This window comes from Saccostrea cucullata, unplaced genomic scaffold (genome assembly GCF_032062105.1).
Source record: "Saccostrea cucullata isolate Sc308-1 unplaced genomic scaffold, CSIRO_AGI_Scuc_v1 ctg3463, whole genome shotgun sequence".
Taxonomy (NCBI): Eukaryota; Metazoa; Mollusca; class Bivalvia; order Ostreida; family Ostreidae; genus Saccostrea; species Saccostrea cuccullata.
The window spans coordinates 1-54,450 of record NW_026932944.1 but is presented as its reverse complement, the minus strand read 5'-3'; the positions used below and the strand labels follow the sequence as shown (position 1 = coordinate 54,450).

At 33.3% G+C, this 54,450-nt stretch overlaps 1 protein-coding gene across 1 annotated transcript; it reads right to left on the bottom strand.

Moving 5' to 3' along the window:
- Positions 1–23,113: 23,113 nt before the first annotated feature.
- Positions 23,114–51,598, bottom strand: LOC134236628 (uncharacterized). The gene is made up of 8 exons (XM_062718803.1): positions 51,414–51,598; positions 45,851–46,040; positions 35,500–35,610; positions 35,060–35,123; positions 34,366–34,589; positions 33,853–33,924; positions 31,936–32,193; positions 23,114–23,169 (listed from the first exon to the last, which is right to left on the bottom strand). Exons 1-8 carry the CDS (start codon positions 51,489–51,491, stop codon positions 23,114–23,116), a joined length of 1,053 nt encoding a protein of 350 aa, XP_062574787.1. The 5' UTR covers positions 51,492–51,598.
- Between the last annotated feature and the right edge of the window lie 2,852 nt (positions 51,599–54,450).

Sequence of the window (54,450 nt, the reverse complement as noted above, 5' to 3'; positions counted from 1 at the left end):
GCTTCTAAATATGGGAATCATCTCAGGAGACAATAACATTAATTAATCAGACTTACAGAATAAAGAATCTAAATAAGAGACATCTTAATTAGCAATTTCTGCAATTTTGGGCGGGTTATTGGTCACTGAATGATCAGCAGAGGACAAAAAAGACCGAAAGATAGGAAATCGGACGGAAACGTTTAATGGTGTCTGACGTCAAAAAAGACAGACGTATAGAGTGGCATGCACATGTGAATTTCTAAGTTTGTCTTTGCTACTGTTCAAATAATTTTGACAGAGGGCTTAATAATGAAACGAGTGAGTGTATAATGGTACCGAGAACTCTTAAAAAAGTGAAACTGGTGAAAGTGTTTGCGAGTTACAAATATTTTTTTAATGAAACGAAGGGGAAACGCTTAAAAGTATGACGGTGCGTATCCGTCATATGACGTTATATTTAGGTGCGGCGACTACCATAAACGCACATTGTTTAAAATCCGATATTTTGGAAAGTAAACATCATGTTCCTTTGAATTTTTGTTATGTCTGATTTGAGATAAATAAAGCTTTCATCATGTATAATTTTGTTGCTTTACGTCGATTTATAGCAATTTTATCCAAGTTGTGACATTACTTTTGGATCAACCCTCGTACAAGTTTTCCAAAGATGTTTGTAAATTCTTTGCATAAAAGCGCAAATAAAACAATTAAAAATAAATAATTTCTCTTTTTCTTTTCAATTACCATGATTACTCTTCAGAGTGCATTATCCTACATGTTACATTTTCAGATATTTTTATTTAAATGTGATTTTTTCACGGGCGACGTCTCATCTAGAAGTTCCTTTTGATAAGTAATGTTGTACATGTCCGAGAACTAATTTTCTAAACTGATTTACTAGGCTATGCGTAAAAATAATTAATTGTTTATATTGAATATTTCTTATAAAATTGGAATGTGAACTCATGAGAGATTTTGTTTTCTTCTGATTACCAAGGAAAGATGAATATTTTAGATTTATGCAACATTTAATTGAAGTCAACGGAGTTGAGATGTTTATTTCATGCTTTTTGTAAAAAAAAAAAAAAAAAAAAAAAAAAAAAAAAAAGAAAAAAAAAGAAAAACTTGATTATATTTATCTATGCAAACGATCCGCAGTACGATTAAAACATTTTATTAAAAAAGTGAAAAATAAAATTTAAAAAATATTTATTGAGGAAAATTACTGTTGAACTCCCCACTTCAATTTGCCAATAGAACGGAAGATTTCGTGGGCGTATTTTTTTGTTTTGTATTGTTTTTGTTTGGTTTTTTTTTAATTTGGTGATTGAAACAATAACATACTTACATTCAATATGAAGTTAAAACATGTGACCATGTTGGCCAATTCTAAAATGTTTCCCATTATTAAACGAAAGTTGTTTTTTTAATATGCCGCCTTGCCCACCCCCACCTCCCCGCCCCCGCCCCCGCCCAAGCTTTTTGCTTGCGATTTGTAGGCTCTTAAATAATGATACTATATATGGATAAACTTATTTTCTTATTAATATAAAATTAAATTTTATAAGATGAAAATATAGGGAAAACGGCTTTTATAAATGACAGGTTTAAAAAATTTGGATGAAGCCGAGACTGTGCACTTTTAATATTTTCTGCATTTATGTACGTGCAAGTATATTTTCACAGAATTTAACTCTTTAATTCACGAGAGAATTAAAAAAAACTTCAGTTGCAAATAAGATATTTTATAAAGATAAGCTGTTTACTTCCAGTTGTTGCATAATGCATGTACAAATACTTGTTTTTTTAATACCGAGTATCAAGAAATCGAACAGATGTTATACATGATTGTAATCTTCATGTACGTAAAAGACATTAGCATTTTAAAAAGATTGTATAAACATTTGAATTCATGGATAAAATAATTTTAAAACAGTTGACTAACTGAACAGAAATAAAAGACTAGATGCTGTCATGAGACAATAATACCCGCACTAAGGTGTTTGCCTCTAAATGCACACTTCTTCATATTAGGCTTTACCAAGGAAAAAGTCAATATAATTCAATAATTTACATAATACATGTATTCATCAAATTGAGCATAATATGCTCAGGTGACCATGTAGCTGCAGATCTGGCTTTATATATTTGTCTTTGATCATAACGCTACAGATCCCGATATGCAAAAGAGGTGCACTTTACGCGCAATATTTTTTTAGCACTTTTGGGCAGAATTTCTCCACTTTCTAGCATTAGTCAATCAACTACCTTTCACTCCCTAATTTTAGACACATTCTCTGGCCAATATGTATATTTTGTCCACCTCCCAGCCATTTATAGTAATCTCTACAGGCAATAAACTCGCTTGAAGTGAATTTTCAGTTATCTAACAAATAATTTTAATCCAGCGAGTTTATCACTTGTAGAGACGACTATAAAGGGTTGGGAGATGGATAAAATATGCAGAATTGAGTTAAATAATGTGCCTAGAATTAGGGATTGAAAGGTAGTAAAATGACCGATGCTGGAAAGTGGAGAAATTCCCCCAGAAGTGCGCAAAAAATATTGTGCCGTAAATTGCACCTTTTTTGCATTACAGGATCTGCAGTCGAAGACTAATATATAAAACCATAACGCTACAGATCTGCAGCTAGTGACCATATGACCCATGGGCCTTCATTTTATAGGTATTTCATATTCTTAATTCATTACCAGTCGGAAATTAAACTACAGAATTAAATTAATGATGTAAATTAGGTTTGATAAGGGGGGGGGGGATTTGGCACATAATTGGAACTTTTTAAATCTATTTTCTCATATAGATTAACAACAAATAATATTATTCAAATTAGTGTTAAGCGTTTTTAATGAATTTTTCAATATTTGCAAAGTTTATTTATATTTGATAAGGCAGAAACTTCTTGAAAGCTGCCATATACACAATCAATTTAATAGTCAACCCCCACCCGTCTCCCATCAACACACACACACGAACACACCTTATTTGTCTGTGTTTGCAAATAGGCCTAGATTGCAAAGCTAAAATAAAACATCTTTTGTAAATGATAATTTTCAATTTGTTCTTGCACTATACATGTATCTGAACACCTGCATCACATTGGGCTTCAATCGGATCACCTCGCCCTTTTCCGTCGCACGCTAGAAAATTTTTTTTCTAGCGTGCGACGGAAAACGGCGAGGTGATCCGATTGATTGGGCTTGCGTCACGTACCCAACTTAAGTACTAGTTTTACCATTGGCATTATCATTTTAGATTTCACTGCACGTGCAGTAGGATACTAGTGTGCATATTTGCATATATGTCGGTAGGAATTATTTCATTTTGTGTTTTAACTGGATTATATTTCATGAAGATGACAGGGCCTAAATAATAACAATCGGTAAGTACAAGTTTTGGTATAGATTTGGGTAAAATAGTCTGAAATGCAAACGGTTAGGTTAAAGTTTAAAGGATCAAAGGTCATCCGATGCTACAATAGACAAATTTCACATTCTGAAGAGTTATCCCCCGTTATCAACGTTACATTTCGTTACAAGATCCAGAATTTTTTTTTTCTGGGAGGGACGGGGGGTGGGTGGGTTCCGGACCAGAATTTCCTTGAGAAGCAAGAAAAAAAAGAAGTTATGGTTTGGTCTGTTTTCTAGGGTGGAGGGACACTTAGGGCATCCAAAGTCATTTTTATTTCCTCCAGTATATATTATAGTCCTGCAAATTCCGGGGGAAGAGGGGGGGGGGGGTGTTGAGGGGGCGATCTCCCAATCCACTTCCCTGTCCCTGTAATGACAAATGATCATGTGACTCTTAAATAGTAGGAAACTTTTTCCATTTGACTATACAAAATATTGTTTCTTGTGTTATTATGTTATGTAAATTTAATGGTATAAAGGTTATGAACCCCTAGAGGTATCCCCCACTCTCCTAATGAGCTGGAAATGTTCACAATATGACTGCATTAAATTAAATAAAAGTGCATCAATGATAAGATTACTTGACATTTTATTCATGATTTTGTGTCAACATATCTTCCTAGAATTAGGAATGAGAATCATTCAGAGATGGACCACATTAAACTATTTGTATAAACATTTTTTTGCATACATGAACATACAAGGGTCTGGGAAGGGGTGAGGGGAAGGATCGAGTTAATATTTCTTTACATCTTAATGGTTGAAAACTCCTAAAATGAATGTTGACCTCAAATCTAACTTGTCCTCATTATTTTTCAAATGGTGGTGTCTCCATATGAGTGAAAAATTCCTGAGAGGGATGTTTAACAACAAACAAAATGACATAAAAACACAATATTGATTTGCGTTAAGAAATTTGCAGGGGATTTTTTCCATCATAAATCTTCTTCTCAAGAACAGCAAGGGCATTCTTGTCCCCCATTTTGGGGAAAGGGAGGGGACACTAAATCTCATTTGTCTGTCAGTCTGTCCATCTTATTGACAGCTAGTATGTGCATCTGTCACAATAAATTTAACCTTGGTCATAACTTTTGAATGTCAGAGATAGTGCTTTCATATTTCACATGCACATAACCACAAAACTTTCTTATATACTATGATTTTTTAAGTTTTACCTACTTTCCAAAAAATAACATTTTAAATTGATCATTTTGAAAGAGAAAAGAAAGGGCATTCAAATTATACATGTTTATTACATGTGAAAAGACTTTTCTAAATATATCATGACTTTTGACTCTGTGACCTTGACCTAGAAGTTTAACCTACTTTTCAAAAATATTATATTGTATATATAACTTTTGATTCAAAAGAGATAGGACTTTCATATTTGACATGTACATTAACTGCAACAAATTGTTTCAGAGCATGCTATGATTTTTCCCCTTTGACCCAATTTTCAAAAATTGATATATGATAGGGGTGCATATTTGACACACAATCTGCCATAAATTATGGTATCTCATTCACTTAAACACAGAAAGCAGAGGACCACAATTCTTTGAATTTGCTTGTATAATCTTGATAGACGGAAACATGCTCATATAATGTAGATTCAAGTTTTTTATGCCACACCATGATTAGGAATGCATGTATAGTTTTTGACATATCCGTCCTCCACCCTTCCATCTGTCTTTCCATTGGGCCCAAAGAAAATTTCCAGATATTTTTATCAAAGTTCATATGTTGATGCATACTGATGTAAATATCCAACTGCAGCAATATTTTTTGACTTTGACTTTTCTTTTGACCTTCACTTAACTTTTCTTTAAATTAGTGTTTAGCTTTATTTTAAAGAAACCATTCAAGTTGTGTAATGAAACTTCACATGATGATACATACTGATGTAAGCTTTACAATGCTTCACTCTTTTTTACCTTGACCTTTCCTGTGACCTTGACCTCACTTTTCTAAAATTAATGTCTAGACCAGTTTTGAATAAACAATTCAAGATATATTTATATCAAACTTCATATGCTGACAATACTGCTAAGAGCTATTAATACGTCAACTTATTTTGACCTTGAATTTTCCTTTGACCTTGACCTCACTTTTTAAAATATCATTTCTCGACACCATTTCTCCCCCCGGGGCAAAATCAACATTCCAAAACCTTACTGTACATCTACATGACACCACCAACCATCTCCCAAAAGATGATTAGGCTACTGTGTAAAATGTAAGAGGAGTTCAGGGAAGACGGGGCTTTTTGCATAAAAAACGTCATTTTTCGACCCCCTTTTGACCCCCCGGGGCAAAATCAAAATTCCAAAACCTTACTGCACATGTACATGACACCACTATCCATCTCCCAAAAGATGATTAGGCTACTGTGTAAAATGTTAGAGGAGTTCAGGGAAAACGGGGCTTTTTGCATAAAAAACATCATTTTTCGACCCCCATTTGACCCCCCGGGGAAATATCAAAATTCCGAAACATTACTGCACATCTACATGACACCACCAACCATCTCCCAAAAGATGATTAGGCTACTGTGTAAAATGTAAGAGGAGTCCAGGGAAGACAGGGCTTTTTGCATAAAAAACGTCATTTTTTGACCCCCATTTGACCCCCCGGGGCAAAATCAAAATTCCGAAACCTTACTGCACATCTACATGACACCACCAACCATCTCCCAAAAGATGATTAGGCTACTGTGTAAAATGTAAGAGGAGTTCAGGGAAGACAGGGCTTTTTGCATAAAAAAAACATCATTTTTTGACCCCCATTTGACTCCCCGGGGCAAAATCAACATTCCGAAACCTTACTGCACATCTGCATGACACCACCAACCATCTCCCAAAAGATGATTAGGCTACTGTGTAAAATGTAAGAGGAGTTCAGGGAAGAAAAGTGTGACAGACGGACGGACGGATGGACAGACGGACGGACGGACAGACGGACGGACATGAGTAACAACAATATACCCGAACTTTCTTTAGAAAGTGTGGGTATAACAAGCATAATTTTTTTTCTGATACATTAAATGCAGAATCAAATTTAGGAATATTTCTAGTTTTACGGTAAAAACTGATCCCGATCCCGATTGAATTAAAACCGATCCCGATTGAAAATAATGCAAAATGTGTAAAGTTATAAAACTAAAGACAACTGCCAACCATGAGACATGTAAAAAAATAAGTCAAGTAATTTTTTGGCCATATTACAACAATAGAGCCAAATTTAACATTACAATTATAGTATATCCTTCTTTATAAAATTCCGATCGGGATAGGTTTAATTGTGAAAAATTGTAAAACGTAGGTTAATTTGACTCCTTTTATTTCTTTCAATATACGGGTGCCCACTAATTTTATTGAGTGACTCAAATGTTTGTACCTTGTATTCATTATAACATGAGAGAAAAAATCTGTCATTGTAATGTGTTGGGTTTTATAACGTAATGAAAATTGGATAATGAATTCAAAAATTTACTTGCTAAACTCAATTTTGGAACACATAATTTTTTCTAAAGAAATATAAATTGGAGTTTTATTCATTTCTTAAATTAAAGATAAGAGTCTATGGTATAAATAATATTGATAGACACATCAAGTTTTTGCGTATCTGGTACATATAAAACAAAATAAAAATGTAGTAATTTTTTAACCCCCATGTTGACTTTTTTGCACTTAAAATTGAGCACTTACCAAAAATAGGACTAGTGGAGCACTAAAAATTTTTTTGATGTTGTCATGTGTAAAAACTTTAATAAGTCTATATGCAAAAAATCATAAAAAAATCCATGACATGCAATGTGCAATGATTTTGCAATGATTTTCAGTGGACTGCCTCTTAATATTTGATGAATAAATTTAAAAAAATTGCTCCACTATTTAACTTTCACAGGTCAAGACCACTACCTTATATGGAAGGCAATTTTCAACACGTGACGATGTCTTTGTCACACCCGTTCTCCAATCAAGTGAAAGAGTCCCAAAGCATAACAGTCTACCACGTGTTTACGATTCAATGGCTACATGTGGTTTTCGTCGGTTACAGTGGCTAGAACGTTATTGTTGACAACTTACACGAACGATCACGTTACATGAACGATTCCGTACGATTAACGCACGATTAAACCTGTTACATGAACGATCTTTCACGTTCACGATTCTACACGTTACACGATCTTACACGATTATTAACGCAAACGCACGATTCTTCACTTAAACTAGTTCAAAATATTTAGGAATCGATATTTTCAAAACGAAATATTTAAGATTTCAAAGAATTATCAATAATATTTCATAGACTTTGAAGAAAAAAAAACGGAAACTGATATTTCCGTTACTAAATATATGCAAGACTTAATATTTTAGATTAAAAATAATTATTTCTAAGGTAATTCTCCGATAAAAAAAACGGATTTTGTTCGTTCGACGATGTACATGTATGTGGGTCGTATTATTTGATTGAATTGGATATCATGATATGCAGAAAGGGGGATACGATTGAACAAAAATGGCAGCAATGAATGACTTAAATCATAATTACAAATTTTATCCTTATGTTTCCAATGATTCAATGTCTGATAAACTTGTCAATTATTCAACTTTAATTTATTACAAATAGACTCAAGAGATAAACATGATAATCAAAACTCCCGAAAACCATGCCGTGTCTATGTATATTTGTCGACTAACTAGTTATGTAAGCATTGAGAAATGTTTATTTCTTTGTAAAAAAAATGTATTTATTTTCAATTATTTGATTTCAAGATTATCTTGACCACAATAAGAAGTAAATAATAATTAAAATCAGATTTTTTAAAAAGGCGTTAAAGATCTAAGTACGGTTTATCACAATATTGATCGCGCTATTTGACGAGAACTTAGTATTGTAAGACTTACTATTGTGCTTGCTTACGGGCGATTATTAGTTCGTTCTGCATTCTATTATGTAAATTGCGCCTTTTCATTTTATTTAAATTTTAATTAATAAATTAAGAAAAACAAACAAGGGAAATGTTTATTTTACAAATAATATTCCCATTAAAACTTAAAAAACGAAATTTACACGATTTTAAACGCACGATCTCGCACGATTAAAAACGCACACGATTGAGTCTGATACACGAATGATCTTGCACATTACACGAACGATCACTCACGATACACGAACGATTCTTTAGATTGGTTTGTCAACAATAATGTTCCAGCCACTGTAACTACACAAAATTTAACTCGTAACCGGAAAGACTGTAGAGCTTCTTTATCAATTTATTAGACCGAAATTGAAAGATTATACTCTAAAGACACTACTCCATGCTCAAATTTAATATTGGAGTTGGTTTTAATTAGATGATTAACAGTTACTTCGAATACAGTACAAACGCTTTGACTTTTGCATATACATAAAACACTTTCTGATAATATTGAGGGGTAAAATAATAATTGCACACTTTCTCCTGCTGTCTAAATCCAAGGACCTATATACTGCCTGCTAAAGCTATGTACACGTATATCACGTGAAAAAACTCAATGTTTTATCGACACGATAGCACTTATACGTCTCTTTGAACAATGGTATACTAGGCCGATGTATTATAAGTTGATATAAGGCTTCATAAAGCAAATTTTGTAAATATGGGCCTATAAATGAAAGATTATATATCATTTTAAACATTTCTTTCACAAATCTAAAAAAAAATTGAAAATAATTTTCAAAGGCACAATCCAAGTTGCCTTTAATTTTCAACACAGCTAGGTACTTGTAGTAGCCCACAATACATTGCGGCTCATTCAGCAGTAGGTAAAGTAAACAGATTTGCTAATTTACATGCAAATTTATTCAGAGTCAGAAAATCTAGTGGCCTCGACCTGTTTCATGTTTTGATATTCTAGGCATAATCACCCCTACCAATGTTATTGTGATTTAAATTCAAGGCACGTGGTTAAGGTTGACCTATTCAAAGCTTCAAGGGTAGAACCGGTTTTATAAATAAAATTGGCAGTTAACAGAAAATTGCTATAGTCTGTTTGTCCTGTAAAAATGTGTTTCCAGACCTTTCTGAAGGGCCTTCGTGATTTTAAACAGAAAATGGTGGCTAAAGGGGGTGGGGGGGGGGGTAAAATAACAAATCATATATCTAATTATACTTTAAGGCGAAAATTAAAGCTCAATAGTGACCGATAGGCTGTTAATAAATAGGTGTAATATCATCTACAATGACAAAGCTTTGTAAGCCTTATATCTGGTTATTGTTATAAATGCACACAGAGGATCTTACCAAAAGCAACTGACCAATCGTTGAATGAATACCAACGTTTACGCCAGATACATGTTTACATTCTTCTTCGAACACGTGGCTAACCTCAATCTAGGATCATGTCATAAGAGTAAAAAAAATGTTGTTATGAACAAAATACAAAGATTAGGAACTTTTGAAAGATTTGTTGTTAACTAGAAGAAAAATGTGTAATAAAATGTAGTATTTGTCTAGTTTAGAACGCCAACGCTTCAAGAGTAAAGAAAACGAGCAGCATATCTTATGCATTTAAATGGACAAATCTTTGTTTCCATATCTATACAACTAGACTTCCTCCGTTTATTTAACAAATAAATTGTTTGTCATTTGAGCATGAAATAATATAGAATTTTAAAAAATGCTTCTTGTTTACCATAATATTTTCCATTTTTTCAACAGTAAAATTCCTGAAGTATTCGTAGTAACCCATAAATTCAATATTCATTCACTTGATTGGTCAGTTAAATTCATGCTGGTGCCTTATTAACTAATCTGACGCCAAACTAGAACTGTCCAATAGGGACAAATACCCCCCGCTGGGTTTTTCAGAGAAGGTGCCAATTCAAAAATACTTTATGGATCTAGAGGTGTTCACTATTTACTTACAAAAATTTGCAGTAAAATAAAATCCATTGTAACATTTTTTTTTATTTCTGATTAAAGAAATATATTGCAATTAAGTGTCATGACACTCTGCAAACTGATCGTTGAAAAAAACATCATTATACAAACTCAAATTAATCTTGAAATATCAAATTCATTTTTAAAATAAAGAGCTGGTCATCCAGTAATGAAGTGCTTTGACTGACAATAAATTACAATTAAAAGAATAAGAGAAGAGAGATCTTTAATTCTTGTGCCTTATTCCCTGGAGATTAGATAACACACATGCTTGATAAGAGATGTGCTTTAACAACTTCCAAAACCAAACTCATTAATTTATCTTTAACTTGATGCATGTCCAGTCATTATTCCCAAGAGACAATTGGATTTACATTATCTTCTGTGTAATGTAAAAAAAGTTTTAAACACCTGATGATGTTTCTTTTCTTAGTTTTAATGAGTTGTTTTAAGCTGTAGTTCACATTTTGCATAGATATTCTAGATTCTATGTCTCAAACCTTATACACGAGCCCAAAATGAACAAGTCAATTAAAATAAAAAAAATGAAACCTGTAAAATGCAGAAAAATGGAAAAATAAAGTTGAAAATTCCAGGTGCACACCTTCATATGGTGAATAATAAGTGTACAAATTTTCAGATAAATCCTTGCAATAGTTTGTGAGAAACGGTCTGCACAAGACCACAAAATAAAGATGAAAAAACACCTGTAAATTTCAAAATAATCATCCAATCAAGATGAAAATATCAGGTGCACACCTTCATGTGGTGAATAATATGTGTATAAATTTTCAGACAAATCCTTCGAATAGTTTCTGAGTAATGGTCCGGACAAAATCTCGTCTACAGACAGACGGACAGACGGACATGGTGATTCCAATATACCCCCCCCCCCTAAACTTCGTTTGCGGGGGGTATAAAAATATATTCCCGGTTCCCATGTAAAAATATTTGTTCAAAAATAAATTTTAATTCATGGCTGCAGAAAATTTAATATAGAGAATTCTTATATTTTTAATTAAGTTGAATGAATGTATGGGAAATTGAATGAAGTGCATTTCTACAGATATTATAGAGTGGTAAAAACTGAAACGCAACATAACTTTTTTTACCATGTCTCCACGTGCTAGTCACTTCCTAGCCACATTTCCCCTAATTTACCCTATCTCGCTGAAGTCTCGCTAACTGTCGCCACAGCCACTGCCAGAGCTACTCTGAACGCATCGGGTTTTATAATTTGAAGAACACCAAAAAATAAAAGATTCCGAACACATAAGTAGGGGTGATAATGATCAACAAAGACTAGTTTTTGTTCTTTGTGTACTCGTCAAATATGTTGAGATTTCGAATTGATATTCATATTAAAAAAAACAGTGCATGTAGAAGTTTAATTTTCATTAGCACTGTTCTTCTAACTTAATTTTGTTCTTCGCCTAAGTTCATGATGTGATTGTAAAATTTTCAATGGAGTGCGGATATTATTTATCTGTCTGATCAATATATATTGTAAAACAAATTATGGTATATCCATTTTCTATAATATTTGATTGGATATATTTTTATATCTGTTGTGAGAATTTGTTCTCATCGGAGACAACGCCATACTTGACATTGCGGAATAGCGTACAGCGGACAACAGAGTTCAGACATCGGACTATAAATAAGGGGGAGCGTCTCCAAATGTAGAATTTATAAATCACCTTTGCGTTTGGATTAATAATGCAATGACATTTGATATTATGGTTATCAATTTTTAAATAGGAAATGAAGAACACTTTGATTACTTTAATATTTCAGTTAGTCTCTTTGAAGTCGGAACTCGCATCGAAAATGTATATATATTCTTTTTCTCTCTTGTTTACTTATTTATTTAATTCTTCTATACCTTTTGAATTTTATTATTGATGTTTGACTTTAAAGATTTTTCAGTTTTAGAAATTTGTTTTCTATATGCCCGTTTTAACCCCCCTCCCGAAAAGAAAGACAAGGATGAGTCCTAATGTATATCAAAATTGAAATAAATAAAGAGTGATGTACATTTGACTTTGCTGGAAACATAATACAGATTCCTGATCTACTCAGCTTTCACAGATTTATACCAATTTTAATTACCTGGTCCAATCCATTTTAATAAGAAAAGCTTATGGTGTCATAACAGTATTACACTTTGGTTCACGTCAAATCATGGCTGACGCAAAATAATCCCGGAATCTTCCCTTCAGGTTCGGGCATTTTGATACGAGACTGGAGCTGAATTTTTTTTTATGAGATGAAAAACAACATGTAAACTTCCTGTATTGACCAGATTTATTAAAATTTAGGGCGTGTTGATTTTTCTATATACTGTCAAGAGTGGGGAGTGATTAGGCCCTGGACTAGATTTTCAAGCACCTGTTCGACTTAGACCGAAACAAACTTGCGTGCCTTGCTGGATGGCTATGTATTTTTTGGTACTAAAATCTTGATAAAGAATGGTTTTACAAGATCTGAAAAGGAAACTTCTCAGAAGTTTGTTTTGAATTAGTTACATCTACTCAAACTTGCGCATTTTTGGTAAGAATATATAGCAGAAATTAATACTGTTGTGACACCTGCAGTAAAACCGGATTTTGTACTTAGATATATTGTAGTCTAAGAATTAAGGTTTTATTTTGTGAGTTTAGACGGAAAATGAGAAATAATGGCATTTTTCGGCTGTCATTGCTGTTCGTTCATGTTTAATGGAGCATAGAAAATTAGTCCAGATTTCCTCTAAAATAAATTATGTTGGCCACACCACGGCCTAATTTGGATGTATCGGGTTGAGAGAAATGCATGAAATTTAGAGGACAGATTTAAAAATACCTTGCCATCTCACTCGTTAACATTATTTACTCATTAATAATTTTAAAATTTATAAATAAAAAAAATTTAGACCACACTCGGAGCAAAATAAAAATTCTGAATATGTGTAAACATCGGTTTATTTGGAACACATTGGTAACAGATAAAGAAATCCAGTTGAAAAAAAATAATTATTGAGGAAAATCAATCGTAATTAAGCAGAAAACACCTTAATATTTCAATAAGATTTCTTTTTTCAATGCCCTTTTTAACCCCAACCCCCAACCTTATGACAAAAACTATTTCTTTCGCCCTGTTATAAAAAGCAAACTTATTTTGAACAATTTTTCATCCTCATGTGAATCAGTATGCATCCATTAAAAAATTAAAACGAAAAAACCGCACAAGTTTAACGCGCAAGATCATTACATACAGTTCAACTTTTGCCATATTTTTAGAAATCCGTGTTCACCGCGAAGCCCCCTGTCACCGAGTTTTATCCGTAATTTTCCTATCTTGGGACGGATTTTTATGAAATTTGGTAAATACATTAAATAATCATCATAGATCAGGAACACAGCAATATACCGGCAAGGAAAAAATTAAAGTTTAATTGCAGGTGTCATAACAGTATTACACTTTGGTTCACGTCAAATCATGGCTGACGCAAAATAATCCCGGAATCTTCCCTTCCGATTCGGGCATTTTGATACGAGACTGGAGCTGAATTTTTTTATGAGATGAAAAACAACATGTAAACTTCCTGTATTGACCAGATTTATTAAGATTTAGGGCGTGTTGATTTTTCTATATACTGTCAAGAGTGGGGAGTGATTAGGCCCTGGACTAGATTTTCAAGCACCTGTTCGACTTAGACCGAAACAAACTTGCGTGCCTTGCTGGATGGCTATGTATTTTTTGGTACTAAAATCTTGATAAAGAATGGTTTTACAAGATCTGAAAAGGAAACTTCTCAGAAGTTTGTTTTGAATTAGTTACATCTACTCAAACTTGCGCATTTTTGGTAAGAATATATAGCAGAAATTAATACTGTTGTGACACCTGCAATACAGACTTAGTATCTTAACTCAATTTCTAATTCGGCTTAATAAAATCAGGGTACAATACGTTAATTAAAAAGCAAGTGAATTTCACCCTACCAAAAGCACAATTTTTGCTACAGTACTTGTATAGGCAGTGAAAAAAACATTTTCTGTTTGTCAAACATTTTTTCAGGTAAGTTGTAACACCTCCCACCCTACTTCACCCCAATCCCACCCCCCAAAATACAAATTTTCAAAAGAAAAAAGGTTAAGCAAATGGGAATTGAAAAGTAAAATACAAGTAATATATGACCCAAATCTGTACATGCAGACGTAAAACACCCCTTATTTATTAAGGTTGATTTACAGTGTATCACATTGATTGGAAGTTGTACCTTCAATCTGCAAATTAAAAACAAAATGAATGTGAAGTTGAAATATAGCCTCTGTACAATTCATTTTCTGAGATTGTAGTTTTTTGTAGTTCATGTTTGATACTTTTCAGTCTAATGATGCATACTAAATATTATTAATAGTTATTTCGAGACAGTTCTATGGTATCAAATTTATTCTTCGCAAACTTTCTAATCAATTTCATAATTTATCATAGACCAATACATCTTCAGATGATTTGTAAAAATCAAGGTACTGAAAGCACTCATGAAAGTTGAACACGGTGTAAAATAAAATCTTTGATCGTTACGTGAGTGAACAATATTATTATTTCAAATATAGACAACTGTTTCAGATTTTTAAGTTGCAACAGTCCTGAGAAAGACATTCAGAGACATTAAATAACAAAAAAAATGCATGGGCCATAAGGCTTGCCTGCCTACATTAGTCCTTTTTTAATACTCCCTGCTTGAAAAGTGGGAGGGTATTAATTAATCGGGATTTCCGTCCATCATTCTGTTACGCTTTAGGTATACCCATCTCTTATCCGCAACTCCTCTTACACCACTGAACGAATTTTCATAGAATCTTTATTACATATTGCCGTTGTACACTTTCTTTTACTTTAATTTTCATCCTACACATATTTTGGGTTTCCTATTGCAAAACATGGACACTGCCATTATATTCATATAAGAGGCGGTTGATCATTCATATAATTAACTTCTCACAGTCTTCAAATATGTAATATATTTTTCTTGGCACCTTTACCCATGTGTTATGAAAGTTTCAGTTTCGCAGGAATAATATCAATGTTGATAAAATGTGGATTTTAACACAGCAGATTTTTAAGAGCTAACAGGTTTGTTATATAAAAATTTCTGTGAATATAAATATATTTCAATTACAGGAACATTATACATGGAGTACGTCAGAACTTAATCTTTTTAAATATTGTGAAGAAAAAAGTAATACCAAGTTAAAAACAAATATTTGCATCCACTAAATATTTTCTTTTTTATTTCTGAATAAAACCTCTTGCGTTAATCACTGCATGAACTACATTTGGTATGTCGCCTTTTCAGATTTCTTGAGCAGTGGCTGTTCCATCAATGAAACGTATAACGACGTGGCATCATCAATACAATAATTAAATCATTTTAATCCTACTTTAAATGATTATTTAAACAGATATAAATATAAAAATAAAATGTTTTTCTTTGTTATTACTGGAATTAACGGTCGCAGCTATTGCTGAAAAAATTTTTACGCGGGTTATGTATTTTTTTCTGCAACAGCTGCTTCCATTAATTCCAGTGATAACAAACAAAGAAAGCATCTTGTTCAAATATTTTATGACCAAACATAAAAACAGTGGTATATGTGAAAGTTTGTGCGCGTTCAAATTATCTGGTATGTAAACGAGGTTTTCCTTTTATAAAGAAAATATACTCTATTTTGTTGTTTTTAATCGAGATTTTACGAAAACGTCGGTGTACGTTTTTGGTTTTTACATTAAAAATTTTATAAGAGTACAAGATTTACCGCTTTTGACAGGTGATACTGCTGATTTAGTAATAAATACGCATGTTTCCTGAAGTTTTTATGCATTAATGAATTCATTTAAAACAAGAAAATGTTTATGAAAAGTTTGAATAAATTCTGTGCACCGGTAAAAAAGAAATTAATAAAAATCCTGTACCGTCGGGCGTCGGGAAGACTAGATTTACCGCTTGCCATCAGTATGTAGATTTGTCGTTCGTATCTCTTTCAGTGTGTGACGCTACACTAAAAATGAGTTCCATTCCGAAAAATTGTTATTAAAAACAATATTTTATTCTGAATGAACATAATAATAGGATCGGATAGCAGGCACTGCCTATATAAGTCCTTCCTACAATACAAAGATCAAAGTCGTACAAGTAAATATTACCTTCATTGAAATATATAAATATATACATGCATATATTCAGTAGAAATGTACATAACAAGGGTTACGAAAAATTGTTGAGGTTCTTAATAATTTAGTTTTACTTTGAACGAAATTTAATATTCAAAATAAGATTACTTTATTTATCATAATGTATATACTTACATTATGAAAATAATATCTATTCAGGAGAAAATGACATGAACTATTTGTGGCGGATGTTTATGCATGTTTGCTGTTGAATATCATCGGAGTAAATCGGCCGACACAGAAGCCTCGCTTTCGGCTCTTTATAATCAACACAAATTACTGCGCATGTTAAATCCGTGATGGCCATGGGAGATTGAACATAGTTCAACTCCCAAAAATTATATTTTCAAATTTTTTAAACCGCTCCCTTAGAAAAGTCCGCCTTTAAATGTCAGAAGTCCGAAGTCCGCGGTTCGATTTACGCTATTCCGCAATTGCCCATTAGTATACCGATGAAGGGCTTCAAACTATATATTGTCTTTTTGGAAATTTTCTCTACTTTTAAAATATCTAAAAAGATTATGTCTTGATTGCCGATATTTAATCGATTTTACGTTGTGAAGACAAACGTGACTTTTTGATAATGGCGTAATTTTCCAAAGCAATTACCGATTTTCCAGACGATTGACATTTTTTTCCTGATTAAATTTATAAGGAAAGTATGGTATATTCTTAAAGCATATTTTCTCTGTTTTTAAAATATGTAAAAATTATTGTTACTTTAAAGTATATTTTAAAAACAAGAATTTTCTTGCACTTATGTGTTTTCTCTCGATTTTATTCGTAATGTTTAAACAAAGCTCAGTTTTAAGTTTATTTCTGTGTTGAAATAGGGAAAACAAAATAAAGGTGGTAAAAGTAGAGAAAATTTCCTTTTCAACAAGCCCTTACAGGCCTTCTTACACTCAGTATTTTCTTAATTACGATAATTTGAATTTGTGACCTTCGCATAGTTTTTTTGGAAAAATCGGCCAATATTTACATGTAACGTCAAGGTTGATATTGTTGCGTCTTACTCGAAACAACAAATTCTTTTATAAGACTTTTTTGACCATTTAAATATATTTTTTATTTAAATAAATTCATAATACAAAGAATAGATTTAAAAAAACAAATATGTACTATCGTTCTGCCTTTTGTGAATAAGAAATGTTAATTTATTCATCTACATGTAATGATGTATATATTTCATGTAGTGATATAACGTTACAATGTTGATAAAATTGTAGTTTCCCTAATCGTCGATCTTTACTAAAAAAATCAGATTTTTAATATTGTTGTATCTTATTATACTGTATACTTAATTTGCAATTTAGTTAGATCTGTATTGGCACGAAAGTTCACAATTCAAAAACTCGCATTTATAAATAAATACGACTTATCACTGTATGAGTTGATACAAATTGAAATAACCACGTGTTTCCGCTGTGGTGTAAACATGATGGTGATCTGAAATCTGAACGTCAATTTTCATGATTATTTCACGACGGAGATCATCACATCAATGAATCAAATAATACTGACATGCCTTTGGTATTAGCAGGTGAGAATACGTGTACATTGACTGAATAGTTTAAGTTTAAAACGCATAAGTTCATGTTCAAAAGAAAATACTTCCTTCATGTTTCAGTGTGCCTATATCGTATTGTTCAACCAATTTTGTGTTGCTTTTGAATTTCGATGTTTTTGACAATCACTCAAAGTTGCCATATATAATAATGGATAGTTGTTTTCGGTATGTGTGTACCAGTGTGTACATGTACGACTTTCGCATTGAATTTTTAGGGTGCAGGCACCATATGCAACAATACTTTCATCTGTGAATACCCACCTGCTAAGCCCACCATGAACTACGAAGGCCAATTAATATGTACATGATGTAAGGACACCAATGAACAGTTAAATTTTTGCTTTGGTGTTAAAAATTTCTGTATATTCTAAAATTTCAAAAAATAAGTCAAATTTCATTTGTGTCATTCTCATGAAATTGCATTCATACAAGTTTATAAACATTTGATTTATATTTTGAAAAATAAGTGTTTGAAACACATAATACAGTGTACTCATGATGCTTGATTATTCATACAAACACATTATTTAAACATGTAATATCTATTTGAATGAATGCCGAGATATGGAACAAGCTGTTTTTATAGACTGCTGTTATATTTCAAATCTGCATAAAGTTTGTGGTTAGAATTTCCATTTTCTGAATTTTTTAGACTCTTTCCAAATATCGTACATCATATACATGGGTGGTCAAACTCATTGGATGGTTTATCAACAATCCCATTCTCACGAACAGCCTTGCCCCAGGAATTTTGCCCTGAAGTAACATTTGCAGTCAATTGTCTCCTTTCTTTTTACAACCTTGGCAGCCATGCAGGTATGCAATCTATGAAAGCCATATAGGGACAAATTTTTTTTTAAAAATTATAAAAGTAAACCAAGTTCTTGATTTATGCAATCCGGTCTTTCGGATTGACAATCTGTTATAACAGATTGCCAATTCATTCTCACAGATTATCAATTTGTTCCCTCAAATTACACAATACGCCATATCAGATTGAATAATTCATTTTAAACGATTCGTTCCTTCAGAATGTAAACCCTTCCCATGATTTCACATGTTTCATTAAAATTATTTATCCGTACATATCAGATATGGTAATACATGTTTAAAGAATAGAATATTGTACATGTAGTATTTTACATCCTACCTTTTATTACATATAACGATCCAAAATGAGAAAAATACATGAATATTTCAAATCCATATGCTTATACTGATATTTGTACAGCAAAAAATCTTTTGGGTTTTTGTGTTACGTGTATATTAGAATAATTAAAAGTCCTAAATAGTAAAAGTGAATATGGGTCCTGTGTAATATATTTCTAAAATAAATATACGTTGAATTAGTTATGAAAGATGTTGGTAACAACCGGTTGCTGAAACAAAATAAACAGAACGCACTAATTGATTAAAATGGTTGGATGTATCTGTACATATATGTAATGAAATTCAAGAGCACAGATTGCCAAAATCATAAGACTGACATTGTAACAAATCAAGATCCTGAATTATTAATCTGTGAAAAAAAATTACCGGTATGTAATTTGAGATCTCAAATTATGAATTAAGGGGGCAAATTAGTAATCAGTAAGATCGGATTGTGTAATTTGAGATCTCGAATTATAAATCGATGGAACGATTTCAAATTAGTAATCCATGGGATTGGATTGTCTAATTCGATATCTCATTTTTTACTTTTTTGAAAAATTGATGTGTCCCTTCATGGCTTTCGTAGCATAATTAAAATTAGATCTTCCATCCACTGCCAGTTTTTTTTATATGTTGCAATAGCATAAACAGAGGTCTGGCTTTAGTTAGATTGCCAATTATGCTATTTGTTTTAGTTCAGTAATTTTACCATGATGGTTTACTACAAGGTTGTTGAATTATCAGTCCTGATACATTGACTTAGCAATATCATTTAACTACTTGAATCACATTGTAAATACAATATTAATTTTAAAAGGAAAATCAATTAAATGTAGTAATTTTAGCATTCTTAATTTTATTTATAAATGTAAATTCATATGCACAATGACATGTATCTGTTTCAAAATATTTTAATCTTTTACAGGATAGAAGCTGATCACTTGTAATTGACAGCAAATAATAATTTTTCTTGGACAAGTCAAAGAACTTCCTCCAGTCTTACAGAGAAATGACAGTTGATAAAAGAATGATGGACACAAAGTAAAAGTGTTCTTCAACATTTTGTTGAAGATTTCAGACTGATTTGGAATTCATCTTGCAATATTTCTGGATTTGTATATTTGGATATAAGCGTCAACTTTTCAACTTATTGACTAAACAGTTTTGGGTTAAATATTGCCAATGCTATCTATTATTATTATTTCCCTCCAAGATAACGTCAAGTCTTTATTGTACCCCTTAAACTCTGTTATACCAGAAAAATCTTGTAATGAAATCATTTAGTTTTTTTTTCTTGTTAGATTAAATTCATGAAAATAAAGATTATTTCTAATGGCATCAAGAGAATGGATTTCTTGTTCAACAAAAAGATTGTATACATGTTTTGCGAGGGGTTTGTAAGAGCCAGACCAGAATTATTTGCTTGCAAATTTTGTCATTCGCCATTTTTATTACGTCAGCTATTAGATGATTTATCCATGTTTGAAGCATTTAAAAATTAATACTACAGTTTAAAGCAGAATTCTGTACTGATATGACCTTGATCCCCTGAAGAACAAGAGTGTCAAGGTCAATTTTTAATACAAAAATGTTCTAACAAACATATAACAAACATGTATATAGCCAAAAACTTTAAAATGATGTTGCTTAGCAACCACTTAAAGGTCATTAAACATATATTTGAACTAAAATGATGCACGGATATTGCAGTTCTGATCCCTTCTTGAGAGTATATTCAGAATTTTCCATTTCAGCATCCATTGTGTAAAATAATGGCAAGTAAAGTAATTGAAAAAAATTGATGAAACTTTTGCACTTATTTGACCTTTGACCTCCTAAAAATAGTTCTAATAAAGTCAAACTTTAAGACAATTTATCTGTTGTATGTCCCTTGTAATTTTATGACCTCACATCTAACTTTTATATGTGCTGGGATGCATAAATGTGTCTAAGATGAGTAAAAAATGAAAATTTCTGCCGGAAAATTAAAGAATTCTGCGTTGCTTAGCAACCCCTTTTAAGTAGTTATATGCAGAATTGAAAAAAAAGTTTATGTGTTTCATGTAGTACAGTATAATGCTCTTTTTTGGGTATATACCAAATTTCCTATTTCAACATACATCATACTTAATAATTAGCTTAAAGATTAAAAAGTATCAAAAAATTCCATAAAACTTTGCACTTAAATGACCTTTGACCTCACTTTTTACTAATAAGGTCAGTGGTTGAGTATCTAAATAGTCATAAAATATCATCTCTAAGAAATTTCCTACAAAATGGTATGCATTATGCCTAGCTCTCTCCTTGGATAAAAAAGTTAAAAATAATTTAATAATGCCATGTCAAAAGGCCTCCAAAATCACGTAAAATGCGCCGGAAGAGAAAGGGTTAAACACCATGACAGCAAATTTCGGCCTGGTTTGTGAAAATATGTTTTATTATGTATATTAATGAAAAGAGAATAGGTGGGTCTTATTACAAAAGAAGGTTCTGCATGTTCGAGGAATCTTCCTTACAGGTATATTATATAGCTTTTGCTATTATTTCGTAGTCGCTACCGAGAAAAATTGTCCAATCCGATTACAGAACGCCAAAACACGCTGTTTTTAGTTTACATTTTATCAGAGACAAGGTTTAGGTCAATTTAAACATTATCTCTAATATATTTATTTATAACTTTATAACTTTTATAAATGGTCAGCCAAGACTGTTTATACATAACAGTACAAAAATAAAATACACATGAAACTAGCATTCACTGATACTTTTGAATACGTATAGACCTATAGTGAATTGCCCACCAAATGCTTTACAAACCTTTAAATTTTGTATATATATCAATCAACTGTTAGTAACTTTGAGCTGGGAAATTGTAGATCCGTGTCTAATCTGTGACCCAAATGCATAGAAAAAGGTTTATTGGATTTAGCAAGTAAAGAGCATTTTTTCTTAGCATTCTAAGTTTCTAAGTATTTTTATGGTACGTACTCGTAATGCATCTTAGCTGATTGGTCATTTGAAAAGTATCGCCAGTGCCTCAATTATCATATTAATGTATTTTACGTCAAACCCCTATTTTCGTCAATCAGTTCACAATGGTTAAAGCCAGCAAGATTTACCAATTAAAAAAACATGTGAGCGCAGTTAGGAACATTTTTTTTCATTTCACATATCGGTAGATATCAATAGAACACAGTGACCAGCCAAAATCTTCCGAAAACCATCAGTGATAAGTAGCATGAAAATTAAGATTAAAATTTGAACATTACATCTTTGTCAATTTACCGGAGGCCGACATTTTTGACGGGATAAGTTGTTTTTTGATATGTATTGCTTTTATCTAGTCTTTGTTTAGGCATTGACAAATATACATTCATTCATCGGATTGGACAATTGTTCTCTATGCGACTATGTACGAAATAATACAAACGCCATATTCCTCGGAAATTCATATGCCTCTATTTTACTAAGACTCCCTATTTTATTCATCTTTACTCATAAAAGAACATACGGTTACAAATCTGACCAAATTTGGTATCATTTGGTCTAGAAAACACGGATAATGCATTGTATTCTTCAAAATTATACAAAAGATGTCATTTTCTTTCACTCCTGTTTGAAAATAATCAGAGTGGTTGTAGATTTAATATAATTTATTGTAGAAAAAGAGCCCCAAACATATTTATGTCATCTCATCCTTCTGGAGCCCATCTCTGGCCTAAGATTACATTGTATGTCACTTTATCGGGAAAAAAATTCTCAAATAGGATGTTAACCAATTAACGTTCTGAATCAATCAATGTAACTTTAATTGAAATAATAAAAAAAAACATTTATTTACCTGACATCTCTGTTTTCCATATTTCATAGACGTCACGATACATATCAGCTGAAAAAAAGATAATTAATCTATAATATGATTGCGAACAATCAAAAACTATTTCTTATTTTTGGAAGTGGTCAGTGTTCAATACAGAATTAAACGGGAATCTTTGAAAGATTCACCAAAAGAAGGACATTTTTATCAACGTTTGATGCTGCACCGGGAAGAGAATAGAACTCTGTAACCCACCCATCCCCAATTTACACAGCATGCGCTTTACCGCTGCTCCTAATAACGTAGTAAAAAGACCTTTTGAGCAAGATTTCAAGTAATCATCTACCCAGTATTTAGCAATATTGGTAAAATAGACAGAAATTTTGATTTATTAGTATATTTGCAATACTTAAAAATTGTGGAACATAGTTTAAACCATTTCTTCATAATTAATCTATTAAGTTTAAACCATTTATCATAATTAATCTATTAATAGTTTAAACAAATCAATCAAGTTTAGGGGGTATTTTATTCATAGTATAAAAAGAAGAATACAATGAAAAGGATTAAACAACAGGCTAATGGCCTATATTAGTTCTCTCCATACGCAAATACAATCAGAAATGAAAAGTGAAGAGGAGATAACCATATATCTGGACTTACAGAAAACATTAAAACAATCTATCGCATTATGAAAGTCCTTTTTAACCCCCTTCCCCATTGTCAGGCATTTTAACGTATTTACCGTTGTCCCACAATCACGCATTTTAACGCACATATTGTTTTTTGACATTTTCTGATACCACGTAAAGTTTTGATGGTATGACAATAAATGATAAGATAATATTTTTAATGCCATTCTAATATATTTCGCAAATACATGTAAGAATATTTTTCCTCGTTTTAATATGTCCGAGTCGTTCGATTTATAAGACAAAACTTGGGGATGCGAGACAAATTAAGAAGGTTTTTCTTTTGACACTAAATAAGCCTTCTTGAACCGCTGGGTTGGTGATGTGGTTGTCACCCAATATTGTGTGAGATTGGAACTTTGATTCAAAATTTATCAAATTCTATAAATGAGTTTTTTTTATATAAATATTTGATAAAAATGTGTGCAAATATTGACAGAAGGTATGGATAAAATTACAAAAAAATTAAGTTAATTCATACTCATACAACTGAAGAGAAAAGATGTTTGTTCATAGAATAAAGCTTTGTTCTAATTTACATTTAATCTTATTTCTTGTTCAATTTAAATTCAAATTCGTAAAAATACAATTTTATTGTTTCCGCCTTACACAGCAATTAAAAAAACATACACAATTGGAAAGGGAAAAAACTAAAGAAACGACAACATCTTGTTGAAAAAGATGTTGGTTAATTCTAATTTGAATGATTTCATTATCAAGTCAACATTTCCAATATTCATAAAAAAAGAGTTGCACTTACTCTCATATATTGATTTCTCAAAACATACGGTCATTATATGTGTACATAAAACAAAGTATTTGGGAAAATTTTAACAAGTTAACTATATACTTGTTTGATATTTTTAAAAACAAATCTATGAACCAATGCTCGCTAGAAATACCCCGCTCTGATGTGTAAATACACTGATATGTTAATTAAAATTTACACAAGTTCAGTTACGAGCATATGCACGGATAAATAGGAAGTTGACATCAGATTCATACAAATCCCATCATATGGCATGCCGTAACAAAGTATGTGCTAAATTTCAAGCATATTCAGTATAAGTACATGTTGCTGGAAAAAAAACTGCGACGGAAATGTGTTATGCTTTGTACGACAGACGCACAGATTAAAAGGTAGTTAATATCGGATTAAAAAAAGATGCCACGATATAGCATGCATCAGTGAAGAATATGCTAAAATCTCAAGCATTTGTGATGAGTAGTTGCTGCGAAAACTGTGATCAAAACTTTGTACGAACAGATACACAAACAGCTAAATAGACGGACAAACACACTAGGTAAAACAGTTTACCCCTTTCCTTCTCCTTGGCTTCGGAGAGCGGGTATAATTAAAAGATCTGTACATTTATTATATATCTAATGTGTATCACCCAATTTTACTGTTGAATTTACGCTATCACGTGACGTCGTGATCTGATTTTCCGGATCACCAACATGTTGTTTTCTTAATCCATATCACCACTCTCTGAAACTGATGACGTAGTACGCAGAAATATGACGTAATATTTCTTGCGCGTTAAAAAGTCCCTTGTTATTATGCTTTGTTTTATGGATAAATGTCAAGCAATTGATTTCTGAAGTTTTCTTTTGCTAAATATTGCTAGTTATGAGGGGGTATATAATAAATTTATCATTATAACAGTAACTTGATCCGAAGAGCTGTGTCACGTCTCGTTGACAGGCGCTGATCATCAGATCAAACTCGACGCTTCGCGTCTCGTTAGATCTGATGATCTGCGCCTGTCAACTCGACGTGATACGACCCTTCGGATCAAGTTACTGTTATAATAATATATATGTATACTGATTAGTCCCTTAGGAATATTCCTCGATCCGCCTTGAGTAGGTTTCTATTGTCAGTATATTCAAAAATATTCACTTATCCGCTTTTGCATGTAGTTTAAGAATATGTATATACCAGAGATGGGGTAATTGAATAAAGTAATTGTAATTGAGCGTAATTAATAAAATTTTGCAAAGTAATTGAAAGTAATTTGTATTTGAGCTCGCCTTCAATCAAAAGTAAGTGAATGTATTTAAATACATTTCAAAAAAGGTCAAGTATTTTTAATTACTTTTCAATTACTTTTCTTCAAAATGAATGTTATAAAAAAGGGTCTTATACTGATACACAGTTTTTGTACTTGTGGATTTATCCTACCTATTCCTACTTTTTAAAAATCTCAATTTTACCTGTTCCCACTTGCAAATCGCTGCATTTCATTTCCGGAAATATGCATAGCATTTCCTACAAATTTTCATTTCATTTCCGACATTTTTTGTTTTCATTTCCGACATAATTTTGTTTTCATTTCCGGAATTTACCTGTGCGGCAATTCAATGTTTTCTAAGTAAGTGAAAATGGATTTTAAAAGTATTTATTACAAAATATTGATAAAAGATAAAAAAAATTAATTAATAAAAAAACATCTACACATATATGCATACATGTGGCACTAAGTTTAGGTAAAAGAGTTTAATGTGCATAAACTTTTTCACCACATCTAATGTGCATAAAATTTAATGTCAGTGACAACAGCACCACATTGTCCAAGTCATTGATAGATTTGCAAAACTCCGATAAAGGATTTCAATGATTTATTTATGAATTTTTTTGTTTCAATTTTTCTTAAGTAAAGTATTCAAATATGTAACTAAAAGTACTACATATGTTTTTGAAAAATGTCGGAAATGAAAACAAAAAAATGTCGGAAATGAAAAATAAAAAATGTCGGAAATGAAAAATTGATAATTACCCAAAATTCCGGAAATGAAATGCAGCCTTGCAAATAACAAAGATGTTTAGATAGTTAATTGTTTTCACAGTAATTAGACTAACTACCTCCCCTTTTAGATTTACCTATATTCTATTAATTTTATGTTTAAAATATTGAATGGATTTGTTAGAATTTTTTTTCTCTCAGAAATATGGATTTGAGAAAATAACAAAAAAAAACATACACCATACTGGTAGAGCACTGGCTTGTGTTTGTACAATAATTAAATGTCTCATAATGTTTTTTAAAATTTGTTTATTCAGTGTCACACTGCCCAGGGGATTAAGTAAAGGTCTAATTTTGAACAGGTGTGAACTCCTCTCATACCCGAAAAGAAAAACACTGAATAAAAGTTCACTAAAGAAAAAATGTATTTTAAAAAATTTTTATTTTTCTTCCTTTATAAAAATAAAACTCAAGTAATTAAAATGTATTTAATTACATTTGTCAAAGTAATGGAAAGTATTTTTTTACATTTGAAAAAATCAAGGTAATTGTAATAATATTGCAAGTAATTGACAAAATTATCAATGTATTTGAAAGTAATTAATTCCTCTTCAAAGTAATTGACCCCAAGCCTTATGTATACATGTACTCTGTAGGTTTCAAGTTTGACAACACTACATACACTAGAAATGGTAGGTTTAAGAAACACTTAATAGGCAGTGGCGTATCATCGATTTTGAAAAGGGGGGCAGCCAGAGAAATATTTTTTTACTTACCTGAAAAAGTTGACAAGCAAAAAAAAATAATAACAAACAAAAGGAAAAAGTTGCCCAAAGTTGAAAATCCTATCCTATTTCGTGTGTGTGTGTGTCACCCCGTGGGGATCCGGGTTAGAATAGGTCCTCAGTACCCCTTGCTTGTCGTAAAAAGCGACTTAATGGGGCGGTCCTTCGGATGAGACCGTATAAACCGAGGCCCCGTGTCACAGCAGGTGTGGCATGATAAAGATCCCTCCCTGCTCAAAGGCCTTAAGTGCCGAGCATAGGCCTAAATTTGCAGCCCTTCACCGGCAATGGTGACGTCTCCATATCAGTGAAATATTCTGGAGAGGGACGTTAAACAGTATTCATTCAATCAATCAATCAATCAATCAATCGTGTGTGTGGGGGGGGGGGGGGGGGGCAAAACACTATAATGTAGAATCGTATAAAAAATGAACATAAAATTATTGAAATTATCTACTTTGTTCAAACATATATTAGTATATTAACCTACGTAAACAAAAACATGACATGGACCTTGTTTACATGACAAAGGTTTGGAGATCGAAATCTGTTTTGTATCTCGACAACAGACGTTCAAATTTTTGATGATCATCAAATAGACCCTGGTTAAATAATTGTAAAAATTAAAAAAATATATTTTAAAATTTTAGCTTAAACTGTATCCATGCCCCTTTATCAAAAACATTTTTCCTTTATTGTTGTCGAACCCGCGCCTCAAGCCAATGAATTGGCCAAATATATCCGTGCATTATAATAAAACTCTTGCATAGAATTTTTATTGATGGTTGCTAATGATTATTGTATACCCGTAGGTTAGCATTTAATCAAAGTGTAAAAAATATATCAGAAAAAAAGTCATTCTTGTAAAATTGTTATCTTTTATTCTGAAGTATTAAGATGCAGTCCACCGAAAAACCAGGTAGTATTGTATTAATAGGCGGCACATCGAATGTGAGGAATATTTGATATTTTATTAAAAACAATATCAATATCAATAACAAAATCAATGTAGTCAAAAAGGAATAATGTAGTTGAAGATTTGTTTGAAAATTGGTTATTTAGTAAAATATCCCTGTGTTTTGTGTTTTTCAATTCCCCTATATAAACCATTGAATGTAGGTCAGAAACAAGGAACTGTAATTTCTAATACATAAAACAGGACTATAATTCACACTAAACTAAATCTAGAAATAATTCATCTTTTTGTTTAAAAATAAAATCGGTGGGAAAAACACTTTTGATATCAGTTTCCTGGCAAAATATATAGACGTTTTATGAAATTTTGCGATGCAAGAGTTATTTCCCGTGGCATCGGTAAATCTGCTAAACACCTTTTGATTGGAATCCTGGTGAAATATTTCGATTCGATACACTAAAGAAAATTTTTAAACAAAAAATAATTTATGTATTTTTAAAATGCAATTCATTTTCACCCCCAAACGTAAAATTTGGATTAAAATTTGTTCTATTATTCAGGTTGTTTCCACGTTTCCTTTGATGTATCAGTGATGTCATTTACCTGACTAATATTGCATCACAATGAAATAGTTACAAGTTTTCCAGAGAAGTTTGTGTAAATTCTTTGCGTAAAAGTGTGAAGAAAAAGATTTAGAAGAAATAATTTCTCTTTTCCTGTTTAATTACTCTTCAAAGTGCATTATTCTAAATGTTAGATAATATTTTTATATCAAAATATATTTTATACACGGGCAGCGTCTCAGCTAGATGCATTAAAACAAGCCCGTTTTGATAAATAATTTTATACATGACTGAGAACTAATTTTTTTAACGAATTTACTAGGATATGCATAAAAATGTTTAATGAAGTGTTTATAATGAACATTTCTTAAAAAATTGGAATGTGAAGAGATTTAATTTTCTTCTGATTATGCAGGAATCAATGATCATGAATGTTTTAGATTTACGCAACATTTTATACAACGAAGTTGAGATGTTTTTTTTCATGATATTTGTAAAAACTGAAAAATAAGTTATAAAAATATTTTTATTGAATTAAATTACTGCTGAACTTATTACTATAATTAATTTGGCCCCTTAAACGGAAGATGGTTTGGTGAAACATTTCGTTTTTTAATTCTAATTATTTATTTCTTTTTATATTATAAATTTTGTAAAAGAGGAAAATACAGGGGGAAAGGCTTTACAGATGACAGGTAAAAAAAAATGGAAAAAGTTGAGACTGTACAAATAATTAAAATGCATTTATGCTCTGTAAAGGCAAGTATAATTTCGCCACTGATTAAATTTGACTCTTAATTCCTAAGATAATAAAAAAAATAATTTTACTTCGAAATAAGATATTTAATAATTATGCTAGAATGCTGTCTGCTTTCAGTTCTTACATATTGCATGTACAAATACTTTTTTAGATACTGAGTATCAAGAAATCAAACAGATGTTTTACATGTAATCTTCATGTACGTAGAAGACAAGTAATTTAAATATGTACATTTAGATATTTGGATACTCTCATTAACAAGAGGCCCATGGGCCACATCGCTCACCTGAGCACTGTGGCTAGGAAAAAGTAGAAACTGGTTTATTATTGAAAAGTTTAAATGCAAAAGTAGTCCCATGACCAATCATGGCTTTGCTATTCTTGGGAAGAAGATTTTTAAAGAATTTTCCTAAATATTTCTATGTAAAAGTTTGGTTGGCCATTTTGACCATGCCCTACCCCTGGGGGTCATGATTTGAACAAACTTGAATCTAGACTACCGTAGGATGCTTCATATAAATATGATCAGTCATGGCTTTGTTATTCTTGAGAAGATTTTCAAAGAATTTTCTTATATATTTCTTTGTAAAATTTTGGTCGGCCATTGTAGCCCCGCCCTACCCCCGGGGGACATTATTTGAACAAACTTGAATCTACACTACCTGAGGATGCTTCCATATAAATTTCATTTTTCCTGGCACAGTGGTTCTTGAAAAGAAGATTTTTAAAGAATTTTCCTATATATTTCTATGTAAAACTTTGGTCGGTCATTGTGGCCCCGCCCCCGGGGGTCATGTTTTGAACAAACTTGAACCTACATTTCCTGAGGATGCTTCCATATAAATATGATTAATAATGGCTTTGTTTTTCTTGAGAAGAAGATTTTCAAAGAATTTTCCTATATATTTCTATGTAAAACTTTGGCCGGCCATTTTGGCCCTGCCCTACCACCGGGGGTCATTATTTGAACAAACTTGAATCTACATTACCAGAGGATGCTTCCAAAAAAGTTTCATCTTTCATGGCACAGTGGTTCTTGAGAAGAAGATTTTTAAAGAATGTTCCTATACATTTCTATGTAAGAATTTGGTCGGTCATTGTGGCCCCGCCCTAACCCCGGGGGTCATGTTTTGAACAAACTTGAATCTACACTACCTGAGGATGGTTCCTTATAAATATGATCAATTATGGCTTTGTCATTCCTGAGAAGAAGATTTTAAAGAATTTTCCTATATATTTCTATGTAAAACTTTGGTCGGCCATTGTCGCCCCGTCCTACCCCGGGGGTCATGATTTGAACAAACTTGAATTTATACTACCTGAGGATGCTTCCATATAAGTTTCATCTTTCCTGGCACAGTGGTTCTTGAGAAGAAAATTTTTAAAACATGCCACCAGATTTTTATTAATTCCCAATTATCTCCCCTTGAATGAGGGCGTGATCCTTCATTTGAACAAATTTGAATCCCCTTCACCCAAGAATGCTTTGTAGCAAGTTTGGTTGAAATTGGCCCAGCGGTTCTTGAGAAGAAGTCGAAAATGTGAAAAATTTACAGACAGACAGACTACAGACAAAATGTGATCAGAAAAGCTCACTTGAGCTTTGGCTCAGGTGAACTTAAAACAGTTGACTTACTGTGAAAAGAAATAAATGACAAGCATATTTTTCTGATAAATGAAAATGAAGAGCCAAATTTAGGAAATATTTCAAAATTTTCGGTAAAAATCGATCCCGATTGAAATAGAAACGATCCCGATCGAAAATGATGCAAAATTAATACATTTATCAAACTAAAGACACCTACCACCTATAAGGCATGTAAAAAAAATAAATCAAGTAATTTTTAATTTTTATTATAACAAAAGAGCCAAATTTGACTTTATTTTCTTCTTTATTAACCCGGTCGGGATCGGTGTCATTTAGGAAAATTAAAAAAAAAAGAAGGTAAATTTGACTCCTTTTATTTCTTTCAATATACCTGTTCCCACTGATTTTATTGAGTGACTCAAAAGTTTGTACTTTCTTTTCATAATAACATAAGAAAAAATTCTGTCCTTGTAATATATTGGGTTTTATAATGTAATGAAAATTTTCAACTTTGAATTCAACACTGAATAATTCAAACAGACTTCTAGAAACGAAGAGTAAAGAACAGACAGCAAGTCAGAATGTCAGTCAGAAAGCAATATATGAATTATTATCTATTCTATTAACTTTTTCACATTCTCATATTTCAGTGACTTTTAATCATTTAAAATATATGTTCAAGAAAACGGTATCATAGTTATTTGAAAGCAAAGTGTTTTTTGGTTTCAAAAAAACGGGGATGTGAATTTCCAAACTTGTATTCTCAAACAAAATTCAATCTCACCTATCTTAAGCTTTTCTGCATCTACTCTGTCACTGCCCTCCTGTTGGTCTAAGTAACTGTTTATCTCGACTGGAACGTCTTTATTCGACGAGGAATATTCTTCTTTGCTAATGTCTTCCGATGGGGAGTATGCTGCATTGCTGGTTTCATCTATATATGGCATGTTGTCCTGTTTTTCCACTACATAATCTGACAAGGAATTATCATCAGGCTTCTTTTCTCCTATGTCTTCCTTAAATTGTTTTCTGCTCATTATAACTGTAGGGGAAACCATAACTTAATAAGACTATTGATATGTTCACAATTTTTTAAGAAACATAATATGATTCAGATGTTTAGATGTAATAGGCACAATACTATAACACCAAATAATATAGAATAATAATGAGATCACTGTGAAAAGAAATACCTTTCTGACATCACTTTCTAAACCATAAATAAAACAGGACAATGTACATCAGTAAAATTAAAGCACGATGTTTCTGCAAAAATAATATTTACATTTGCCGTGTTTTTCTCAAATAACAATTATAAAATTGATTTGAATGCTATTTTGTTTTATACTCACGCGTAGAAATATACACAGAAAAACTCGCGCTAAAGTGACATCACAATGGGGCTACAGAGACATTAATTAAATTTTAAGTATCACGATATAGGGCAGCGAGAAAATATAATATTGGGAATAAGTTAGCGCTATCTATTGGAATTCCCAGGGGTACCAAATGCGCTCCGTTATTAGCAGACCTATTTTTATATTCAAATGAAGCAGAATTTGTGCATAGTCTAAAGCGTGTAAAGAAAACACTTGCTGTGGCCTTCAACATGACATTTAGATAAATCGACAACTTATTGTCAATCAACAATGGTCATTTCCATTTCTACGTCGATACGATATCCTGGTGAGCTTGAGCTTGAGATAAAAGATACTATAGAGTCTGACACATCTGCTTCATACTTGGATGTTTTACTTGAAAAAAACTTAATGGTAATCTTACAACCAAACTATATGATAAACGTGATAACTTTAACTTTTCTATCGTTAACTTTCCTTGCTTATAATGAAGCAATACACCTTCATCACCTGCATACAGAATGTATGTATCACAGTTGATTCGATACGCAAGAGCATGCTATACGTATGAACAATTTCTAAAACGAGGTAAGTTATTGACAAGCAAGTTAATGAACAAGAATATCAACAGTCTCGTTTAAAGTCATCATTTCGTAAATTCTATGGTCGATACAATGACCTTGTGAGCAAATACAATTTATCATTGAGACAAATGCTGACTGGCGTTTTTCATACCAATTGTTAGTACATTATATATACACTGAATTGACGGCGGATTTTTCCGTTATTTTCCGGTCATGACAAGGTGCAAACGGCGAGTGTGACTGGTCAGCAGGGGATGCTCACTCCTCCATGGCACCTGATCCCACCTCTGATGTTTCGGAGGTCCGTGTATGCTCTGCTCCTATTTTGAATATTTAGGGAATGTTTTTACGTTTTGTGTGCATCACACAGACTTGTCAAGTAGGCATATTTAAATAAAATATAAATAAAAAATTTATTTTAAAAAATATGATTACGTGTAAGCCTGTGTGATTCTTACACCAACAATGCACACAAAACATTTTTAAAAAATTCCCTATATTTACATTTTACGTTTGGGATCATCTAAAATTTACTCAATATTTGAATTCCTTGCTACCATATATCCTTGCATTTTTACTAACGCCGCTGCAACATCATTGTGACTTCACGTTAACGCATGTTTCTCCTTGTTTATTTCTACGCATACATGTAAGTATACACAAAAATGCTATTCAAATCAATTTCACAGTCGGCTTTGTAGAAAAACAGAGCAAATGTGAATATTGTAGTTTACATTCACAATTTTATAAAGTAATTACCCATGTTAAAATTTTCTCTTTCTCCCGAGCTGTCCATTTTAAGGGGAATTGTCTCCTCTTCCTTGTGCCCCTCTATATTTAAAAAGAAAAAATGGAATGAACGAACAAAATACAGAATCTCTTTAGTGTCAATTTAAACTACATGTATATTCCTTTTGTTATTTCCGTTATTGACAGATTAGCTGTCAATAAAAGTACACGTTTGAATTTTAGACGTATCAAATAATAATCAGTTTAATTAGATAAGTGTGTTAATAAAACAACCGAATACGTCCTCATACCTTTGTTTTAAAGTTAGCAATTCTATTGATTTAATAAACTAAAATGTTGAAACACACTAACAATGTGCATATGAAATTAATTCAACTTCAGGTAATGCTGTTCAAATTTCACTATTTGTGTTGAACAAAATAAATATCTGAGGTAGAAAAATATTTAAAAACTTCTTTTAACTTTAAAATCCAGTTTATGTAATTTTATATAAGAGAAAATATCAGAGAAGATATCAGATACCGCCTAAAGTCTTCTGATTTCCTCTTCTGAAGATGAATATAAGCGCGCAGACAGGTATGGATACGGTTATCAGAAATACTCCTATAACTAGGATCCAGACCCATGTATTACTTCCATCGATGTCTGGGTTGGGGGTATTTCCTAAACTTGTATTTAAGATGGTCGATCCCAAGTAGACGTTTGTTGTACCTTGAGTGACTTCTGAAGGTCCAATGGTAGCAATTCTATTCGATAGCAAAAAGAAATATTCTAATTGTATATGCATGAATTGTAAATAAGACTATCCTACATATTTTGTAACTGTGCAAGAACCATCACAAGACAGGAAAATTATAGGTGATCTTTGAGTTTTATTAGAAATGACTTTTTCTTTGGACATATCAGTACTGTGGCTTAAACAGAATTTGATTTCAAACACATACACACCCTCACACACATGGTATACAGAAGGGATAGACAGAGAGAGAATAAAAGAATGTATGTAAGGGGTCTTTTATTTACTTATAAACAAATTGCTCTACATGTAAATGTTAAAAATTGTGGGTTTTCTTTACCACTGAAACTTTTCAACGTAAAATAAATTGAAGTTTTATCAAGTACATGTATAGTGAACTTAACTATGAATATTAATTATAAAATGATTTTATTATTTTAATATTATTTCTCCTGCCAGGGTAAAATACTAATTACATACCCTTCATCTTTACAGAGAGGCTCAGCAAGAAAACATCTATGTCCAATAGATAGGCAACTTGGATCTTTAAATAGAATTATTTAATAATAATAAATATATAATTAGAATAAGATTCAGAATAAATCATATTATTAACATTAAAACATAAGTATACGTATTTAAAAAAAATAAGTCAATTTTGTTTCTTAAATATATTTAAAAGATCTAAATACTCAAACTATATTTAATATCAAAGTGAATCCTTTATTGTAATCGATCACAGTGTTTTTAAAATAACTTTTCATAGGGTTATTTTTCATGAAAATCATTGATAAAAGGAAGTTAGATTAGAGGTCAATATTTACTGAAATACCTTAAACCTTTTTAAATTTAAAAAGCATTATGATATATATACTTTAATTTAACAAAAACATTTTTTTTATTATACGTGTAATACGTACATTCAAAGATTTCATTACTCCAGTACTGCTTATCTGGACACCCATTTCTAAATTGTTTACAGCTGTAGGCTTCAACAAGAGACGTCGATTTCACGAGAATCAAACAGATACCTAAAAGAAAATGTCTTAATCTATGATGTTTTAGATGTATTATTAATTATAAATGAAGAAATGTCGTGATACATTTTTTTCAAATAAAACCAGAATTCTCTTTCGAAACTGTAGCTCTTCTTGTTTGTATTCTACCTATTGAACATTAGGTAGGAAGAGGTAAGACTTCATGTGGGAATAGGTGGAATGTTTGTCTAAACAAATAATTAACCATGAAAACATATTATCAAAAGATGAAAAACACTTGAAAATAACAGGGATTGCCCAATGCACTTGTTGCCTTATTGCATTCAATGACAAACAAGCAAAGAAAATTAAAGAAACTATTTTATTTGGCTGAATGGACCACGGCCGCTGAAATGAGGGAGCCGAGGCATCAATTCATTGTCTTGTAATGGCATCCCTAAAAATGCAAAGGGAACCCTGGGAACAGATGTTCACCTTTCGTGACTAGTCCAAAATGCACTGAAAATATTCAGTTAAACGACAATTAAGTTCAGAAGTCCTACTGGTGAGCCTAATAGCCGCAGGTCCATTGACGGTTGTAAAGGCTGACACAAAAGAGGCGACCGTGACGAGGTGTTCTTCCGTAAAATTGAAGTCAGCTGCGCAAACGCTCTGAAAAAATACAATACAAAAAACAGCAGAAAAAAAATCAAAATAACAATGCAAATTGAAGAATTAAAAAGATACCTCCTTTTTTTTTAAAGAAAACACTGGATTATTTACATATACATGTAGTTGGAAAAGAGCACACCCTTGAACTTTGACTATTTACATCTTGATACACCCCTGAACTTTGACTATTTACATCTTTAAACCATTGCTTGACAGAGATAGGGAGGGAGGGTGAAATTTTCAGCGTCGACTGATGACACAATGCGCTGTGACGTCAAATGTTCTATTTAGGTAACACTAATAACCCCGGGAAAGAGTGGAAAAATACCGTACGGGTTGGCTAAAAATGCTGACGGCCGAACCCGATCAAAATAAAGAATAAAGTGCATGTATTTCCCTTTGTTAAATGGCTTTAACCTTAACTGGTTAAATCCCATTATCAAAAGATGAAAAACACTTGAAAATAACAGGGATTGCCCAATGCACTCATTGACTTGTTGCATTCAATGACAAACAAGCAAAGAAAATTAAAGAAACTATTTTATTTGGCTGAATGGACCACGGCCGCTGAAATGAGGGAACCGAGGCATCAATTCATTGCCTTGTAATGGCATCCCTAAAAATGCAAAGGGAACCCTGGGAACAGATGTTCACCTTTCGTGACTAGTCCAAAATGCACTGAAAATATTCAGTTAAACGACAATTAAGTTCAGAAGTCCTACTGGTGAACCTAATAGCCTCTACGAGACCATGTCACACATGGTCTGTGCCACCAGTAGGGCAATCCCCCCCCCCACGACAAAGTTACTTTTAACTGCAATATGTCTAAGATAAAATCATTATTAGTCCTAAATTGCCATTAATATGCAAATATCATAGGGGCAAAAACATTGCCCAAATAAGTGAAATTGCAGCTAAAAATGCAAAGGGGCAAAATCCTGCCCAAATAAGCGAAAATACATCGCAATTAAAGGACTAGTCACAAGCAAATGCAAGTTAACAAAAATGGCGCCATATTACATGTAAGTAAAATGACTAGCACTATGACCCCATAACTAGTCATAGCGCAGCCATGGCCCAAACTCTCCCTGTGTTGGTGAAACTTTTAATTCAGGACTTGAATTAAAAGCCTGCAACCCTTGCTGTAACCTATATAAAAATAAGTTGTTTCCCAATTCTGAGAGGTGTACCTTGTCACCTAAAAACAACTCCGGACAATTGGGGCGGATCTCGGGGTACCTAATGTATCTCCCCCGGCCTTTATTAAGAATGTTGCGACACTGCTATTGAGGTGTTTTCTTATCTTCTTCATAGCTTGTTGGTGAATGCCCCCCCCTCCAATGTAGCCGAGGTAAAATTTGAGACCATACTATAATTATTCCAGGCAACTGCTGTGCAAGTTTCCGCAGGGTCCTAATTATTTGATGCCTTAACTCTTCCGACTTACCCCCTCCGGGAACAGGTCTGTTGTTACCCCCACAATGAATTACTAAGAAGTGTGGAGGATCGTCAATCTTGAGCAAAGTCCCGATCTTTGGACAAATTTCCCTCCATGTCAATCCCCCCTTTCCCTGCCATAGGATGGATGTGTGTTGCCTCCCTAACTCTAAGTTCGCACCAAAACTTGAATTTCTTGCAAAAAGCTTTTTTTATTATTGATGAGCCAACCACCCATATTCTACGCTCTATATAAAGAAATAAAGAAAAAGACAAATGCGAAATGTTATAAAGCATGCAATGAAAACAAATATATCAGAGTTTATTATGCCCCCTAGACATTGTGACCCTAAAGAATGTACCCATTTCTCTACAAACAACTTGCTCACTTTCTAATGTACCTGAACATACAACGAGAATTCCATCTACCCATGCGCGAGATGTCTTGGGCACTAGTGCCATTAGCCCATGCACTGGAGGCTGCCCCTATACGGAAAGAGTGAGTTTTGTAAAATTCCCTATCCAGGCCTAATTGCTGAATGACTCTCATAAATATGGATTCAACTTGGTAACGCGTAGCTGGTAAGCCTGAAATATGACAGAAAAAAGCCCCTGGAGAATTTGGCCTAGCGTGCATATATGTTTGCAATACTTGAACTGGGCAGAAGGGTCCCTGAGAAGGAGACAATTGAACTGTTGTACCCTTACCCTCCTGATCTGTTTTTGAATGCCTCAATAGTATGACAACTGACTTATTGCTTACTACATGAACGTCACCCATTTGAATAGCATGGCCAGGAATATCCCTAGAGTTCTGAACCAGCTCACCCATTCTAAAGTAGCCAAAAAAGGCTGTTGAAAAAATAGCACTAAACAACATGGATTCATATGTTGACCGGCACAATTTTGGAAGTAAAGCAATCATCTTAACTAGTATGTCTAAAGTGATGGGTTTGCGAGTATCTATCTTAGCATTAGCCTTACACCATCCCACAAGCATCTTGTTAAGAAGGAATGATTTGGTTGTGTCCTGCAGACCATTTATCTTACAACAAAATGATATTCCCGCTATGTAGGATCTTACAGTGCTTGGGGCAAAATGTTTGTATGAAAGAAAGGCCACAAAATCAATCAAGCCCTGAGGAACTGGGGGCCAAACCTCCCCACGCTGGTACACACAACGGAATGAATTAAATTGATTAACTACAGCTATGTACAATTTTTTTGTGCTGTCAGACAATGAACAACCTAACAATTGTTCAACTCTTTGCTGTAGATTATATGGATAAAGGAGGCAGGTATTTCTGTTGGTAGTGGATCCGCCTCTGGGAAGGAGCATTGAAATCTGTGCCATTGCTGTCGAGAAAGAGAGTCAGCTTTTATATTTCTTTTGCCTTCAATATGTTGACCCTTAAACTGTATATTATGTAAAAGTGCATGAAGTACTAATAACCTTAATAAATGCATGACCCTGCTTGATTTGGATGTCTTTGAATTCAGAATGGTGACCAGGGCTTTGTTATCAGTGTGAAGTATAACCCGTTTGCCTGCTAAATCATTACCCCAAACAGTGAATGCCATGACAATAGGAACAAGTTCCAAGATATAATGTCCTTAAATATGTTGGACCCTTTCCACTCGCTTGGCCATTTTAGGAATGACCAATGAGTTTTGAAAACTGCCCCACAACCCAAAATATCAGAGCCAGCACTGTCAGTGAATAATTCTGGATCATAATCGCTGGCCCAATCTACCTGAAGGTATGATGTAACCCCATTAAATGACTGTAAAAACATGAGCCAAACTTTGATATCTTGCTTCATCTGGGCACTAACCCTACGCTTGTGAAATGGCTTGCTGAGACCACATGAGGCGTCATAAAGTCGTCTTACGAACGCTCTTCCAGCCGGGATAGCACGTATGCAAAAATTTAACAAACCTGTTAGTGACTGAATTTCCCTAAGGGTTACCTTCTTACGAGAAAAAAAAAATATAATAATTGGAGTCGGAGCTGTTCTAATTTGTCAGAAGGTATCCTGATCGACATGCCAACAGTGTCAATTTCCAAACCAAGATATACTAACTTAGTGGTGGGGCCTAAGGTTTTGTAATGTGCCAGTGGCACGCCTAATTCTGCACAAACATGACTAAAGAGCAAAATTAACTCCCTACATTCCTGGGTACCAGCCCTGCCCGCTAGAAGAAAATCATCTAGAAAATGCACCACATTGCTGCAATGACTATGACTTCTTATCACCCATTCAAGGAAAGTTGAAAATTTCTCGAATGTGGCACAGCTTATCGAACATCCAAAAGGGAGACACTTGTCAATAAAAATATTGTCTCTAATTTTGTAGCCTAGTAACTCAAAGTCAGATGGGTGGACTGGTAATAAACGAAAAGCATTCTTAATGTCAAAGCGTGATATGAGAGCCCCCCCCCCCCGCCCAAGAGGAGCCAACATTTCTAAGGCTTGATCAAAGGAAGTATACTTGACTGAACAGTACTCATGATCTATAACATCATTTACGCTTTCACCAGAAGGGTATGACAAATGGTGAATAAGCCTAAATGTGCCATCTTTTTAGGCACCATGCCAACTGGGGATAATCTTAGGTTAGGCAAGGGGGGTTTGTCAAAAGGACTAGCCACTCTTCCCAGGGTTATTTCTTTATTAACTAGCTGAATGGCCTCATAAGTAAGAGACCTAAGAGATTTAAGATTCTCGCAATCATATGCTTGTCTAGGGCCTTTGTAGCAGAGCTTAAAACCAAAATGAAAACCTTCAAGTAATTCAGATGCAACTGTGTCAAGAGGATAATTTGTTAAGTATTTTTGCAATGCTGGCAATTTTATTGGGGTGTGTGCTATACTACTGACGTCTAAAAGACTGGGTTGATGAGGGTCTGTTATAGGTACTTGGGGCTGCTTGAGTTCCTGAGGGCAAGGAACGCCATGCTGACTGGGTGTTTGGTGACCTGAAATTTGATTGAGGGCGAGTTAAATTCTTGTGCTTAGTGTGTGGGTGTGGCTGTGAGCAAAGGATACATGAGTGACTGTATCTACATTGTTGTCTTGGACATGCACCTTTAAAATTAAAATCATAACACTTGAGGGTTGGGGCAATGGGTCCCTGTACTGGTCCCTGCACCGTCGTAGGTTTGTTGTACATATAGAGCAACCACAACTCTTGGTCAACCACTGCAAATGATAATTCAGGGTTACGCTCTTTTTTAAGTCGGAACTGCATGTCATAGTCCCGCCAGCCTAAACCCATAATACGACTGGCACCTAACCGTATTGTGTGCATGTACTTGAGCAAAGATATCGCTGCATGGGGATGAGCGGATGCATAAATTGTAGAAAAGATAAGGAAAGCGTCAGTCCATACTTGTATGTCAGTAATGGGTTTTGCTTTAGGCTTACAGTACAGTCAACGCGGTTTAGGCATTTACCGCGCACCCCCGCGGTGTGAATCTCATCGCGGTTAGTACAGGTGTCTCAGGTAAAAACCGCGTGCCCCCGCGGTTCAGAAATCCAGGTAAATCACACCGTCGCGGTGCATCTTAGCGATTACAGGTGAAAAAACAGTCTTGGTCTAAAACGCGAGTTACCTCCCTTTGAAAATATCAACCAAAACAAAATAAAACGAAATTAATGACATTTTAAAATTTATAGAAGCTGAAATATTTGAAGTACAAAATAAAAATTAATTTTTCAAAAAAATACACCCTCATTTATCTAAATAAATTATAAAAATCATCAAAGCAATTTTCAAACAGGGATTACTAATTCTTGAATTACTTTTTTAAAATGTGTTCATTCTATTTAGATCCACAACTTTCGATATAAATTACTGTTTGTGATATATTTATACGACAATGCAAGATAAAACACCCCGAGTGTTATTCATGATATTCAATATTAATTTTTATTTTTCGTAGCGTTTTTTTTTTTATTTTAATAGTGGGTTGATTAAAGAAACGCGCGCGATTCATCGCAGTGTCACGTTCATTGGGGCTATAAATGATTAAAGTGTTTTAAAATTATTAATCTTCAAATATAAGAGTATAATACGCAGAAGATTTTTATGTAATCAGCTTTCTCCGAGTCGTCTGTAAAGACTAGTGTCATTCCTTTATTCTGGGGCAATGTTCTTGAAATCAGTAGCGTGTGTATGCCTGTGTAATTTGATGACCTACCAATCCGTCGAAGATAAAATAAAATTACATAATGTCTAGAGCTAGACCTGGTACGCATACTTGGTCCTCACAGCTGTACACTGGACAAGGTGCGATCCCCTGCACCAGCCCTACCCCTGGTGTACACGTGCGTGCCCGAAAACGTGTCAGTAAATTTCATCTGTCATACCTGTTTAACATACTTCACAATGACATTTACATTGATCATATAATTTAAAACATATTTGAATTAATTATTTAAATTTAAGATATGCAGATTACCATGATTTCTTTCGTGTAAAAAGTTTTGATGTAACAATCGCCTCCCTTCTCCCTTTATTTACTGGGACACTTAATGTGTCTTACACAAAACTCAGCACAATCACAACTTTGGATGGAGGGTTATTTCCCCAATATCAGTAGATGAATTGATTTAGAAAATAGCTAAGTTGATTTAGAAAATAATGTATTCATGTATGAAAATTCAACTGAAACAGTGCAAAAAAAAAAAAAACTACCAAGCTTTTTCCTGCAAAATTCTATTAAGGACTATTTACGTCGCGTAAACAAAAAATTACTGAAAAAGAAATTCATTAACATCACAAACAATATCGGAACATCATTCTATGTGCATTTTGCATTGGTTAATAATTTTTTGTCCTCGATCAATCTAGTACATGTATACAAAGTGTACAAGTAGCTGCACGGACTAATCGTGGTCTCCTTAGTAACTGGTGGATTCCTGTGTATTGTGCGCATTCAAGCGGAGAGTGATTTCCTGTCTCACAGTGATACTGTACTGGGTATAATTTCACACCTTTGTGAAAGACAAAGGATTTGGTTTTTCGCAACATTTTGACAGTTTTAAAATATAAACTCATAAACCGGGTGGATTATCATGATTATAATCCCCCCCCCCCCCCCCGGATTCCCCTACTGCCGTCTGCATGAACTTCATATTTTTTTTTAAACATAAGGTTATATGTTTCAATAACAATTACATTTGGATTCACAAAAAAAAGACTGATCTTAATGACTTTCCCTGTATATGCTTGGTCTTCTAAAAATACCAAAAATAGGAATATTAACGCTGTCCTATATGCACTGTGTATATGTCCCTCAAAAATTACGAGAAGCTACATGTACATCTATTTCATTGCGTCTAGTTAATCCCATACGTTGACTGGGGTGGCTATAGAGGTATACATGTAAATAGTAGAAATAATATTAATTCTTTTACATATGTATGCATGTATAACAAAAGGACGATATATCAATTCATTATGCACAACGGTATGCACAACAAAGCACCCCGTTTCATCTGTATACTATTATTATGCGGAATTTTTTTTTAAAGTTTTCTCTTATTTCATTTGCACATTAAGAGTTCATTAAGTAACACTTTAAACTGCATACAAATATTTCTACTACTCAGTGTTTTCAGTTAACACGCTTTTCTCATGAACATTGTTCGTACTTACAAGTATGCTTTCAAGCGGAAATGCGCTGCAGTTTAAAGTGAATTTTGCCGATTTAAAAAAAAAAAAAACACAAATAATAATACGAGAGAGAGAGAGATTTACTGCACATTGCCTATAAACATGTTTCAGAATATCTAGATCTTCCATTCATCGAATATTTATCGAAACATGTATGCGTTTCATTGTAAAGGTGATACCCGGTATATAGTCATTGATTTAGAGAAATAAAGTTTATAATGCTTATGCTGAGGATATGATTTTTTTTAAACATGTTTTAAAAACTTACAATTATCAAACATCAGAATAACTTGGGAAAACAATCATGTGCTATTTTTTTTTTAATTCTTTGGGTAGTACAGTATCACTTTATGATATTTTCAATAGCACCATTTTTTTACTCAAAACCTGCAATTTTATAGACCGAACAATATGTAGTTATAGATATTATACGGCCGTACAGGTAAGATAAATCCGATAAGCCAGTCAACGGTAAGACACACCGCCGCGGTCTATACCTGGCTACAGGTAGGACCGCGATGAAATAACCGCGGGGGTGTATCGCGGAAAGGATCAAAACACCGCGGGGGGAGCGCGGTTTAATGCCTAATCCGCGTTGACCGTACTGTAGTAGTGACTGCAAGTTTCCCGTCTTTTAGAGATAAATATTTGGTGTCATGATCCGGGTCAGTTTCTGGGGCATTATTAAGCAGAATACCTAAATTAATGTACTCCCCATTAGCAATCTTAATTTTTACATTGTTTGGTACATTATGTCCCAACTCATTGTCATACCTGGGCACAACTGCCTTATATGCACTAGAAATAATTGTATCTTCTGATGTTTCATCCAAAATTGGGGAGGATGCTGGTTCTACTGCATCCCTCTGTGATTCCTTTATCAAAGCTGCTACGCTTTCAGTGACCTGTCTCAGCTAGTCTGTTGTCAACACAGCTGGTTGGGGAGATGCTTGCAGGCTGCTAACCGGTAGTTGAGCATGGTCATGTGCTGGAGGATCCAACAACAATGAGGGGACAGCCGTTGCAGCAGCATTCGCCGATCGAGAGCCCCGTCCTCTCCTTTGACCTTTTCTTGGTGTGGGCTGACTATTGCCATCTGCTTTGCGCTTCGGCATTCTGTCTATCTGTTGACTTGGCTTTGAAAGTTTCAGCGTCGACTGATGACACAATGTGCTATGACGTCAAATGCTCTATTTAGGTAACACTAATAACCCCGGGAAAGAGTGGAAAAAAACCGTACGGGTTGGCTAAAAATGCTGACGGCCGAACCCGATCAAAATAAAGAATAAAGTGCATGTATTTCCCTTTGATAAATGGCTTTAACCTTAACTGGTTAAATCCCATAAATACTATGTAAATAATTATCAACAATCATTAATGAATACCCGTTGCATGAAATAGAGGACTTCTTTCCTAATATTTTAAAGAAAAATAGGTGAATTAAATCTTTTTTCACATTGTTAATTTTAAAATTCAGCTATTTCAATCTTTTCCCCTTATTAATGTATTTATTTTATGTTATATCTAGGATCAAGATATGAAAGTGATTATTCTTATAAGACTTTTTTTTTGTTGTTATTTTCTCAAATCCACAAATTTATTAATAAATGAAATATTTAATATTTTTTCATAGATTTATTCGTCATTTTCTGTCTTAAAATTTACAAAATACAGATAACTGTAAAAGGGGATAAATTAAGTCTTATTACTATTAAACAAATTAACTATCTAAACAACTATTGTTATTTGCAAATGGGAATAGGTGGAGTTGAAATTTTTGAAAAGCGGGAATAGGTAGAATTAAGACAACCGTTTGTATTTATAACAACAGAGAAAAGTAGCAGTTGGGACTAGACACTTTATAACAGCAATAAACAGAATAATGATCCTTGATGAAGTCTCTTTTTGTGGCAAGATTGCAATAAGACTGCAACTGTAGGATTGCTTTTAATAAAATTTAAAGAATGCACATCGTGCATCAAAATAAAAAAAAATAAGACGATTATGCAGCACAGTGTAGACTACCTACATGCCGCATTACATTATATAATTAGACTAAAACTGTTTCTCCAGTAGCAGTTTGAAAGAATTTCACAGAAACTACTATTTTAAGTAACCATGGCAACACTTTTCATCGAAATCAAAACAGAAATACATAATTATGAATCATATCGCAGTATACGTGTTTTCCAAGAATTTTTTTTTAATCAGACCAAAAATTGCGAGGGGAGAAGCATTTCGAGAAATTTTTTACACACAAACAAGGAGACGGACGACGGATACACTACTACCGCATAAGCTCTTCTGGTCTCTGATCAAGAGAGCTAAAAATGTTTTCACATACAACTGTAGCATCACATCCAATTACAAGGATTCAATTAGTATACTGAACTATAAATCATAATAATCAATAATTTAATATTAATGCTTACAAAGTTTTTTGTTAAATTCTGTTAAAAATGTTAAATGTTAAAAAAGATTAAATTGTCAATAATGATTTTTTACCCTTTTCAATTGGTATCCTTGGATATCTGTAGCAAAACTCCAACAGCTCTGTAATGTTTTCGTTGGGTATACACATGTATCCATTATTCTCTGTACAGTTTAGGTCAGGTGACCTACTTCTCCATTCTGATTGGTCCCTGGGACATGACGTTGTGTTGTACACGGGGAATGAATAGCCTTCCAGCTTATCCTTTGAAGAAGATATGAAATTTGTATATTTATACACATTTTTCCAATCTATTAGTTTATTACATCATCAATTTTTAGAGCAAATATCACATGTTCGTAGTTGTCAAACTCGGCCATTTTTCCATGACTTTAAACTCACTAACACATATTATACTTCACTTTTCTTTAATTATCCATTCAGAATTCTTTGTTTTTAAGATCAAGATTAAACTTTCTAAGGGGGAATTCTTCAAAATCATATGTCAGTTTTGAATATTTTTAATATTCAAAACAACCAAAAATTTCTATTACTAGAACTACCCGGTATATTGGATTCCAGAATTTCATAAAAACCCTTACAAAGACACAAGGGTTGTCCGTAAAGTTCGTGGACAATATTAGTTATCCAGGTTCAATCAAGGGTGTACGGGGATTTACCCCGGGTTGTATTCCATACACCCTGAGGCTGAACGGTGTATGGAATACAACCCGGGGTAAATCCTCGTATATCCTTGATTGTGCGGCCTCAGGGTGTATGGAATACAACCCGGGGTAAATCCCCGTACACCATTGATTGAACCTGGATAACGAATTTATTTACTTTGTATCCATGAAAATGCTTTGTTAACATACAGAGTGTATATCTCAATCTATCAATAAGATTTACCATAGAGAATGTATGCATTGAGACGTCACGTTTTATTTACACCCGCGCGGCTCAAGTCGGGTGCACGGATATTTACACCCGACTTTGTAACCAATCAAAGCTCCTGTTACAAGCTAGATAGAAAATAATATTGATAATCACTGTCAAAAATTGATAAATTATATGAAACTATTTTTTTTTTTTCATTTAATTCAGCCCGGTGGGATCCGGGTTAGAATAGGTCCTCAGTACCCCCTTGCTTGTCGTAAAGGGCGACTAAATGGGGCGGCCCTTCGGATGAGACCGTATAAATCGAGGCCCCATGTCACAGCTGGTGTGGCACGATAAATATATATTATTATAACAGTAACTTGATCCGAAGGGTCGTATCACGTCTCGTTGACAGGCGCGGATCATCAGATCTAACGAGACGCGAAGCGTCGAGTTTGATCTGATGATCCGCGCCTGTCAACGAGACGTGATACGGCTCTTCGGATCAAGTTACTGTTATAATGATAAATTTATTATATACCCCCCTTATAACTGGCTAAATATATTAAAATAAACCTTTAGAGATCAATTGTATAATTTTAATCCATTAAACAAAGCATAATTACAAGGGACTTTGTAACGCGCAAGAAAAATAACGTCAAATTTCTGTGTACTACGTCATCAGTTTCAGAGAGTGGTGATATGGATTCAGAAAACAACATGTTGGTGATCTGGAAAGTCGGATCACGACGTCACGTGATTGCGTTAAATCTACAGTAAAATTGAGTGATACACATAAGGTATATAATAAAGATCCCTCCCTACTCAAAGGCCCTAAGTGCCGAGCATAGGCCTAAATTTGCAGCCCTTCACCGGCAATGGTGACGTCTCCATATCAGTGAAATATTCTGGAGAGGGACGTTAAACAGTATACAATCAATTAATTAATTCATGTTTCATTTTATTAATAAGTAAAGTACAAATTAATATACTTTTATCAGATTCAAAAAAGACACATACTCATACCCGGAGCACTTCAACGTAAGTCCTTGACGTCATCCGACGTCAAAGCCTAATACATGTTACTTTTCTCAACATAGTCACCGTGCAAGTCTATACATTTTTTATATGTCGCATTAAACTGTCATGAAAAAGCTATGTTCACAAACTGTTCAGGTTTCAAACGAAAAAATAATATTAAAACTTCCTGACACTGATCTCACAAATCATCAAATCTTTGTCCGGGTAAAAATGACTTTATTTACTTAAATACCTTATATTCACATTACAAAATTCATTTTTACAGCACAGCAATCTCGGAATGGTGGTCTTCATTAATGCATGCAACCCTTTAAAATGTTCCTACCATCCGAAATTTTCATATTCAACTTTATTAAGGAACGGCTTCATTTACAATATTTTTACAGCATTTATAGATCTCTGTATTTTTTCGATGTCTACGCAAAATTGTATCACTGCTCTCTGCTCCACCTTTTCTGAAAACGTCTCTTTTTCGAACAATTTCTATAATGTCTTTAAAGATTCTAACCTCGATTTCTCAGCCATTTCGAAACACTAAATGTTCACTTTTCGCAGATTTAAAGTAATATAACTTTTGTAAAACTTAATATTTAAAAGCCATAAAAAAATTCTGTTGAATTTAAAAAAAATACAAATACAGCGATATATATAACCTTTTCATTAAAATTTTGCTGTGCTCCGGATCACCATCCCAAGTCTATCAATCAAGCCATAATTGTAATTACACATCTAAAATTGAACATCATTTTACATTTTGTCATTCATATTTCTTAAAGGGTTATAACGACGTGATAATACAGTTCAATGACACAACTTTTATTCAAATTTTAGCTTGTCCACGAACTTTATGAATAACCCTTGTACATAGCGTTTCACAATCGATAAACTAGGTTTATCGCTTGTAAACTATAGTTTAAGGACTGTAAACTATAGTTAACAACGTTAATCTATATTTTACATCTGTAAACCATAGTTAACGCGATAATCTATGTTTCACAACCGTAAACTATACTTAACACTAAAAACAATCATTTGCGATTGCAAAACATAGATTATCTGATAATACAGTTTCACGATTTGTAAACTATGGTTTATAACTCTTAACTATATAGTTAACGATCGTAAACTATATATAGTTTACAGACCTGAATCTATGTTTATCAACAAATTCTATTGCTAACGTTTTATTACAGACAGATAAACTTAGATCAGCATTCGTAAACTGTAGTTAACAACCGTTAAATATAGATTTACAGATTAAAACTATACTTAACAAATCGTTAACTATAGTTAACGATTTTGTAAACTATAGTTTACAGTCGATAAACCTAGTTTATCAATTGTGAAACTAAGTTTAGCTCATTTTTGTGAATTTGGCGTGCCATACATACGTCCTTCAATCGATTCACCGTTTACTGTGCACACCCTTACAGAAAAAACTAATAGAAACTTATAAGTGTTTTATAATCCACTTATAAGCAATTTATAAGTCACTTATAAATTTTGAAATTTACTTATAAGTGTACTATAAGTCAAAGTAAGTATAAGTGGGGAACAGATTTTGTTAATACTTCACTTATAAGTAAAGATGGGCTACATATCAATGAATATTTCACTTATACCTCACTTATAAGTGAAGATTAGTATGGTATGAGTGAGTATAAGTGTGGACTTAGAATTTTTACCCTATACTAGACTTCTCTCAAGGAGCACTATGGGTATTCAAGGTAGCCAATCAGAAAGTCTGTCTCTCCAGAGATCAGCAACAAGAATTTGAAACCAAGTTTGTGTCTGTGAAAGGATGTTGGAGATTTTAGATTTATTTTGAGTATACCTTCACATCAGGTACAACAAGTAGGTTCTATTTACATCATCTCTCTATTTTAACTTCCTTTGCCTGAAATTTTGAATCAATTGACTCAGTTGCTTTCAGATTTCATAAATTTGAAGAAGCCTCAAGGTCATTTAATCTGTTGCCTTTTTGTTTAACATTTTTGTTTGTAAACTGAATTAATATGTTAAGTTTGCATCATCAAAGAAATGTCATATAAAAGGGATTTTTTATTCATACAATTTTTACTTGATTATTTCATCTAAAGTGCAGATTCATGTTTATATCTAAAAGATAGCTTTGAACATATCATGCAACCCCTGCATGGTTGGAAGTTCTGTTCTAAATTAAGATCTTATAGGTAGTGTTGTACTTTACTTATAAGTGACTTATAGATGACTTATAGATGACTAATACTTGATAAAGTATGAAGGGTTAATGCTTGACTTATAAGTCACTTATAGTCACTTATAAGTCACTTATAGTCACTTATAAGTGACTATACTTGCATAAAGCATAAGTGGCTAATACAGGCTTATAAGTCACTTATAGTCACCTATAGGTCAAGCAGCTCATTTGCATATAAAATCCTAATGAGTAACTTATTAGTCACTTATAAGTTAAATGTATCAGTGAAGTGTAAGTCCAGAATAAACAACTTATAAGTAAAAGAATAAAGCACTTATAAGTCACTTATCAGAAATTTCTGTAAGGGCAGATAAAGAGAATTAGACGTGACATTAGCCATTGATCGCGTCTTGTCGATATTAGCTGTTTTTAAAAATAGCTACATTTATGTACATTTACAAAATAATAAAAGGGCTTGAGACACTTAATCATAATATGAATGTAAATCTGTAGAATTAGTAAAATAAACAAAGAGAGAGAGAGAGAGAGAGTGAGTCCGAACCGTGGCTTGAGACGATAATGTTCAGTGAAACGCCAAGAAATTAGATAAATTTTTCTAGACGTTTACTAGTTCTTTACTCTAGTCTACACGACAGCCAGAGATGTCCACAGCAACATCAGTCATGGACCTCATCTCCAATATGTCTGGTAACGGCAGCTCACCATTGGACATCCCACCCTCTGATTCTATTCACATTGTGCCGGTCATTTGGACGATTCTGATCATAGTTGGGGCAGTGGGAAACGGTTTGGTTCTCTATATTGTGTTTAGATATGGTGAACGATCCGTGACAAATATTTACATTATTAATCTAGCGTTGGCGGATCTAGCATTTCTTCTGATCGTCGTGCCTATAACTGCTGTCAGCTTTGTGATGCCTACCTGGGGATTTGGGGATGGAATGTGCAAGTTCTTCACATATACGATCTACGTAAGTTTCTTTTGTTTTAATTGTTCATATTATAATAAGAACACGTCGGATTCCCACTACCAACCTTGCATATGCTTTTTGATAAGCGTATGTGAGATTAGCTGTAGGTTTCTGACAATGCCGAGAATAGAGAATGCCCATAAGGATGGCTGGAATAACAATTCAAAATAAATGAGTTTAAACAAACCTAACATAAGTCTACATTACCAATGAAGTACAGATATTAATTAACACGCTCATAGTGAATACGCTAAATGATGAAATGACGCTTATCTTTAACAATTACTTTTTACGTCCTATTTCACCAAACTACTGTATATCATTTTATCCTGCAAAAAGAGCAGTATCGCAATTACTGTGAAATGGTTTACAGTGGTTTAATATAGCTTGTCGTTTTCATGTGACGTCTACAGTTTAACTGTACCAATTTATCAGCTAAGCCGAAATTTTGCCGTAAAGTTTCAACTTAACACATTATACTTATAGATAATTTTGTTAAAGTAATAACATTGCAAAAAAATTTAAGTAATCATGATAGAAACTTACACATTCCACCACCCAGTGTGCCAGTGTTGTCATCAAAATCCAGAAATAAACATTTCTTCTGCTACTTTCCATTGACATGGTTGGAAGTTGTCAAGTCTACTGTTCCTGAACACATTTCTTTGCCACTAGAAGACTTTAAAAAGCTATCTTTAAAAATAATCGGACCTTTACACATTAAATCTAATATGGCGGATTCACCAGCATATTCTAAAGTGCACACGTGTATGGCACGCCAAATTCACAAAAATTCTATTGCTAACGTTTTATTACAGACAGATAAACTTAGATCAGCATTCGTAAACTGTAGTTAACAACCGTTAAATATAGATTTACAGATTAAAACTATACTTAACAAATCGTTAACTATAGTTAACGATTTTGTAAACTATAGTTTACAGTCGATAAACCTAGTTTATCAATTGTGAAACTAAGTTTAGCTCATTTTTGTGAATTTGGCGTGCCATACATACGTCCTTCAATCGATTCACCGTTTACTGTGCACAGATAAAGAGAATTAGACGTGACATTAGCCATGCGCATTGATCGCGTTTTGTCGATATTAGCTGTTTTTAAAAATAGCTACTTTTATGTACATTTACAAAATAATAAAAGGGCTTGAGACACTTAATCATAATATGAATGTAAATCTGTAGAATTAGTAAAATAAACAAAGAGAGAGAGTGACTCCGAACCGTGGCTTGAGACGATAATGTTCAGTAAAACGCCAAGAAATTAGATAAATTTTTCTAGACGTTTACTAGTTCTTTACTCTAATCTACTTAGTTATATGATTTCTCAACTGCTTTTATCAAAGATGATCTACTAGAAATCATCTTACAAAACTGATTTCATTAGACTTACATGTAGATTACTTGACTATAATTTGACAGATGCAACAGACCCACCTTGAACAGTATAGAAACTCCATCGCTGTATAATTTAAACCAATAGGACAACAGGTTCGTTGAACGAGGGGGCAACATTATACATTTATTGACCAAATTCGAGGGTAGCATGCGTTTTGTCATACCCAAGAACCAAACTGACTGCCAAACGGCTGTTAGGCTGAAGGCAGACAGTTTGGTTCGAGGGTCGACAAAACGCTTTTTGTCCGAGAACATAGTCAATAAATGTTTTGTTATACCCTTCATTTTAATTTTTTGTTATTCTTTCGTGATATCATCTAGGGTCCGTCACTTTTAAACACCAACGAATGAAAATGAGATTAAGCTCCGCCCATTCTGTGACGTAAGCGGTCCAACATCTCATCGACCGGTCCAATATCTCACTCAGCAGTCCAACATCGATTTTTTATGCCCGCTCAGCAAAACATTACAATTGTTAGGCTTTTCGTATTGATTTATATAGGGACAAATCTTTAAAGGTAGTTACAATGCACTTAGTTTCTGAGTATAGTCAATTACTGGTTCCCCCCACCACCACCGCCACAGTAAATATTGCTGCAAGGTCGATTACTGGAAAATTCAAAGATTTGGGGTGTGGGTTCTTTAAATTTTAATTTTGCTTGCAAGATGGTTCTGGGAAATTGCTCCCTACAGCTAATTTTTGGTCAGATAAGGGTTAACGGGTTTCCGGGGAAACCGTTGCTGCAGGCTTGGGACAGTTGGTATCTCTCTTGTTATTGAAACGATGTAAATACTATATAGCTGTGTAAATTATACAATAAACATGAGGCGGCTTTCAGCCAAGGATACCCTGTGACAAATTTGACAATGATTGGCCAAGGGGTTCTTGAGTTATGGCCCATATTCCAGAAAGTTAGCGCACATCTCACATATGGCCATAGCATTTATAGCTCTTTGAAGCTTTGGCTCAGAAGAGCTAAAAATGCGTATTTTTTCCTTCATTTAACAATTTTCCAAAGGTCACCATATTTCTTACAGCTACTGTAAAGATGAAACTTTTAAAATACAATATTTTTCTAATTTCTTCTTTAAGTACAATGCAATTTTCATTTTCATGTAAAGGTGCATTGACAAAACTTGAAGATTCTACCATGGGCTAACAGTCTTTTAGTTAAGTTCATATAGTTTTAGACGGGATTTTGATGGTCTATCATATTTAAATGTACGACACAATTTCTGTTCACGATGTATCCACTGAGAAAATTTGATACCGGGGTAATTCTATGCCTCATATTATTATGTAATATTTTAATAAGGAGCCTAGCTGACATGAAAAAGCTAACGGACAGATATATGGACAGAAATGAATCCAAACCATAATACATCTCATCTTCACACAGGTGTATCTATTAAAACAAATACAGGTTAAAAGTTACAGTAATAAAATGATAAATTAAAGTCCTAGGAAGACCATGATTCTATAATACATTGGCCAATATGTGTTCCTGTATTTTAGCATCAGGAGAAGAGAGCTTGACTAAATGGCAGTAAAGGAAGTCAATTTTATAGCACAAGCATAAAAACATTTTAATATATAATATTATATTGATTTCATTTTTAATTGTATATCATCGTTTTACATTGGTGTATTAATCTGCCTTTTTACTATTCTAAACATAGGTAATCAAAGATTATGAAGCTCACCTCAATGAATGTTAACAGTTTAAGTAATGCAAATCTCACATCATATTTTCTTAAGACGGTATTTAGTATTCATCCCAACAACAATATTCTTGCAAGTTGTATTTAACCCCTTACATGGCATATACACATTTCTACGCGTGTTGCATGAAAAACATGTATAATGTAAACAAATATTCATAACTTTGTTAATACTGCAGATATCAAAGACTTCAAGTTCATTCGGATTGATCTGTTCCCAAAACTTTAACCTGGTCTCTTGTATGGAAAATATAGGTCAGATCCAGAATCCAAAGCAAGCCTGATAGTGTCCATCCCTAGATGCATCATCCATGCAAGTTTGGTTCAGGTATAACTTACAGTTACTTGGGAATGAAAATGTAGGTCAGATCCCGCATCTGAAGCAAGTCTGGTAGTGTCCATCCCTAGATACATCATCCATGCAAGTTTGGTTTAGCTAGGGTTTTTTA

What these genes read in the sequence shown, in the direction of transcription:
- LOC134236628 (XM_062718803.1), bottom strand. Translation starts at nt 51,491, where the DNA reads ATGTCAATGGAAAGTAGCAGAAGAAATGTTTATTTCTGGATTTTGATG. An exon ending in CACACTGGGTGGTGGAATGT is followed by an intron (nt 46,041 to 51,413) that starts GTAAGTTTCTAT and finishes TCTTCTTCAAAG; the next exon opens with GATAAGCTGGAAGGCTATTC. An exon ending in GAGTAATGAAATCTTTGAAT is followed by an intron (nt 35,124 to 35,499) that starts GTACGTATTACA and finishes TTCTATTTAAAG; the next exon opens with ATCCAAGTTGCCTATCTATT.